The 60,948-nt window shown below is 48.6% G+C and overlaps 1 protein-coding gene across 2 annotated transcripts; it reads left to right on the top strand.

The window, feature by feature from the left end:
• The first annotated feature begins 7,454 nt into the window (after positions 1-7,454).
• LOC134969646 (cytochrome P450 2J4-like) lies at positions 7,455-44,925 on the top strand. 2 transcript variants are annotated; one of them, XM_063945734.1, is made up of 9 exons: positions 7,455-7,639; positions 19,018-19,180; positions 25,701-25,853; positions 33,087-33,247; positions 35,831-36,004; positions 38,483-38,627; positions 39,433-39,620; positions 40,214-40,355; positions 44,485-44,925. In XM_063945734.1, the coding sequence occupies exons 1-9, from the start codon at positions 7,478-7,480 to the stop codon at positions 44,661-44,663; spliced, it is 1,467 nt and encodes a 488-aa protein (XP_063801804.1). In that variant the 5' UTR covers positions 7,455-7,477; the 3' UTR covers positions 44,664-44,925. The 2 variants fall into 2 exon arrangements, with proteins under 2 accessions (XP_063801804.1, XP_063801803.1); XM_063945733.1 differs by lacking the exons at positions 7,455-7,639; positions 19,018-19,180 and adding an exon at positions 23,856-24,040.
• Positions 44,926-60,948: the final 16,023 nt, after the last annotated feature.

Raw genomic sequence — 60,948 nt, 5'->3', positions numbered from 1 at the left:
AGGGCAGCACGCATCCATGCAAACACATAAGAGTTCATATAGCATGTTTTAACCCTTCACTAGGGAAATAGAAATATTCACTTTTACACTGTAACTATTATAAGGAAATTGATCATATAAAAAGTAATATTTACAAAGACAGAAGAGCTAACCCTTCAATCCCCTCTTAGAATCATGATTATTATATGACATGATTCTTGAGTGAGGCTCCTTTCTTGTTCCTCCAGTTCTTGAGATATTGGACATAATCGTCGGGTCCCTCACTATCAGAGGAGGTGACAGGACTGGTGGTTATATCATAGTACATCAGGGCCTTATCAATGCCTTTGGAGGTAAGTTTCTTTCCACAGGGAATTACACAATAAACTATAATGCCTACAAGAATTAAAGTTACAAGTATGAATATGCTTATTTGCACAATACCCTGGTGGGAAGGTTTTTAGATTTCTCCCTGTGGTGGTGTTAGATGTATAACAGGTATAGTTTCCAGGATATATGGTTATGGTGCTTCCTGGGTTGGGATTTTTTGACAATATGGGATATTCCCTTTTCCACATTTCGCACTGACTGTCATTTGTTTTGGTGTCATTGGAAAGGCTGAAAAAACAATTTTCCTGTTCTAGGGGTATATTAAGGGGCACTGTACCTAGGTGGGGCCTAGATTTGCCACAGACATAACAGTTGCTTTTATTGTGTTTGTTAGCACTATACTTCATCCATTCCAACCAAAAATTAATGTCAGGGAAACCAGTTTCAATAGCTAGGGTGTCTTCAAAGGTAGGGTTAGTAATAGCCACCATATCTTTAGAAGTGGCAATATGGGGCTTTAAAGGTTTGTTTTGGGGATATTTGCTATATCTATTTTTTGCAAATGATGGGCCATATTTCCAATCTGCTCCTGTATTCCACCCCACAGCTTCCCAGGAATTACAATTAGATCCATAATATCTAATGTCATAGTACCATTCGTCAGTAACACAAATATATACTGTCTCAGACATTCCTGATTTCCTTTTCTGCTGTATGAAATGTTTGTTGTCAGCAAGTTTAGGGAACATGAAATAATCAAGGATGTATGTGGCTACGTGTGTATTGGAGGAATTGTACCACAAGGTGGGGACCCCATCTGTTTGTGTGATGTCGACTTCACATATTGTGAGGTGAATGAGGGCCAGTAGGGCTATCGAGATAGTCCCCAGGATAAAGATAGGGGACAGGTTCCTCATCTTCTTCTGTTCTTCTTTCTTCGCTAGGTGGGAGGTCAGGGCTGTCTGCCCCGGTTCGTACCTCACTGGAATCACTTGCTTCCCTCTCTAGGTCTGGTCTAGGAACCTTTTTTACTCGGGATGCATGGATCCAGGTAGGACTTTCCTCTGTCAGGACTGCTGTTCGGGTAACTGCTACGACCTCTGTCTCTGGACCATAGGTGAAGTCTCCTGGGCTCTTGTTCCTGGGGAGCACCTTCACCACGACTCTGTCTCTGACTTTAAAGGGGTGTGTAGGTTCCTGTGGATTCAAAAGGGTTTTTACAAACAACCTCATGTTCAATTTCATTCAGTTTTGTTATCAGGGACCTGACATACTCTTCTCTGATGAGTTCTAGATCTCCTTCCTGTATTACTAGTGGTTTCTTAGCCCAGGGTGTAGGAAAAGGGTCTACCCATTAGTATTTCAAAGGGTGAGTATCCTAGAGTTTTCTGTGGGGTATTCAAGATGCTGGTGTTTAGCTTTATTAGGGTTGTTCCTGAGGCAAGTGATGCATCTGCTAACATACTGGTCCACAAGTGATTTGGCATTAGCAACATAAAAATCATTGGTTAGTAGGAGGAGCGTTGTGGCTTCACCACGGTGACCAACACCACGGCACTGGGCAACGAGCAAAGGGGCACTGGACTGGGGTATACAGGGTTTCCCCTCTTTGCAGATTAATCCTGATTTAGGATTTTTTCTGCAGAATTGGGTAAGTCCAGTCGGAGAGATCAGTATTAGTCGCAGCAGCTTGAAGTTGAGTGAGCAGATGGACGTTGTCAAGGGAGGGACATGCTCTAGTGAGTGCAATGAGTTCTGCAGCTTGCGCGGACTGATAAGGTATTGGTAGGGTTTCCAACACAGTATCAGGGAGGGTGACAATGGCATAGCCAGCCTGGTATGTATTGTCATTGGGCCTACTACAGGAGCCGTCAACAAAAACTATGTCTGCGCCTGGTATGGGAACGGGAGACATGTCAAGTCTGGGAGAAGTTTCAGCTTCAATGGAAGCAGCACAGTCATGTAGGTCGGGTGGTTCATCCTCGGGACCTTTCAAGCCTAAAAGGGCATTGAGAATGGGTGCAGGGCCAGAAGAACTAGCAGTGTACTCAATGGTAAGGGTAGGGTTACTCAAAAGGAGTACTTCATATCCACTAAGGCGTTGTGCTGACATGTGCTGTGTGTGTAAGCCTTTAAGTATTGCCAGGACATCATGTGTGGTGTGGAGTACTGTGATGTGGCCTAAAGTGAGGGTAGTGGCCATTTCTGCAACCATTGCACAGGCTGCCAAAGCCCTGAGGCAGGCAGGCATACCTTGCACAGACACTGGCATGACTTTGGAAAAAAATGCCACGGGGCGCAACTTCCCTCCATGAAACTGTGTGAGCACCCCCGCCATGGTTTTACAATTGTCCCTTGCATATAGATGGAAAGGTAGTACATAATTGGGGAGGCCAAGTGCCGGACTTTTTATCAACATACATTTTAAACTTTCATATGCAGTTAACATTTCTTGTGACCATTGTACAGTTTTAGGTTTGTCCTTCAGTGTGGCTTGTCTCAAAATGTTATCATAATAAGAGCAATCAGATATCCACTGTCTGCAGTAATTTACCATACCCAGGAAGGACAGTAGTTCCTTCTGGGTAGTTGGGGTGACCAGGCCCAATACAGACTGTATGCGTTGTGGACTGACTTTCCTCTCTCCCTGAGTGAGCACAAAACCTAAGTAATCAACATGCTTTTTACACCATTGCATTTTTATTTTGGACACCTTGTGTCCACATTCACAAAGCCAGTTTAGTAATGAAACACCATCCACTCGGCAGGCCTCCTCAGTTTTACTACAGAGCAGCAGATCATCCGCATACTGTAGCAGGACTGAACCATGGTGAGGTTGCCAGGGCCCCAATGTGGCCTGGAGACAACAGGTGCGTCAATAATCTGCACCAGGTAAGTTGTTTACCCTCAAAAGAAAAGGCAAAAGTAATTGTGTCTGTGAATCTACAGGTATGCTGAAAAAAGGCATTCTTCAAATCAATTACAGAGAAGAACGCAGCATCTGCAGGGATTGCAGAAATGAGTGAGTTTACATCTGGAACAATTGGTGCAATTGGGACAATTAACTGATTGATCGCTCTGAGATTCTGTACAAATCTTATACTGCCATCAGCTTTTGGCAACAGGGTTCACAGGAGTACAGTATGGTGATACAATATGTCTGAGAATACCCTGTTGTAAGAATTGCTGTATCATGGGGCGGAGACCTTCTATCTTTTCTGGTGAGAGGGGACACTGCATAGGTCAGAACACAAAACACTGGTTGTTGCACCGCTGTCCACTAAAAAGGGAATTTTACTTCCATTTATAATAAGTGGCAGCAGAGGTGATTTTTACTATGACGGGAGAGTTGAATAAAGGCTGGGATATCCTCCTCCGGGCCCCGTCAGTGCGCGGGGTCTTTGGAATGTTCCCTGACTGCGGGGTTGGTTCTGTCTGTCAAAGCGTCTGGAGTTCTGATAGGCATGAGTGGGTGGGGAAATGAGTAAGCTTTCTGAGTTAAGCAAAGGTAAGCCAGCGTCATCTGTCCAGCAGTCCTTAAACCTTTTCCAAAACGCAGTAACAGACTATGAAGGTTTCTGTTTACAAGCCACAGCGACAGGCAAAAAAAAAAAAAAAAAGCACAGGCAAAAAAGCACAGGCTTTAAAGACTTCCTTCATATGTGTATAGCTGCGTCCTTTGCAAGCTTTGCGCAAATAAGATATACAGCCATCGAGGGTAATAGTGGGCTTGGGACAGTGTTTTACTATTATCTAAACTCTGGGTTATTGGTGCTAGGGATAGAGCTAGTGGACGCACCCTCCAGCAGTGGAGTTGGAGGCGATCCCATTTAGTGTGAAAGGGTTACTGCTGCCAAGAGATTTGTGTCTCTGAGCGCAGGATACATTGGAATGCAAGGGGGGGAGGCAGAGGGTTTTCAAAGATTTACAGTTTTTTTTCACTTCTTCGCTTCTGTGCTGTTGGGAACTGACATTTTTCTTAAATCTCCATATAGAAAGGGTAATTACTGCCTTCCCGTAGGAATGGGTCCTGTCCTGCTTTCTCTGTCCATCCCGCTAAATTATCCACCCATGGGTTAACTAAGTAATACTCTGAGGTGGAGTTACGGGCAACATACATCTTGCATGTCTCACCAGGGAGGGGCGGGGGATATGCAGTTTTTTACTCTGACTAGAGCCCATTGTCAGACAGTAATATAAATCAACAATACAACTTTAAAAGAAAATATCTAAAATATACAACACTCTACTTACTATACATGCATCAGCTAACCAGTTAATTAGTCATTGACAATATCACAATATTATCTGTATAGTGAGAACATGAAATCTTTTGACGCGTACGATACTTACATTCGTACAAGATGTCAGAAAAATACAGCGTTTTAAACAGGAAGCAAGAAAAGTGTTTGAGTAAAGATATCTGGCAGACGAAAACTTACCAGCCGTCTGGACCAAATATAAGAACTTATCTCACTACAAACATACAAGAATATATATAGACGATCAAATCGAGGTATGATCTACGTTACGTATAGACCCCAGGTCTATTTTTTTTAAGTATCCCAGATACTGACGTCTTTGGAGAATTGCGCTTGGACCCCGGGTCCTTTCTCAGACGTATCTTTAAGTCCCAGACATTAAAGATTCTATGGTATCCCTGATACCTGTTTTATGCTTTTACATAAAACTTCGTAATATTAAGTCCCGGACTTAAATATTACCTTGTCACGTGTTCCCGGAACACTGACACGGATTCAGCTTCAGTGTATGACCGCAATCCTGTATGGCAAAGACAGACAATAAATTCTCTATCTTACCATTCAGGGACGATCACTGAATTCCGGACATAGCCCCCAGCTGTAAGGATTTGACCTTATATTCATTAACCCTCGATGTGATGGCCTCTTAGACGTCTGGAGTGTAAATCTTTAGCCACAAGGTACATGCACAACACAAGCAGTAAAAATTCACACTGTTTTATTATGAGGTTAACAAAAGTATATAAGGCAATGCATATGGGTGTAACTGACATGTCGTTACACTCCCATTGGCTCGTTAATAGTTACCAGGCAGAACAGAAAAGGCGGATGTCCATATATGGGTTTTCTACAAGTTTCTCAAACATTTAACAAGGTTTTTGTAACACAGTATATTTGGGTAGAAAGAACAAGTTTCATCTGGTATGGAACTGACCTTGGATGCCAGACCCACACAGGCCTGGTATCTGTATGAGAGACAAAGGCACCTAGCACAGGGCAGCACGCATCCATGCAAACACATAAGAGTTCATATAGCATGTTTTAACCCTTCACTAGGGAAATAGAAATATTCACTTTTACACTGTAACTATTATAAGGAAATTGATCATATAAAAAGTAATATTTACAAAGACAGAAGAGCTAACCCTTCAGGTAGCTACACCCTGTATATAACACATGTAACTGTGACAGGGAAGGCGGCCCCTCTCAGCTCTGGTCCCATAGCAGCTGCACTCCCTGCACCTATGGTAGCTACACCCTTGTATATAACACATGTAACTGTGACAGGGAAGGCGGCCCCTCTCAGCTCTGGTCCCATAGCAGCTGCACTCCCTGCACCTATGGTAGCTACACCCTGTATATAACACATGTAACTGTGACAGGGAAGGTGGCCCCTCTCAGCTCTGGTCCCATAGCAGCTGCACTCCCTGCACCTATGGTAGCTACACCCTGTATATAACACATGTAACTGTGACAGGGAAGGTGGCCCCTCTCAGCTCTGGGCCCCATAGCAGCTGCACTCCCTGCACCTATGGTAGCTACGCCCTGTATATAACACATGTAACTGTGACAGGGAAGGCGGCCCCTCTCAGCTCTGGTCCCATAGCAGCTGCACTCCCTGCACCTATGGTAGCTACACCCTGTATATAACACATGTAACTGTGACAGGGAAGGTGACACCTCTCAGCTCTGGGCCCCATAGCAGCTGCACTCCCTGCACCTATGGTAGCTACACCCTGTATATAACACATGTAACTGTGACAGGGAAGGCGGCCCCTCTCAGCTCTGGGCCCCATAGCAGCTGCACTCCCTGCACCTATGGTAGCTACACCCTTGTATATAACATATGTAACTGAGACAGGGAAGGTGACACCTCTCAGCTCTCGTCCCCATAGCAGCTGCACTGCCTGCACCTATGGTAGCTACACCCTGTATATAATACATGTAACTGTGACAGGAAGGTGGCCCCTCTCAGCTCTGGTCCCCATAGAAGCTGCACTCCCTGACCTATGGTAGCTACACCCTGTATATAACACATGTAACTGTGACAGGGAAGGTGGCCCCTCTCAGCTCTGGTCCCCATAGAAGCTGCACTCCCTGTACCTATGGTAGCGACACCCTGTATATAACACATGTAACTGTGACAGGGAAGGTGGCCCCTCTCAGATCTGGTCCCCATAGCAGCTGCACCTGCACCTATGGTCACTACGTCCCTGTATATAAAGGGCCCTACACACATCGCTCGTGCAGTGTGGAGGCACCAGCGATGAACGATGCGCGGCCCCACGCTCGTTCATCGCTGGTGCCCCGTCGGCTGTGCATGCAGGCCAATATGGACGATCTCGTCCATATTTGCCTGCAGTTCTATGGAGCCGTGTGACGGGGGGAGACAAGTAACTTCACTCCCCCCGTCACTGCCCCCCAGCCGCCGGGTCGCCCGTATCAGCCGTCGGGCAGCTCGGCGGTGGATCAGCCAATGTGTAGGGCCCCTAACACATGTAACTGTGACAGGGAAGGTGGGCCCCTATCGGCTCTGGGCCCCTGCACCTATAGTAGCTATGCAGTTGGCTGCAGGAATATTTTCTCAGCAGGTTTTCACAGCGACTTCTGTAGTTGCAGTAACATACTGTAACATATTAGTTATACGCTGTGTGTGGCTAATGTTAATCTGTGCTGTCTGTGTAACACCAAGCATTGTCCCAGCTTTTCTCAGAGAGGGGAGAGTCTCTGGGCTGCACCAATGTTGCTGTAGGTAAGCTATAACGTGACTGAGCCAATAAGAGGACAGGAGGGAGGCACAGTCCTATAGGTGTCTAATAACTAACCTGCAATCTGCTGGTGGACACAGGAGTGAAAGAAAACATTGGTTTTCCTGACAGGAACTTGAGCGCTGACAACCAGCCAGCATGGAGCTCAGCACTGCTCTGATACTGGGACTCATCCTCCTGGTAATTCTATGGAGGAAACTGTCTCGGCCAAAGGGTTTCCCTCCTGGTCCCCCAGCCCTGCCCTTACTGGGCAACCTTCTGCAGATGGACTTCACAAACCCCCTGAAGAACATGAAGGAGGTGAGCGTACTGTAGGTCCAGAAAGCCTGGTTCTTCATTTGGTTTTGATAGTCATTTGAATGCTTGTAAGATTTGGTGCAATATCTACCGCCTGTATGATTCCGTCAGGTACAGCTATCCTTTTGCGTTGTCCAAAGTGATACATATTGTAAAATTAAGGACAATGGGGGTCATTCCAAGTTGATCGCTCGCTAGCTCGTTTTAGCAGCCGTGCAAACGCTATGCCGCCAACCACTGGGGAGTGTATTTTAGCTTAGCAGAAGTGTGAACGCCTGTGCAGCCGAGCTCTGCAAAAACAGTTTGTGCAGTTTCCGTGTAGCTCTGAACCTACTCAGCGCTTGCCATCACTTCAGCCTATTCGTGTCCAGATTTGACTCCACACACCCATCCAGCGAATGCCAAGCCACACCTGCGTTTATTCAGACACGCCTGCGTTTTTGCAAACACTCCCTGAAAACGGTCAGTTGGCACCCAGAAACGCCCCCTTCCTGTCAATCTTCTTGCGGCCGCCAGTGCGAAGGAAAACTTCGCTAGAACCTGAGCACAACCACAAAGAGCTTTGTACCCGTACGTCGCATGTGCACACTGCGGGGCATACGCATGCGCAGAAATGCTGTTTTTTCACCTGATCGTTGCGATGCGAAAATCAGCAGCGAGCAATCAACTCGGAATGACCCCCAATGTACAGTAGGTAGGTTGAAAAACCCAGTCTTACATTCAGAATGCTGATAAGTGTCCATATTTTGGTTTTTATTATAGGATTATGTAGGTTTACAATACTTTAAGGTCTATGTACTAAGCTTTTGAGAGAAATAAATGGACGGAGATAAAGTACCAATCAATCAGCTCCTAATTGTCATTTTTAATACCCAGCCTGTAACATAGCAGTTAGGAGCTGATTGGCTGGTACGTAATCTCTGTCCACGTTATCTCTCTCCAAGGTTTAGTACATAAGCCCCTATCCCTTTAAACCGGGACACTCATGATTTACAATGGTTCTGTAGCTGGCTGAATTCAAGCCTGCATTTCACTTTGTTTTAATCAGCCACAGAACCTGTGTAATTCAGGTACCATACTTTCAGGGAATTATAGGTACATTTTGGCTTGGTCTATTTAAGAAAATGCAATGATAACAAAGGGGGGAATTCATTTCTGCAGGAAGTGCCCTGTTGCACCGTCGCCATGCCAGGCTGCGCACATACTGGCCAATTACGGTAGTGCCAACATCACTTTTACTTTAAGGAGTGTGAGAAAACATGCGATACCAGCAAAACACAATGGTGGTCATTCCGAGTTGATCGCTCGCTAGCAAACGCTATGCCGCCTCCCACTGGGAGTGTATTTTAGCTCAGCAGAAGTGCGCACAAAAGGATCGCAGAGCGGCTACAAAGTTTTTTTGTGCAGTTTTAGAGTAGCTCAATACCTACTCAGCGCTTGCGATGACTTCAGACTGTTCAGTTCCTGTTTTGACGTCACAAACACGCCCTGCGTTCGCCCAGCCACGCCTGTGTTTTCCCTGAAAACGGTCAGTTGACACCCAGAAACACCCACTTCATGTCAAACACTCTGCGGCCGGCAGTGCGACTGAAAAGCATCGCTAGACCTTGTGTGAAACTACATAGTTCGTTGTAAGAGTACGACGCACGTGCGCATTGCGCCGCATATGCATGCGCAGAAGTGCCGTTTTTTAGCCTCATCGCTGCACAGCGAACTAATGCAGCTAGCGATCAACTTGGAATGACCCCCAATGAGCCTAATTCAAGGGTGATTGCAAAATAACATTATCCGCTAATGGGCAAAACCATGAGCACAGCAGGGGGGCAGATATAACATGTGCAGAGAGAGTAAAGGACCGTACTGACAGGGAGATGTGGAGGGAGATGTATGCTGAGCGTTCTATCACAGACTGCTCAGCACACATCTCTCCCCCCCCCCCCCACTCAGCACAGCGCGAAGCAGCAGCAGGGACGCCATCAGCGTCGAAGTACCAGACAAAAGCTCTGGGTGGCGACTGCCATATATAAGTATACTAGACAGGCGCTCTTCACACCGTCGAAAGGGGCTACGCCCCCTTAACCCCTGCACGCCTTGCTGGGGTTCAATATTTGTATGAGTATTACCTGCATTCCTAGGTTTGTTACTGGTTAAATATAGCATGATGAAAGGGCTTCCGATGGTGAAGGGGGTGTAGCGGGTGCGGGGGGGACCGCGGATGAGGCACAGAGTATGTAGATGCTGCGGGTGGAGGGGTGGTGTGGGACCTATAACTATGTGATTGTATGTGTAACAATATATAGGACACGGATAAGGATGTATGTGATATAGACATACCCACATGGGGAGGTATATGGTGTTATTAGACACAGAGGGGAGTGCTGGTACAATGCGGAGCAGGGACAGCTGTGTCCTCTCTCTACACCGTACCATCCTTCAGGTGTAGCAACACGGACATGTTGCGCACGCAATGTCTCCACACGGCCGCAGGTGCACCAGTCCCCTCTGCATGCGCTATATGCGCGGCCCCCTCAGGTGCAGTAGGAAGAGGGTGCGCAGGCTGGTGTTGCTCCCAGGGCTAATGGGCATGGGCAGCACGGTCATGTGCTTGGTGCTGGGCTTGCGCCCTGCGCTTGCTGAGTGAGGGATAGGGAGGAGGCGGCAGAGCGGAGCATCACCGATATACCGGTAACTACGGGGGGCACCGCAGGGGGTTATGGCTCCTGTCCTCCTGGGGAGGGTTTGTCAGGGAGGTATCAAGGAGCCGGTGGTATGGACCCTGTATGGGACGCAGGGTGGTAGGGAGAGGATACAGAGACGCGGGGCGGTAGGGAGGGGATAGAGAGACGTGGGGCGGTAGGGAGGGGATAGAGACGCGGGGCGGTAGGGAGGGGATAGAGAGACGCGGGGCGGTAGGGAGGGGATACAGAGAAGCGGGACGGTAGAGAGAGGATACAGAGAAGCGGGGTGGTAGGGAAGGGATGCAGAGACGCGGGCGGTAGGGAGGGGATACCGAGACGCGGGGAAGTAGGAAGGGGATACAGAGACGCAGAGCGGTAGGGAGGGGATAGAGAGAGGCGTGGCGGTAAGGAGGGGATACAGAGACGCAGGGCCATAGGGAGGGGATACAGAGATGCGGGAAGGTAGGAAGGGGATACAGAGACGCAGAGCGGTAGGGAGGGGATAGAGAGATGCAGGGCGGTAGGAAGGGGATAGAGAGAGGCGTGGCGCTAAGGAGGGGATACAGAGACGCGGGGCGGTAGGGAGGGGATACAGAGACGCGGGGCGGTAGGGAGGGGATACAGAGACGCGGGGCGGTAGGGAGGGGATAGAGAGAGGCGGGGCGGTAGGGAGGGGATAGAGAGAGGCAGGGCGGTAGGGAGGATACAGAGACGCATGGCGGTAGGGAGGGGATATAGAGACGCAGGGTGGTAGGGAGTGGATACAGAGACGCATGGCGGTAGGGAGGGGATATAGAGACGCAGGGCGGTAGGGAGTGGATACAGAGACGCGGGGCGGTACGGAGGGGACAGGGAGACGCGGGGCGGTAGGGAGGGGACAGGGAGACGCGAGGCGGTAGGGAGTGAATACAGAGACGTGGGGCAGTAGCAGAGCCTGCCCTAGGCATAGGCAAACTAGGCAAATGCTTAGGGCATTTAGTATGCTTAGGGGCACCAGCAGCTTCTGCTGATTAAAATGATATGCGGCATGCCTATATTCTGTGGAAATCACTGTAATGTAGCATTTCATATGCAGATACAGCCACAGTCGCACACAGAATATAGGCATGCTGCATATCATTTTAATCAGCATAAGCTGCTTGTGCATCCTAGCCACATAGTAATGCAAATAAGATGCATTTTCATAAACAAAAGGCACCCCAACATTAGCAGAGCTGCCAGCTGACTCATGCCAGGCATGTCCTGCAGAACTAGCGGCGGTGCTAGGGGGCACCAGCCCAAATCTTGCCTAGGGCATCATATTGGTTAGGGCCGGCTCTGGGCGGTAGGGAGGGGACAGAGAGACGCGGGGCGGTAGGGAGGGGACAGAGAGACGCAGAGCGGTAGGGAGGGGACAGAGAGACACGGGCGGTAGGGATGGGACAGAGAGGCGGGGCGGTAGGGAGGGGACAGACAAATGCGGGCGGTAGGGATGGGACAGAGAGGCGGGGCGGTAGGGAGGGGACAGACAAATGCGGGCGGTAGGGAGGGGACAGAGAGACGCGGGGTGGTAGGGAGGGGATAGAGAGATGTGGGGTGTTAGGGAGGGGATACAGAGACGCAGGGCGGTAGGGAGGGGATACAGAGATGCAGGGCGGTAGGGAGGGGATACAGAGACGCGGGGCGGTAGGGAGGGGATACAGAGACGCGGGGCGGTAGGGAGGGGATACAGAGACGCGGGGTGGTAGGGAGGGGATACAGAGACGCGGGGTGGTAGGGAGGGGATAGAGAAACGCAGGGTGGTAGGGAGGGGATAGAGAGAAGCGGGGCGGTAGGGTGGGGATACAGAGGCGTAGGGAGGAGGGGATACAGAGACATGGGGCGGTAGGGAGGGGATAGAGAGACGCGGGGCGGTAGGGAGGGGAAAGAGAGACGCGGTCGGGAGGTGAAAGAGTGCCGCGGGGCGTTAGGGAGGGGATAGAGAGACGCGGGATGGTAGGGAGTGGATACAGAGACGTGGGACGGTAGGGAGGGGACAGCAAGACACGGGGCGGTAGGGAGGGGACAGAAAGACGCGGGCAGTAGGGAGGGGACAGAGAGACGCGGGGCGGTAGGGAGGGGATAGAGAGACGCGGGGCGGTAGGGAGGGGACAGAGACGCGGGGCGGTAGGGAGGGGACAGAGAGACGCGGGGCGGTAGGGAGGGGACAGAGAGACGCAGGGTGGTAGGGAGGGGATAGAGAGACGCGGCGCGGTAGGTAGGGGACAGAGAGACGCGGGGCGGTAGGGAGGGGACAGAGACGCGGGGCGGTAGGGAGGGGATAGAGAGACGCGGGGCGGTAGGGAGGGGACAGAGAGGCGGGGCGGTAGGGAGGGGACATAGAGACGCGGGCGGTAGGGAGGGGACAGGGAGACGCGGGCGGTAGGGAGGGGACAGAGAGATGCGGGCGGTTAGGAGGGGATAGAGAGACACGGGCGGTAGGGAGGGGATAGAGAGACGCGGGGCGGTAGGGAGGGGACAGAGAGGCGGGGCGGTAGGGAGGGGACATAGAGACGCGGGCGGTAGGGAGGGGACAGGGAGACGCGGGCGGTAGGGAGGGGACAGAGAGATGCGGGCGGTTGGGAGGGGATAGAGAGACACGGGCGGTAGGGAGGGGATAGAGAGACGCGGGCGGTAGGGAGGGGACAGGGAGACGCGGGCGGTAGTGAGGGGACAGAGAGACGCGGGCGGTAGGGAGGGGACAGAGAGACGCAGGCGGTAGGGAGGGGACAGAGAGACGCAGGGCGGTTGGGAGGGGATAGAGAGACGCGGGCGGTAGGGAGGGTACAGAGAGACGCGGGGCGGTTGGGAGGGGATAGAGAGAGGCGGGGCGGTAGGGAGGGGATACAGAGATGTGGGGCGGTAGGGAGGGGACAGAGAGATGCGGGGCGGTAGGGAGGGGACAGAGAGGCGGGCGGTAGGAAGGGGACAGAGAGACACAGGGCGGTTTGGAGGGGATAGAGACACGCGGGGCGGTAGGCAGGGGATACAGAGATGCGGGGCGGTAGGGAGGGGATAGAGAGACGCGGGCGGTAGGGAGGGGACAGGGAGACACGGGGCGGTAGGGAGGGGATAGAGAGACGCGGGGCGGTTTGGAGGGGATAGAGACACGCGGGGCGGTAGGCAGGGGATACAGAGATGCGGGGCGGTAGGGAGGGGATAGAGAGACGCGGGCGGTAGGGAGGGGACAGGGAGACACGGGGCGGTAGGGAGGGGATAGAGAGACGCGGGGCAGTAGGGAGGGGATAGAGACAAGCGGGGCGGCAGGGAGGGGATAGAGACAAGCGGGGTGGCAGGGAGGGTCCCCAGTGAGGAAGCTGATTAAGAAAGGGGGGGAAGTAGTGGAGGGGGTGGACTTGTGTAAAGTGGTGACCAGACATAGATACAGTGGGCAGGATGGTTGGAGGGACTCACCGTTGGGGCTGTGGTAGATGTGGGTGGCTGCTGCAGGCTGTGAAATAGTCCAGTATCCAGAGGCGTCACCAGGTGTGGGAGAGCAGTCTGTACTATGACATTTCCTCCCCCGCTCGCACGGCCTTGCGGGTCTTTTCTCTCGCTCCGGGGGTGTTTCCGGCTTGCCTGTAGATGCTGGCAGCCCCCGGAGACTGGAGTGTGTGTGCCGGCTGTGTGACAGGAGGAGAGTGCTGCAGGAGATGATGTCACTGCAGCACTCGGCTCCTGACAGCGGGATGTGTGCGGAGGAGGCGGCGGGTGTGTGTACGCGGGGTAGGGAGGGCTATGAAGCCTTCTCCTGCGCCACCCGTCCCTCCTAATGTGTTTGCCGGGGACAGCAGCAGCTGTTGTTCGGCCGGCGCCGTGGCCGGGGACTCAGAGCTGCTGGGGGGGGGGGGGGGGGGGGAGGGGTGTGACATGGACAGGCAGCAGGAGCAGAGACTTGCTGCACATGTGGTGGGCGGGCTCTGTGACTCCGCCCACCACTGTGACTCCGCCCAGCGTTACGGCCAGGCGCAGAATCACAGATTTGGGCAAATATATAGGAGATACACAGGCTGTAGCCCACCAGGGGAAGATGCAGAAAGAGGACGATGAAAGTCCTGGGGTTGGCGACCAGATGGCCGAAGGCCGTCGTTACCTAGCGATTGCCTCTGCCTGAGGCAGAGGCGTTTGCTGGGTGGGAGGGGGCAGCACGGCGGTGTCGGGGTGCGGTCTGGCCACGCCTGTGTTTTCCAGGCGCAGTCCAGGCCCACGCAGCCGCTGCAACCCGGGGCACTGGCAAGCAACTCTCGGCCAGCAGCAGGAGCTGCGCTGGCCGGTAGTTACTCTTCAAGTGTAAAAGCAACGCTGCTGTGCGATGCTTTTGTACTTATGCGGGGGGGGGGGGCGGACTGACATGCAAGGCGGCGGGGTGGACTAGCCCTGTGCTGGGCGTCCCCCCGCATGTCTGGGGAGATGATCGTAGCTGTGCTAAATTTAACACAGCTACGATCAACTCGGAATGACCCCCCCATTGTCTTACAACGCTTCACACAAAGTGACACATATAATACAAATGTCAACTCACTCCCATGATTTATTAAGAGACAAGATAAGGATAAACCAAAAAACGGGGAAAAAATATATTCAAAAAGGATGGCACTAAAAGTGGGATATTAGCTTGTGTGGTTCACAGCAAAATCCAAGCGTGACCGTGTCCATCTTAGAGCTCTGTGGCGCCACCGTTGCTGCTGCAGAGTTGACTCTGTCCCAGGAGCCCGCGCTAACACCTGCAATAGGGGATAGGACGGCTCCCGCCTGGTTACCGCTCATCCTGCGCTGAAGCAAGCGACGGTGCACCCGCCACTGCTGCTGGACTGTGAGATGGGGACCACTAGTGAATGCTGATTCTGCCTGCTGCAGGTGGCTGAATCCATGAGTCTGACCATGAGTCACCAGATGGAGCCCAGCCAATTCACTGCGGGCTCCGGTCCCTGTAGGAAGGGGGCACCAACTCCAATTTGCCTCCAGGTGAATGGGGTGAACTTACTCCCCTGGTCTAGGTATACAGCTCTACAATTTACACCCGGAATACCATCGCCACATGATAGCAGAGAAAGCACAGAGAAGTAGCTTGGCAGTATTAGTAGTACATGTGAAAGTGCCATTACCCTAACTGTAGTATAATAATGTAAAGGAGTATCCTATAACATACTTGCCTACATTTGAAAAAGCATTTCAGGGAGATTGTGAAAGTAACACCTATCAGCGTGGATGTGCACGGCTACATCTGAGAGGCGTGTCATAAAAATGACTTGCATCCAAATGTAAATGAGCCCCAAAGTTAGTAAGATCTACTTGTTGAAGAAAAGACTCTCATATTTTTTAGGAATTGTTTGTGTAATGTGTTTTACAAGAGGTTCCATATACTGTAAGTAGCCAAAAGAATCCTTATTTAAAATGCATGTAGCCATCGAGATCATTGTGCCTTATAACAATGCAGGGAAATGGCACCGATGAACTCATCTGAATGTATGTATCTCTGATTTTATTTTTTTACCCCAAGTAAAATCAGGGAGATTGCTGGTCTATTCAGGGAGTGAGGGAGATTGCTACAATTTCAGGGAGTCTCCTGCAGAATGAGGGAGGGTAGGCAACTCTGTCCTATATACAAGACAGCATATTGTCTGGGCAGTTATTAATAACTGTAAAAGTGGCAGGTTCAATGTAAAATGTATTTATGCAACTATAAAAATAATAAAATAAAGATGGGGTCTATTTATCAAACTAATTTTGCCCAGAACAGTTTATTGTGGTTCTCAAACTCGATCCTCAGGTTCCCACACGGTTCACGTTTTCCATGTTACCCAGCAGCTGCACTGTGTATCACCAACTGTCACATTTGAAAAACCTACAGGTGACCTGCAAAACATGAACCGTGTGGGGTCCTGAGGACCGAGTTTGAGAACCTGTGCTTTATTGCATTTCAATACCTCTTATCACCTTTTTGGCCACTTTGGATCGTTATTGTTGGGTGTGTTAGAGTAAGCAAAAGGCCTAATGGAATTTTCTGAAAATGCTGAATCATAAAGAAAGCAAAAAAAAAAAAAAAAAAAAAAAAACCAAGATAGAATTTGCATAAAAGATAACACTGATATCAGAAAGTGTTAAGCGCTAATGGTGAAATGATGACACTTGTTACTGGATGCAGAAATACACTGTGTAATACCTGTTAGATGGGTGCAGCACGTGTGATCATGATAAGCCATTGTTGTGGCTATGACTGTGCGGATTGTATTATTACTCTGTCACATGACAGGCTGCTGATAGGCTGCATGGAAGCTCAGTGCAGATTACTACACGTTACCAACCAACGTTTCCCATCATTCCAAGAGACACTTTGCTGCTGAGTTCTGAGTGCGTCACACGTGATACTGTCTTGGTGGACCTTACAGTACTACAGTTCTCACCAGGCCTTGGTTTACAAACCGCTGCAATAATTCACTTCTACAATAACAAGTATTAACCTATACAGCATAGAGAAGAGATGATGAGAATAGGATGTGACAGGCAGGAATATGGTGAATTTCATTGTGCAAGTGGCCAGTATCGAGACATTGGGACATTGCAGGGAAAACATTTGTTATCTATCTATGTACATATAGATAGATAGATAGATAGATAGATAGATAGATAGATAGATAGATAGATAGATAGATATATGAGCGAGATAGATAGATAGATAGATACATAGAGATATGACATACATAGATAGATCGAGAGATAGATCGATAGATAGATCGATAGATAGATAGATAGATAGATAGATAACAATATGACCTAGATAGATAGATAGATAGATAGATAGATAGATAGATAGATAGATAGATAGATAGATAGATAGATAGATAGATAGATAGATAGATAGATAGATAGATAAAGATATGACCTAGATAGATAGATAGATAGATAGATAGATAGATAGATAGATAGATAGATAGATAGATAGATAGATATATGAGCGAGATAGATAGATACATAGAGATATGACATACATAGATAGATCGATAGATCGATAGATAGATCGATAGATAGATAACAATATGACCTAGATAGATAGATAGATAGATAGATAGATAGATAAAGATATGACCTAGATAGATAGATAGATAGATAGATAGATAGATAGATAGATAGATAGATAGATAGATAGATAGATAAAGATATGACCTAGATAGATAGATAGATAGATAGATAGATAGATAGATAGATAGATAGATAGATAGATAGATAGATAGATATATGAGCGAGATAGATAGATAGATAGATAGATAGATACATAGAGATATGACATAGATAGATAGATAGATAGATAGATAGATAGATAGATAGATAGATAGATAGATAGATAGATAAAGATATGACCTAGATAGATAGATAGATAGATAGATAGATAGATAGATAGATAGATAGATAGATAGATAGATAAAGATATGACCTAGATAGATAGATAGATAGATAGATAGATAGATAGATAGATATATGACCTAGATAGATAGATAGATAGATAGATAGATAGATAGATAGATAGATAGATAGATAGATAGATAGATAGATAGATAGATAGATAGATAGAGATATGACCTAGATAGACAGATAGATAGATAGATAGATAGATAGATAGATAGATAGATGGATAGATAGATAGATAGATAGATAGATAGATAGATAGATAGATAGATAGATAGATAGATAGATAGATAGATAAAGATATGACCTAGATAGATAGATAGATAGATAGATAGATAGATAGATAGATAGATAGATAGATAGATAGATAAAGATATGACCTAGATAGATAGATAGATAGATAGATAGATAGATAGATAGATAGATAGATAGATAGATAGATAGATAGATAGATAGATCGATCTATTCTGGGATCATCCACTACTTTGCTTTGCAGAACAGCGGTGATCAAAACCTTCCCAACCTTCCCGCTATCCGCGGGACACTGCAGCCTGTGTGAGGGACTGCGGGACAGTGTGTGAATAGCTGGAATGTCTCGCTGTAATCAGGACAGATGGGAGGCATGTAAAACTATTCATTGAAGATATTAAATGTTGGATCTAATTAACTTTTTTTTTGTTTGTTATACCTGAGTGCCACCCTATTCCTGTCCATCCATCCATCCATCCATCCATCCATCCATCCATCCATCCATCGGCCACTATATTAAGTACACTTACTTATTAATGCAAATATCCAATCAACCAATCAATCAATGAATCAATCAATCAATGAATCATGTAGCAGCTACTTAAACCATAAAAAAAAAATGCAAACATGGTCAAGAGGTTCAGTTGTTCAACATAAGAATGGGCAAGAAATGTGTTGGAATGATTGTTGTTGCTACAGTGGGTATTTGGGTGGGTCAGGGACTCCTGAGATTGTCAGGCAGATCAGTCTCTTTTCTTTACAGTGACTGAGGAGCAAAACAAAACCGTATCCACTGAGCGACAGCTTTGTGGAGGAGAACACATTGTCAGTGAGAGAGATATCAATCTGAGCAAATCACCGCAACCAATTGGTTCCTTTTGAATTGCTAGTGCAAGCTAGAAAATGACTACAAATTTCTCATTGGTTGCCGTGATTCTGTGCAAATCTATTGTAGATACAATGTTAGCAAATGATGCCAAATGTAAATTACTACGACAAATTCTCTTGACCTAACGTCCTTGTCTTCGTCAGTTCTCCAAGTCTTACGGTCCAGTGTTCAGCATCTACCTGGGGCTTACTCCGGCTGTGGTGGTTCGTGGGATAAAAGATCTTAAAGACGTTCTGGTTACTAAGGGTAGTGACTTCGCAGACAGGCCTCAGAACAGACTCACACTAGCCGTCTCAGGAGCCAGAGGTAAGTTATATACTATACATCAATGAACTCCCTTTATTCTTGGTCTCTGGCGAAAGATAGATATAGACAAACTGGTGCAGATTAATAGTAAGATGGTATTTAATAATAAAAAAAAAAAAGTGAAATTAATAAATTTAAAGTACTCAGGGGGACATGTACTAAGCAGTGATAAAAGTGGAGAAGTGAGCCAGTGGAAAAGTTGCTCATGGCAACCAATCAGAATTGACGTAACATGCATGATATGTCAGTGATGCATGTGACAGGGGCAGTGACATGATGTTAGGAGGGGAATGCAGGTAGCACAATCCCACACACTGAGAGTTATATAGTGGAAGTAGCATGGTCCCCCAGCAGCACAGAGTATATCAGGAGATACATAATGTGCTGCGCTATATAAGAAACTGTAAATAAATCGATCATTTCACAGGGGCAGTGACGTGATGTGAGGAGGGGAATGGAGGCAGCAGGAAGCCACAGACTGAGAGTTGTATAGTGGGAAGAGCAGGGTCCCTTGAGGGAACAAAAAGGTGTCCGCTCCACTACACAAAGTGCGTCAGGGAAGCAAGATACAGTATGCCTATATACAGTGCCAGATTAAGGTCCACATGGGCCTGGAGCTGAAATTTATGAAGGGCCTATTGCGCGCCACGCAGTGGGTGTGATTAGCGTCACAGAATTTCTACCTGGGAGGGTAGGGGTGTGTGGTGGCATACTACATCACTGCACTTCCACCTCATACTACATCTCTTAACTATGGTGGAGATGTATTAAGCAGTGATAAAAGTGGAGAAGTGAGCCAGTGGAACTGCTCTGTATACTTTTATAGTTTGCAAATGATAAATGTTACGTCAATGCTGATTGGTTGATGGGACAACTTCTCCATTGGCTCTCTTCTCCGCTCTTATCACTGCTTAGTACAATTACTACTACACTACATCTCTGCACTATGGGGCATATTTATTACAATCCACTTCTCAGATGTGAATAGAATGTGATAAATTCGACCAAAATCACATTGAGATGACTGAATTCATCACAAGGATGTATCAATTATCATATTCAGGGACAGAGCTTGTGAGAGAGCTCTGTCCCTGCGAAACTGGTTACAGTGAGATGGGCGAAAGCATGGGTCGAAGGGAGTAGTACCACAGGTGGGGAGTGAGGCAGAATAGTAGATGGATAGGTGGACAGGAAGATAGAGATACAGGTGGAGAGGGGGGAAAAGATACAGGTGTGAAGGGAGACAGAGATGCTTTTGGAGAGGTGGAGAGGGAGGTGGAAGCACAGGTAGAGAGAAGGTAGAACCACAGGTGGGGTGGAAGGCAGAGATACAGCTGGATAGGGGGACAGAGTCACATGTGTAAACGGGGCCATAAGCACAGGTGGTGAAGGGGGAAGGGACACAGTGGGGAGAATGAAGAGAAACAAGTAAGGAGGGGGCAAAGACCCAAGTGGGGAACGAAGCAGAGGCGCAAGTAGGAAGGCACAGGTGAGAAGAGGGGTGGACACACAGGCAGTTAAGGTGGCAGAGAGACAAGTAGTGAAGGTGGAAGAGACACAAGTGTGAGAGGTAGGCGGAAGCACGGGTTGAGAGAAGGCAGAAACATGTGTGGAGAGGGGGCAGAGACACAGGTGGGAAGGGGGTAGAGATAAGGTGGGGAGGGAGACAGAGACAGATGGGGTGGGGGTAGAGATACAGGTGGGGAGGGGGTAGAGATACAGGTGGAGAGGGGGCAGAGACACGGGTGGAGAGGGGGCAGAGATACAGGTGGAGAGGGGCAGAGACACGGGTGGAGAGGGGGCAGAGATACAGGTGGGGAGGAGGTAGAGATACAGGTGGAGAGGGGCAGAGACACGGGTGGAGAGGGGGCAGAGACACGGGTGGAGAGGGGGCAGAGATACAGGTGGGGAGGGGGCAGAGATACAGGTGGAGAGGGAGCAGGGATACAGGTGGGGAGGAGGTAGAGATACAGGTGGAGAGGGAGACAGAGATACAGGTGGAGAGGGAGCAACGATATAGGTGGGGAGGGGGCAGAGATACAGGTGGGGAGGGGGCAGAGATACAGGTGGAGAGGGAGCAACGATATAGGTGGGGAGGGAGCAGGAACAGATGAAGAGGGAGCAGAGATACAGGTGGGGAGGGGGCAGGAACAGGTGAAGAGGGAGCAGAGATACAGGTGGGGAGGGAGCAGGAACAGGTGAAGAGGGAGCAGAGATACAGGTGGGGAGGGAGCAGGAACAGGTGAAGAGGGAGCAGGAACAGGTGAAGAGGGAGCAGAGATACAGGTGGGGAGGGGGCAGAGATACAGGTGGAGAGGGAGCAACGATATAGGTGGGGAGGGAGCAGAGATACAGGTGAAGAGGGAGCAGAGATACAGGTAGGGAGGGAGCAACGATATAGGTGGGGAGGGAGCAGAGATACAGGTGAAGAGGGAGCAACGATATAGGTGGGGAGGGGGCAGAGATACAGGTGGGGAGGGGGCAGAGATACAGGTGGAGAGGGAGCAACGATATAGGTGGGGAGGGAGCAGGAACAGGTGAAGAGGGAGCAGAGATACAGGTGGGGAGGGGGCAGAGATACAGGTGGAGAGGGAGCAACGATATAGGTGGGGAGGGAGCAGAGATACAGGTGAAGAGGGAGCAGAGATACAGGTGGGGAGGGGGCAGAGATACAGGTGGAGAGGGAGCAGAGATACAGGTGGGGAGGGGGCAGAGATACAGGTGGGGAGGGGGCAGAGATACAGGTGGGGAGGGAGCAGAGATACAGGTGGAGAGGGAGCAACGATATAGGTGGGGAGGGAGCAGAGATACAGGTGAAGAGGGAGCAGAGATACAGGTGGGGAGGGGGCAGAGATACAGGTGGAGAGGGAGCAGAGATACAGGTGGGGAGGGGGCAGAGATACAGGTGGGGAGGGGGCAGAGATACAGGTGGGGAGGGAGCAGAGATACAGGTGGGGAGGGGGCAGAGATACAGGTGGAGAGGGAGCAGAGATACAGGTGGAGAGGGAGCAGAGATACAGGTGGGGAGGGAGCAGAGATACAGGTGGAGAGGGAGCAGAGATACAGGTGGGGAGGGGGCAGAGATACAGGTAGGGAGGGAGCAGAGATACAGGTGGAGAGGGAGCAGAGATACAGGTGGGGAGGGGGCAGAGATACAGGATACAGGTGGGGAGGGGGCAGAGATACAGGTGAGGAGGGGGCAGAGATACAGGTGGGGAGGGGCAGAGATACAGGTAGGGAGGGAGCAGAGATACAGGTGGGGAGGGGGCAGAGATACAGGTGGAGAGGGGGCAGAGATACAGGTGGGGAGGGAGCAGAGATACAGGTGGGGAGGGGGCAGAGATACAGGTAGGGAGGGAGCAGAGATACAGGTGGGGAGGGGGCAGAGATACAGGTGGAGAGGGAGCAGAGATACAGGTGGGGAGGGGGCAGAGATACAGGTGAGGAGGGGGCAGAGATACAGGTAGGGAGGGAGCAGAGATACAGGTGGGGAGGGGGCAGAGATACAGGTGGAGAGGGGGCAGAGATACAGGTGGGGAGGGAGCAGAGATACAGGTGGGGAGGGGGCAGAGATACAGCTGGAGAGGAAAGCATTAGGGAGGCCAATCCTGGGCTGTTTTTCATTCCCGGGATTCGGGATTGAAAAACACTCAATCCCGGGGTTGCAGTAGGGATCAGTGAAGGGTGTAGGGAGCAGCGCGTGAGGGAGGGTGTAGGTAGCGGCACGGGAGGGAATGTGTAGGTAGCGGTGCGGGAGGGAATGTGTAGGTAGCGGTGCGGGAGGGAATGTGTAGGTAGCGGTGCGGGAGGGAAGGTGTAGGTATCAGCGCGGGAGGGAATGTGTAGGTAGCGGTGCAGGAGGGAAGGTGTAGGTATCAGCGCGGGAGGGAGGGTGTAGGTAGCGGTGCGGGAGGGAAGGTGTAGGTATCAGCGCGGGAGGGAGGCTGTAGGTAGCGGTGCGGGAGGGAGGGTGTAGGTAGCGGTGCGGGAGGGAGGGTGTAGGTAGCGATGCGGGAGGGAGGGTGTAGGGAGCAGCGCGTGAGGGAGGGTGTAGGTAGCGGTACGGGAGGGTGTAGGTAGCGGCGGGGGAGGGGGGGTGTAGGTAGCAGCGCGGGAGGGAGGGTGTAGTTAGCGGCGCGGGAGAGAGGGTGTAGGTAGCGGTGCGGGAGGGAGGTGTAGGGAGCAGCGCGTGAGGGAGGGTGTAGGTAGCGGCGCGGAAGGGAGGCTGTTAGAGAGCACTGCACGGAGGGAGGGTGGGTGTAAGTAATACTACTTACTATTAGGCGGCTACCAATCAGGCCAATCCCGATCCCTAGAAAGCATAGATACTGGTGGAAGAGCAGCAGGGTAGGAGCAAAAATGGTGTCATGGGGCGGAGCATATCCACAGGAAGAGCTGTGACCCCTGTGATATTGGCTGCATTGTGAAATTCCTGACAACCAAGTATTAAACCTCTGTCCTAAGCAGTCAATTACTCACCACCACCCCCCTAGCATCCCCAATGATCCCCAGCTCTACTCACGTGCTGCCGATCTAGCTTCAAAAGTTCTGAACTTCAAGTTCTTACCCGGACATCGTGACTGCGGAGCTTCCAAACTTCCAACTGGTACAGGAGGCGGGCTTGTGACAGGTGCGGGAGGCAGAGTTTCTGACGGGTGCAGGAGGCGGAGCTACTGATGGCTGTGGAGTTTCTGACGGCTGCTGGAGGAGAAGCTTCTGTCGGGGAGCGGGAGCTTCTGGAAGGGGGCAGGGGCGGAGCTTCTGACGGCTGCGGGAGGCGGGGCTTCTGTCGGGTACTGTGGGCGGAGCTTCTGACGGCTGTGGGGGAGCTTCTGCTGCGGGAGGTGGAGTCTCTGTCAGGTGAGGGAGGCGCCGCTTGTCTGGTGTGCGAGGTGGAGCTTTCGCAAAAACGGGGGCGGAGCTTCTTACAGGTCGGGTGGCCCAGAGTCTGACTGTGAGATAGGAAGGAGTTTTGTCGGCTGGCTGAGGTGAGGGAAGGGAGTGAGCTGCTGGTGGTGACAGGAAAAACTTTTCCCTGTCAACACTGGCAGCACTGCAGGAGATCCTGTGGGCCTATTTTCAGTGGGGGGCCTGGAGCTGCAGCTCCATCCGCCCCATTGTTAATCCGGCCCTGCCTATATACTAGATCTCCAAACAATGTACATCAACGAACAACTATCATTCTAATTTACTATCCTCATCCCATAGCAAAGCACGGGTATTCAGCTATCTACAATGTTATTCATACTGTGTGTTTCATATTTACATTTATTTTTGTAAACAGATATTATTAAAATCCCGGGCACCGCCGGGCAGGAGTGGTGTGGTGGGTAAGAAAACTAACTGGACTCTGGCGTTACTCACCAGTTGCTTTTGTAACTCAGCAGAGGAGGAGGCTAATATCCGCTGCAATAAGATGGCGTCGGTCTGGTCACTGAGCCTTGCACAGGTACCAGACTGCCAGTGGAGTGGAGAGGGATCCAGAGGAGAAATGAGGAGGGGAGCAGGGAGCGGGTGGCAGTAAATGCGGTACTAGAGAGGGAGGGGAGGGAAAGACCCAGCAAGTAAGAGGCCCCAACAACAGGAATGTGCGCTCAGCCAACAACATAAACAGTCAGCCAGTATGAGGGGCAACAGTCGGGGTACTGCAGTGCAGAGTCAGACGTTCCAGCGGGCGGGCACAGGCGGCACTGCAGTCCAGTAATCACTCAGGCGGATGGCGGCACAACGGGCCACAGTGCAATGCTGCTCTGCAGCCACCGGGTGGGAGGGGACGGGGGCCGCGGCTTGCCCAATCACTGCTGGCCTCAGTGATCAGGACTCACAGGAAGAGAAGCTGCTGGGCCTCCCCCCTGTATACTGTATGTAACTCAGCCATACAACACACACTCACACAGATACTGACACTGCCCTTCCCATGATGTGTGTCCCTTGACGCCATACACACATGCAGCTGTTTCTGTGGCTCTGTCCTGCACACTCAGCTGTTGCCGGCAGAGTCATAGTATCCCGGGTGTCTGTGTTGGGGAAGAGGGACGCCGCCATTGGCTGCCTGATCACTGCTGGCCACAGTGATCGAGACTGAAAGGATGAAAAAAATTATAATTCAGTGCGTGAAGCGCCGGTGTGACATAACATGCACTTTGATTTGTTGCCCTGATTATCACACGCCTTAATAGTTGGGACACTTGTTATTGCCCTTTAGAATGTAAGCTCTCACGAGCAGGGCCCTCTTCCCTCATGTGCTTACCCTTTTCTTACTTTAATAATCTTCAGCTGCACCAAATCCAGCAGTCTTCTGCCACCTGATACTTATTCCAGTGTAATCTGCTGATGTAGCTATGTTTATTTACCCTGTACTTGTCCTATATTGTAGCCAACTGTAAGTTGCTGTTTTCCTAGTTGATTATTTGTTTATGTACTCTGTAATTGGGCGCTGCGGAACCCTTGTGGCGCCATATAAATAAAGGATGATAATAATAATAATAATAATAATAATTGCCAGTACTTATCTCCACAGGTCTGGTGCTTGCTCCATACGGCCAAGCATGGAAGGAGCACAGACGCTTCACCCTGTCCACACTCCGGAATTTCGGGCTGGGTAAAAAGTCTATGGAGGAGAGAATCTGTGAGGAGAGCACACACCTGATTCAGGAACTAAAACACAATAAAGGTGAGACTGACATAGCAAACGTTCTGCATCAGATATAAAGTGTGTTCCGTTCCTGTACCTCAGAGGACGTATGGCTATTCACACCACATTCCTATCCTCCCTGCATGACTCGGTTCTCTCTCCTATTCTCTCTCTCTCATGCCCCGAACAAGCCACTTCCCTATACAATGCATCCCTTACTTCTACTCATGCCTATGTCGCTCCGCCAACCACTATTCACCCTCGCAAATTAACACCTCAACCCTGGTACACCAACTGCACCAGGTATCACTTTTTTTAAAGTCGGATTGACATTGTTGGAAACGGGGCCGCAAATCTGACAAAACACGTGGATTGGCAGATAATCAGCTGATCCACGTGTTTTTCGACAAGTCGGAATTGCCGACCTGTCAGAAAAACGGCGGCCTATTTGAATAGGTCGGAACACTATCCGACCTAATAAAGTCGGAAACGGCCGTCTTTCCGATTTGAATTGAATACTCCCATTGTCTTCAACTGTAAGTTGCTGTTTTCCTGTTTTGATTATTTGTTAATGTACTCTGTAATTGGGCGCTGCGGAACCCTTGTGGCGCCATATAAATAAAGGAATGTAATAAATAATAATAATAATAATAACATGTAAGCGTATGTGCACCCTAATGCAGGCCAATCTTATATCTCCTTACAAAGAATTAAGGTTCAAAAAGGGTTGAGATTACCTAAAGCAGGGGTGGCCAACCAGTTAGAGGCAAAGAGCCAGAAAAGATCTGTAGGCAAGGGCAAGAGCCAGTATCTTGCGCGCGCGGAAGACGCGCGTGCAAAAATGGGGGTGTGGCCTAGTTTTCACAAAGCCACACCCATTTTGTGCGCACACCTTTCGTTATGACGTTTGTAGGAGTATGACCTTGTGTCCTAACTCCATTTTTAGTCATGTTGTACAGTGCCACATACATATAATGCCCCAGTACAGTGCCACATACATATAAAAATGTCAAAAAATGGGTGCCTCCACACTGCCAGAAACATATGTCCCCACAGTGCCAGATACATATATGCTCCAAAGTGCCAGATACATATATGCCCCACAGTGCCAGATACATATATGTCCCCATAGTGCCACATACACATATGTCTCACAGTGCCACATACACATATGTCTCACAGTGCCAGATACATATATGCCTCACAGTGCCAGATACATATAAGCCCCACAGTGCCACATACACATATGTCCCCACAGTGCCAGATACATATATGCCTCACAGTGCCAGATACATATATGCCTCACAGTGCCAGATGCACATTACCCCCCAGTGCCAGATATACATTTCCCCCCAGTGCCAGCTATGCCCCCAGTGCTAGATATATATGCCCCCACAGTGCCAGCTATGCCCCTAGTGCCAGATATATATGTCCCCAAAGTGCCAGCTATGCCCCCAATGCCAGTGTCCCCACAGTGCCAGATATGCCCCTAGTGCCAGATATAAATGTCCCCCCAGTGCCAGATATACATTTCCCCCCAGTGCCAGCTACGCCCCCAGTGCCAGATATAAATGTCCTCACAGTGCCAGCTATGCCCCTAGTGCCAGATATATGTCCCCACAGTGTCAGCTATGCACCCAATGCCAGTGTCCCCACAGTGCCAGATATGCCCCCCAGTGCCAGATATACATCTCCCCAGTGCCAGCTATGACCCCAGTGCCAGATATATATGTCTCCACAGTGCCAGCTATGCCCCCAATGCCAGTGTCCCCACAGTGCCAGATATACATGTCCCCCAAGTGCCAGATATACATGTCCCCACAGTGCCAGCTATGCCCCCAATGCCAGTGTCCCCACAGTGCCAGATAAGCCCCCCCAGTGCCAGGTATACATGTCCCCCCAGTGCCAGCTATGACACCAGTGCCAGATATATATGTCCCCACAGTGCCAACTATGCCCCCAATGCCAGTGTCCCCACAGTGCCAGATATGCCCCCCAGTGCCAGATATACGTGTCTCCCCAATGCCAGCTATGACCCCAGTGCCAGGTATACATGTCTCCACAGTGCCAGCAATGCCCCCCTTCCCCCGTGCTGCTCACTGCGCTGCTGCTGTCAGTGAGGGGAGGAGAGCGCAGCGTGCGCCTCTCCTGCCCTCACTCTCTGGCGGCTGTCTCCCTTCAATTGGGCGCCGGTCCATGAGCCAATTCAAAGCTCGCGGCCCGGCAGCCTTAGCTGCCGGTCTGCGAACTCTGATTGGCTCACGGACCGGCGCTGGATTGAAGCGTAACACCGCCGCCGGAGAGTGAGGGGCAGGAGAGGCACACGCTGCGCTCTCCTCCCCTCACTGACAGCAGCAGCGCGGTGTGCAGCACAGGGGAAGGGGGGGGGGGCGGGGGCAGCGGTACATAGGAGCCGGCTGAGCTGCTTGCGGCGGATGAAAGAGCTGCATGTGGTTCGAGAGCCGCAGGATGGCCACCCCTGACCTAAAGGATAAAAAAAAGAAAGGATAAAAAAAAGGGGCAGACTAGATGGGGCAAGTGGTTCTTATCTGCCGTCAAATTCTATGTTTCTATGTTTAATCTTTTGCATCCGGTGTAGACTGATACAAATGGTAGAAATGCGCACTGATAACAGTGAAGATGAGACGTTGCACACCATGGTGGTCATTCCGAGTTGTTCGCTCGGTAATTTTCTTCGCATCGCTGCGATTTTCCGCTTATTGCGCATGCGCAATGTTCGCACTGCGACTGCGCCAAGTAAATTTGCTATGCAGTTAGGAATTTTACTCACGGCATTACGAGGTTTTTTCTTGGTTCTGGTGATCGGAGTGTGATTGACAGGAAGTGGGTGTTTCTGGGCGGAAACTGTCCGTTTTATGGGTGTGTGTGAAAAAACGCTGCCGTTCCTGGAAAAAACGCGGGAGTGGCTGGAGAAACGGAGGAGTGTCTGGGCGAACGCTGGGTGTGTTTGTGACGTCAAACCAGGAACGACGGCCCTCATTCCGAGTTGTTCGCTCGTAAGCTGCTTTTAGCAGCATTGCATACGCTAAGCCGCCGCCTACTGGGAGTGAATCTTAAAATTGCGAACGAAAGATTCGCAATATTGCGAAAAGACATCTCTGTGCAGTTTCTGAGTAGCTCGAGACTTACTCTGCCAGTGCGATCAGTTCAGTGCTTGTCGTTCCTGGTTTGACGTCACAAACACACCCAGCGTTCGGCCAGACAACTCGGACTGACCACCATTGGGCCTAAATCAGACCTGTTCACTAGCAGGCGATGTTTGCACTGCTGCGATCAGATAGTCGCTGCCTACAGGAGGAGTGTATTTTCACTGTGCAAGTGTGCGATCGCATGTGTAGCAGAGTGGTACAAACAGATTTTGTGCAGTCTCTGCGCAGCCCAGGACTTACTCAGCCGCTGCGATCACTTCAGCCTGTCCGGGACCGGAATTTACGTCAGGATCCCTCCGTGCACTCGCTTGGACACGCCTGCGTTTTTCCAGACACTCCCTGAAAACGGTCAGTTGACACCCACAAACGCCCTCTTCCTCTCAATCTCCTTGCGATCACCCGCGCCAACGGATCGCACATTCCGGTGCATATGCATGCGCAGTTTGCACCTGATCGCCCGCTGTGCGAAAACGCAGCCTAGCGATCAGGTCTGAATTACCCCCATTGTTCCATGCACGTAGTATGGGAGCAACATATACTGTCTGCATCAGATCTCGTGTAGGCAGGTTTCTTACCACGTGTAACCGCTGCCACGTCCTTACACTGTACCGACACTGTCAGCGTCACATAATGATTTCTCACATGGCGGGCAGGATGCACTAAAAGAAAAATGCGGTAAAAACCCAGTTTTCAGGGTTTTTACCACATTTCCATATGCACTAACCCCCGCATCACAAGGCTTCAGTGCGGAGAGTAACGCCAGCTTTACTGGCGTTACTCCCAGCATGCTCCGCGGCTGCCGTGTCACTTTGCGCATGTGCAGGTGAACTCCCGGGGCCCAAAACCCGGAAGTCCAGTGACGGGAGCACATCGCAAAGGAAGAGCTGTACGGTGCAGTACTAATCGCTTATGTTAGTGCATATGAGATTAGTACTACTGTGATGTTAGTGTGATATCTGGCGGAATATATTCCACCTTCTTCGTGCATCCCGCCCGGTTACACTTAGAGTTTTTGAAGCCTTTATTGGTGCGCTCCTGCTTTGCAGCTGCTTGTATATTATTTTAAACTACGCTGACTGAGGGAGGGTTTCAGGGTTAAGTTGGTATCCGGTCTCTAGATCGACCACACTTAGGTCGACACTGTTTAGGTCGACCACTATTGATCAACAGTAAGTAGGTCGACAAGGACTCTAGGTCGATATGTTCTAGGTCGACATGACAAAAGGTTGACATGCATTTTTGGGACTTTTTCATACTTTACGATCCACTTGGACTACAAATGGGAATGGTAACCTGTGCCGACCGTAGTGGTAGCGGAGTCAGGCACCTTGCCCGAAGCATGGCGAGCCATGGGAGGGGACACGGTGCACTAATTGGGGTTCCCGGTCACTGTATGGAGAAAACGACACCAAAAAAAGTGCAAAAACTCTAGTACATCTTGACCTAGAGTCCCTGTGGACTTAGAAACCATGTCGACCTATAGTGGTCAACCTAGGCTCTGTCGACCTACGTGTGGTTGACCTTGCATGCCACACCCGGTTACGTTTAGGCTGCAGGGAGAGGAGGATTAGGGCGCGGGGGGGAGGGGGGGGGTCAGGCTGCAGGAAAGAAGGGTTAGGTAGGTTAGGGATTAGGGCTACTTACCACCTATGTGTCAGGATTCTGAGCGTCAGGATGTCACTGTCGCTATTCTGACTGCCGGCATTCCAACCGCAGGGATCCCGATACCATCCCCTCACTCTAATTCCTAGTTACGCAATGCCTTTCCTTTATTCATTATTAATTAGTCATGTTATCCTGTACTCTAATTATGGTATGAATTAGATGAGCGGGTTCGGTTCTCCGAGATCCGAACTTCACCTATTTTACACGGTTCCGAGGCAGCCTCGAATCTTTCCGCCTTGCTCGGTTAACCCAAACGCGCCCGAACCTCATCATCCCGCTGTCGGATTCTCGCGAGATTTGTATTCTATATAAAGAGCCGCGCGTTGCCGCCATTTTCACTCGTGCATTGGAGATTGACATGGCTGCGTTCTCTCCCTGAAAAGCTCCGTAATCTGCTCAGTGTGTTGCAAATATCTGTGCTCAGTGTGCTGCAAATATCTGTGCTCAGTGTGCTGCATTGTGGGGACTGGGGACCACCAGTATATAATTATAGTAGTACAGTACAGTAGGCCAATGCTGTATCTTGCAGCTCTGTGTCAAGTATACTATCTCTGTGCTGCATTATTGTGAGCAGTATATAGTAGGACAGTGCAGCATTTTGGTGACCAGCAGTATACATATAGTACAGTACAGTAGGCCATTGCTGTATCTTGCAGCTCTGTGTCACTTCTAGTATCCTGATCAGTGCTCAATATCTGCTGCATTATTGTGACCAGTATGTATACTGTACTGTGCGACGTGTGTTATACACCTGGTGATTTTATACGTCCTGTAATCTGTACTGAGTGATGTGTGAGATACACCTGGGGATTATACACCCTGTATACTGTACTGAGCGAAGTGTGAGATACACCTTGGGATTATACACCCTATATACTGTACTGTGTGATGTGTGAGATACACCTGGGGATTATACACCCTATATACTGTACTGTGCGATGTGTGTTATACACCTGGTGATTATACATCCTGTAATCTGTACTGAGCGATGTGTGAGATACACCTGGTAATATCTGTGCTCAGTGTGCTGCATTGTGAGGACCACCAGTATATAATTATAGTAGTACAGTACAGTAGGCCATTGCTGTATCTTGCAGCTCTGTGTCACTGCAAGTATCCATTCCATATCTGTGCTGCATTGTTGTCAGCAGTATATAGTAGGACAGTGCAGCATTTTGGTGACCAGCAGTATACATATAGTACAGTACAGTAGGCCATTGCTGCATCTTGCAGCTCTGTGTCAGACTCAGTTCTAGTATCCTGATCAGTGCTCAATATCTGCTGCATTGTTGTGACCAGTATATAGTAGTACAGTGCAGCATTGTGGTGACCACCAGTATATAGTAGTACAGTACAGTAGGCCATTGCTGTATCTTGCAGCTCTGTGTCACTTCTAGTATCCTGATCAGTGCTTAATATCTGTACTCAGTTTCAGTGCTGCATTGTGGTGACCAGTATACTACAGTACATTAGTCCAGTGCTGTTCTCGCTGCTCAGTGTCAGTTCTCCGTAGTATCATCAGTGATCAGTATAATCAGTGCGCTGTTAGACGTGTGCCAGTTTTCCGCCATTAGTGCAGTGGGAATTAGACAATTGATTAAATTATTGTGTCCCCGGTACAAAATCCCATCTAGATTCCACTTCACTTGGCAGGCGATAACAAGATTTTACCAATTAATATCAGTGATTTATAATTATTAATTACAGTGATCTTGCCATATAATTCCAGTGATTTTGTCATTTTCTTCCAGTGATTTGGACCAGTAATACCATTGATTAGAACGAATAATTCCAGTGATTTTGTCATTTTCTTCCAGTGATTTGGACCAATAATACCATTGATTAGAACGAGTAATTCCTGTGATGTTGAGGTGTTTGTGTCGCTTAGCTTAGCCGTCCAGCGACCACAGTGCACCTCTTTTTCTCTTTTCTTTGCATCATGTGCTGTATGGGGCCAATTTTTTTAAGTGCCATCCTGTCTGACACTGCAGTGCCACTCCTAGATGGGCCAGGTGTTTGTGCCGCCCTCTTGGGTCGCTTAGCTTAGTCATCCAGCGACCTCGGTGCAAATTTTAGGACTAAAAATAATATTGTGAGGTGTTCAGAATAGACTGGAAATGAGTGGAAATTGTGGTAATTGAGGTTAATAATACTATAGGATCAAAATGACCCCCAAATTCTATGATTTAAGCTGTTTTAGAAAAAAAACACCCGAATACAAAACACACCCGAATCCGACAAAAAAATTTCAGGGAGGTTTTGCCAAAACGCGTCCGAATCCAAAACACGGCCGCGGAACCGAATCTAAAACCAAAACACAAAACCCGAAAAATTTCCGGTGCACATCTCTAGTATGAATACACTGTGCTCTGTTATCAGGCACCTGGCGGACCTGCTTGTATATCTGGGCTTACCATCTACTGCTGCTGTCTTTCAGATAATCTGTATGACCCGCACTTTGTCGTGGATAATGCTGTGTCCAACATCATTTGTTCCATTGTGTTCGGGAGGCGCTATGAGTATGATGACCCAACGTTCAGAGATATTCTTAACCTTGTCCATGAACATATGAAGCTGGCAACAGGTTTCTGGGCTCAGGTAAGTCATCTCATGTTGCCTTAACCTCAGGGGCGTAGCTATGCCAGACGGGGCCCCATTGCATACTTCCATGCTGCGGCACAGGCCCGGCTCCCGCTGCTGCTGCCATGCGTGCCCCCCACTCTGCCGCCCACCGTGGATTACTTCAAAGAACCCCTTCCCCGCAGCACTCACCATTGGGGCTACACTACCTTCTCATCCGCTCTCCCGGCCAGCCCGGCTCCACCTTGTATCTCCTTACAGACGCTGGGAGGAGGCGTGCCCGTGGTCCAGGGATGTCCCTGCAGACTCAGGCATGCTTCCTCCCAGCGTTATTCAGTATTCAGGAGAGGCGGAGCTGGTGGCCGGGTGAGTAGGTAAAAGATGCCAGTGCCGGCGCTCACTGAGCAACTAGGTGCAGGGGATGGCTCGGGCCCCAGAGACAATTCGGGGCCCCATAGCAGTCGCTTCCCCTGCACCTATGGTAGCTACGCCCATGCTTAACCTGATGGGTAGCAGTGAAATAATGAATATGTAATTTTGCTAAAAACACTTTGCAAAATAGAATACATGAAAATTTATTAATGGGACTATCCTATTTATCTGCCTCACACACTCATAGCTCTATTCCCGCGTTCTTGTTTTAAAACCAGCCACCAATAAATACAGGACCGCATTTGGAGGGCCAAACTACAATACTTGTATGTCCCAGGCTGAGCGCAAGATAGACGCTTATGTGCCTGTTGAGCACTGGCCAGCGCGCAATGCAAATTGGGTGATGATGATGACAATCTTCTGATTGGCTGCAACTTCATCCCTTTCATGGGCGTAACTATAGTGGTATTATGTATATGAGTACATAGGCAAACGCAGGGGGGGGGGGGTTTCTGGTTGCCCAGAAACCCCTCCTCTTGACAAGTGGCTCAAATTATGACAACAATAGCAATGGCATATAATATGATTACAAGAGCTGCCACCACATCATGCAGTGTAAGGGACAGAGCAGAGCTGCTGTATATGCCCAGTGGTAGTGGCTACTTCTACCAAGTTTGCTGTGTGTGTGGTTCTGACTCCTCAATCAGTGTGCTGGACCAGAAAGTAGCTGCCAGGAAGAAGAGACAGGAGCCTTACCATGAGGTGGGAGAATGTGTGCTTCGAAAGTGCAGGACTAGTTCTATCTATTATATTTGTGTATTTACAGTAGGTATTATGGAATGTTTAACCTTTTCCTAACCACTTATTTATATTATTTAAATATGTTTGATACAGCCTATACTATAGACCATCTATAGTGTTAAATATTAATACTGTATGGCAGAGTGGGAGATTGTGGACTGCATTTGGAAACCCCCCTCTAGAAATCCTGCGTTTGCCGCTGGAGTAACCAATTTGAGGCCCTAGGCAAGATTCTGGCTGGTGCCCCCTAGCACTGGCGCTAGTTCCACCTATGACCCGGCACCCCTCTCTCAGCAGCACCATCACCCAGCAGCACAGATCACAGTAGCAGCCAGCAACACCCATCATCAATCACCCACAGCAATCCTAATCCACAGAGCCGTAACTAGACATTTTGGTGCCCTGTGCCAGCCAGAGCAATGGCACACCCATATTTGAAATAGAGACAGCATGCACCAAATGCGTGCGCACCGAAAAAAAGCGAATGGTCTTGCTGGGAAGGAGCATTGTCACACAATTCAAATGACATTGCACACTAGTGTCCCTTATTCACGTTATATTACACAGTAGTAGTGACCTTTACACCAAATTATGCCACGCAGTATTAGTGACCATTACACCATGTTACGACACCCACAGTAATTTCAATTGCACCACATTATGCCCCACACAGTAATTCCCACTGTGCCACATTATGTTCCACACAGTAATGCCCAGACAACACCAACCTGTCCATGTCCATGGCGTCTGAGTTGGTGTCCAGATGCGATGGCGATAGCAGGTAAGCCTGTGTGCTGTAGCGTGACTGGGTGCAGGGGACTGGCAGGCACTGTAGGCATCTTGGGCCCCGCAGCAGCCGCATCCTCTGCACCTATGGTAGTTACGCTACTGGCAGTGAGGAAGGGAGAGGAGAGGGGAGCCTGTATGGGTCAGGGTTGGAGCAGAGAGGGGGCGGGAGTCTGCTTGCGAGATGGGGGTTTGAGGGTGAAGTTTGGAGCAGTAAGGGAAGTGAGGAGAGGGGAGCCTGTGAAGTGTTGGGGGGGGGGGGGGGGAGATGCCATGAAGGGGGGAGGGGGGAGAACTTGGAGCAGTGAAGGAAGAAAAAGAGAAGGAGAGGGGAGCCTGTGCAGGGGGAGGGGGTCTGGAGGCGGTGCTGCAAATGTGAGGGCGGAGTTTGGAGCACTTAAGGATGAGAGGAAAGGGAGAACCTGTGGGGGAGAGGGAACTTTATCAAACTGTACCGACCGCTGTCAAGCAGAAACGGGCATAGGTTTGGCATGCATGCCCCTAGGCCTTCCAAATGCCCTAGAGATTTTCCTAGTTTCCTAGGCTGGCTATGCATGTCAGAAAGATATTATACCCTCAGATACCCCATACCTATTATTATGCGGTGATGACAGTAATGATTTTCTATGCTTTACCCCTTAGCTGTATAATGCCGTTGGATTTGTCAAGCATCTTCCCTTACCACACCAGAAGATCTTCAGAAATGTCAAAATAGTTTTTGCATTCCTTGGAAAGGTGTTAGAGGAACACAAAAAAACCAGGGTGCCTGGACAGGCCCGAGACTACATAGACTTCTATCTGGAAGAACTGGATAAGGTAAGGCATTTGTCAAGAACGTTATACCCAATCTCTAAGACATCTTTGCCCCAAGGAGTGTAATAATGATCATTTAGATTTCTCCACTTTCAGTACCTCTGCGTCATCTGGCCATAGGGCCCTTAGACAGAGGACTGTGCAAAAGGTTTATCTGTATAAACTTATGTGTAAGAGAATTGTGGGGTCAAATACTGAGCTATTTATTTATAGGCTTACCCTAATAATATCCTGGGACACCTATGAATTACACAGGTTCTGTGGCTGATTAAAACCAGGTGAAATGCAGGCGTTTGTCGCTGCGGTGCGAACGGGTCCGGATTGCGCTTGTGCGGTAGCCGCACTGCGCATGCACAATGTTGCCCGGCGACAGGGGTCGCCGGGTGACGTCGCGTCCTACGAAAAAAGCGGTCGCAGAGCCGACCGCAAGAAGATTGACAGACAGACGGCGTTCCTGGGCGGATCCGGGACGTTTTCGGGGAGTGGTAAGGAAAACCGCAGGCGTGTCCAGGAGAACGGAGGGCGGATGTCTGACGTCAAAGCCGGCTCCAGCATCGCAGAGATCGTCGCACAGGGTAAGTAGGTATAGGGCTGAATTTTTTTTAGCTTAGCAGGGCTGCACAAGCGATCGCAGCCCTGCTAAGCGAAAATACACTCCCCCATAGGCGTGGACTAGTTGATCGCAGCAGCAGCAAAAAGTTGCTAGCTGCGATCAACTCGGAATGACCACCCAAGAGCCTGTATTTGAAAAGGCTGCAATATTTCGACCTGAGGGTATCAACCTTCAGCTGCTAAATGACGTATTGTGAGTTGCCAATATCTTAAGATGACTTTGTTAACGCGATGATAATGAACGCTGTGTCTCCAGTTTTTCTAAATTAATAAATCATTAAAATTAATGTGCTCTCCCAAAAAGATAAATAGGAAAATCGTGTATGCAACCTGAACTGAATAGCACTGAGACTCATCCTGGTGCTTCTTCGGTGGCAGATGCCTGGGTAATACTAGGACGTGATAAATAGGTATATGTCAGTGCCAGATGGCCATGCTTGAGTTTGTGGAACTACAATCACCAGCATGCCCTTGCAGCCAGTGACTGCTGGAACATTATTTTACCTTTTCTGTCTTTCTGGACATAGGTGGTGTGAGGCCACTGCTGCATAGTATTCATCTGGGCGTCTTTAGTCGTGGGTACGAGATAATTTATTTAGGCTGCCAGCAGATGACAGGGGTGTAGTACTGGTGACCGGCAGTCTCCTGACCGCCGGTCACCTTACCGACGCCGAGATCCCGGCGGGGAGGGGCGCCACGCTGCGCGCTGCGGGCGCCACGGGTTCTATTCCCACTCTATGGGTGTCGTGGACACCCACGAGTGGAAATAGTCCCTGTTGGTCGGCATGCCGACCATCGGGATAGTGAGCCGTCAGGATCACGGAGGAGGTCATGTGACTGTCGGTCAGCTGACCGGCGGTCGCATGAATGCCACCCGATGACAGGGCCCGATACTGGGTAACACTGCAACAATATGGTGGGTATTCAATTAGCTCCGATCATTTTGGAGCTATTGAATTCACCCCCCCTCCCCCTGTGTATTCAATAGCGGGCTGTTTTCGCTGTTTTTTTAAGGCATTTTCGCCAATGCATTTTTACTTTTTTTTTTTTTATCGAAAAGACATTGGCGAAAAATGCCTTAAAATCAGTGAAAATGGCCTGAGTTTTCACCTGCGCAGGTGAGAAAACATGTGGATTCACTGATCCATATTTTTCACTTCTGCCAAATTACTCACCTAGGCAAAAAAACGGTCATGCTATTGAATGGGGTGAAGCCCTAAAAAAGTAGTGAAAAGTGGAGTTTTTCCATCTAGACGAAAAAACGACCCTAAATGAATACAACCCCCCCCACCCCCCACCCCCTTGTAGGGTAAAACCGAAAGATTCTGGTAAATCAGGTGGTTTGTCCTAATCTGCGTAAGGTTTCAGCTAAACAGTATGTAATGTAGGTGTTTTATAACATAGCTAACAGTTTGGGGGCTTCATCCGCCTTACCAAAGTAAAGTAATGTAATGCTGCCAGATTAGGAAGATATTTTACAAATTCCCCCACCCCCTTTCCTTCCCTCCATCACCTAGCCTAGGTGCTGCAGTTTTTCTGGCCGCCAGTTCTGTAATACATGAACCGGCAAATCAATGGAAGCTGTACATGGCAGTGGCTGGGGAGGTGAGAGGTAGGTACAGTCACAAGTGGCTTGCTACTAGTTTATTTAGAATATTTACCTATGTGGGAGCGCAGCATGAAACATTTTTATTGAGAAGTGATGCGGGATGAAGAAGAAGGGAAGGACACCTTATCTATTTATGGCAGTTCTGGAGTTTTTGGAGAAAGATAACAACCTACAGTAATATGATCGACAGTCCTTCTCCATCTGAGGTGTAGCGTGAGTTGTCCAGCTGTCACTGACCCGTCTCTTTGTTATGTACTCAGGACCAGGACGGCAGGAACAAGCCAAGCTTTGATGCAGAGAATCTGTTCACGTGTATGGTAGATCTGTTTGTTGCTGGGACGGAGACGACGTCGGCCAGTCTGGAGTGGTCTCTTCTTTATCTGATGCTCCATCCGGACATTCAAGGTAAAATCTGTCCAAAATCTCATGGGCATTGTTGTGTGTTAAATAGTGTGGTAACATGAATATGATTATGGGGGGAGAGGTATCGAAGCTTGGAGTGAGGTAAAGCTCCAATGAAATGTTCAAACTTGACTGGAGGCTTCAATCATCTATGTGACTGTCAATATTAAATGTTATCTTCAGCGTCCGTAATGATACTTAGATGAGGTGGATGCGTGACTCAACATATAGAGGGACATGATCAGTGCTGAAAGTAGGATGGTACGGGGTGGTACGGAATACCATTAAGAAGTATGGTGGTGGTACGCAGCACCACCAGCCCACTGCTGGGGCATAATTTATAAGGGTAATTTTTGTAAAATGGTGTCACTGGCATATCTGTATGTAATAGGCAATATGTTGTGTGGTATAATGTGTAATGGGCATTATGGTGTGTGGCATAATGTATAATGTGTAATGGGGTTTATGGTGTGTGGCATAATGTGTAATAAGTATTATGGTGTGTGGCATAATGTGTAATAAGCATTATGTTGTGTAGCATAATGTGTAATGGGCATTACGGTGTTTGGCATAATGTGTAATGGGCATTACGGTGTTCGGCATAATGTGTAAGGGGCACTATGGTGTATGGCATAATGTGGCCATGCCCCTATTGTCATGTAGCCACTACCCTAGTTTCATGTGACTACGCCCCCTCATGACACATGACCACGCCCATTTTTACTATCAGTACCAGTAAGAAAACATTTCTACTTGCACCACTGGACATGACAATGTGAGTATTGCAATGTGGAATATTTTATTTCAGACAAGTGTCGGGAGGAAATAAATAAGATTCGGGGAGACAGAGAACATCTCGACTATGAGGACAGAGTGAGGATGCCGTACACACAGGCTGTGCTGCAGGAAGTCCAACGCTTTGCCTCGATTGTGCCACTGGGTGTCGCTCACTCACCCATAAAGGACGTGCAGCTGAACGGCTATACCATCCCAAAGGTGAGGATAATCCTTATAAACTAAGGAAATATGTTGGGTCACATCCAATCAGCGAGTATTTACTTTGATAGCCCTACGGTTCATGCAAAATTTGTACATTGCACTAATCTCTAAACCTTATGTGTAAAGGAATCTCACTGTCCCATTTAGGATTTTTATATTAGTGTAGGGCGCTGGGTCGTATATACAGCAGCAAACCTTCAATCATTTGTGCTTAGTAAGTATATGATGATCAGGGGTGTCAGACCTCTGGTCTCTAGTGATGAGTTGTTAGCAGAATTCTCGCTTCAAATTACCGCTCTAGTCACCCCTACACGTTATACTAAAACACGCACACACGTCAGTGACAGGCTTTCATTCCGACATCGAGACGTATGCCCATCAGCCTGGATTGCCCGTAGACACTGGAATTATGTTAATGAAGGACAGAACGATTATGTATTTCTTCCAAATATGAAATGACAATAGAACCTTAGACTAAATCTAACTACTTTGCAGTAATGTATGTATGCACTAAGACCGAGAAACACAATTCATGGACTGGTATACCTCTGTGGCACACTACACACTTACGGTGTTTTTTTTTCTGTCAGGGAACGATGATTATAACAGACCTGTCCTCAGTGCACTATGACGAGAGCCAGTGGAAATACCCACATGAGTTTAATCCAGAGAATTTCCTGACCAAGGAGGGAGAACTGGAGAAAGTTGACTCCTTCCTGCCCTTCTCTGCAGGTAACAGCAATGGCTTCCAGGGGTGGGAGAGGGGGTGTTAAAAACACTAATGAGCATGTAAGTCCACAAAATACATTGCAGTGACAATTCTGATTATAAATGTCCATGATTGTGCAAGTAATAATAAGTGAGTTGACAGTAAAGTTTTTGGGCACACAAAGGTCTCTTCTCTATGCAAAACCTTATTGGCTAACAGTGTATTAACTTATACATACTGTGGCAGGAGAGGTACTTTGCCACCTGTAAGCTACACACAGGGTCATGGGGGTGGATGGGAAGTGTGGATGGACCAGGTTCCCATCCATTTGGCCCAGACTAGGTCTTATAGGCTTCTTCATCAGCCAGCACCTGGGTGCTGGGTTTAAAGCAGAGTCTCTCCCATGAGTCAGGGCTCCTGATGGCAGTTAGTGTCCAGGTGATAGGCCTGCTAGGGACAGTGGGATCCGGAAGACTGGGGCACTAGTGTCAGGATGCCGGAACCTGAAGGGTTCCTTATTAAGTAAGAGGGAGTGAGGCAGGGCCTAACCTCCCTGGTAGTTTATACTGAAGATAGTGATCTTTGTTTATGTATATCTTTGTTTTTGAGCTACCTGAATAAAAGGTATTTGTTGTTTTTGTACAAGCCTGGAGTCGGTCGTTGGTGGAATTTTTGTAGCAGAGCACATTCTAGCAAGACTCCTGTTACAATACATATTAAAGCCTAATGTTTCCACACATACTGTAACATTGCAGATAAAGGGTAAACAGCTGGGGCTCCCTGAATTTGGCCACCTACCTGTATCACCAGAGTGGACATACAATACATTCTTTCAATCTTAGTACAGGCCATCTGGCAGGATCAGTCCCTGTGTTGCCAACTTAAGTTTTGATTATAAATGTCCATGATTGTCCTTGAGAAAAAATATTATGCCCTTAAAATTGGGTCCAGGTTTGGGGTGAAAGGGTCTACTCGGATTGTGTCAAAAATCAAATATCAGTTCATATAAATGGGTTAATTTATCAATGAGTGATAAATTTCATTGTGAGTGATAAATTGCACCATCCAATCAGCTCCTAACTACCATGTTACAGACTGTGTTTGAAAAATGACAGGAGCTGATTGACTGGTGCAATTTATCACTTCCAGTGAAATTTATCTCTCATTGATAAATGAGCCTTATAGTCGGCTGCACACAGAACCTTCCTCAGCGCCCAATGGTGGTCATTATGATTTGAACGCTCGCTCGCAGTTTTTAGCAGCCGTGCAAACGCTATGCCGCCTCCCACTGGGAGTGTATTTTAGCTTAGCAGAAGTGCGAACGAAAGGATCGCAGAGCGGCTACAAAGTTTTTTTGTGCAGTTTTAGAGTAGCTCAATACCTACTCAGCGCTTGCGATCACTTAAGACTGTTCAGTTCCTGTTTTGACGTAACAAACACGCCCTGCGTTCGCCCAGCCACGCCTGCGTTTTTTCTGTAACGCCTGCGTTTTTCCGAATACTCCCTGAAAATGGTCAGTTGACACCCAGAAACGCCCACTTCATGTCAATCACTCTGCGGCCAATAGTGCGACTGAAAAGCTTCGCTAGACCCTGTGCAAAACTACATCGTTTGTTGTAATAGTACGTCGCGCGTGCGCATTGCGCCGCATACGCATGCGCAGAAGTGCCGATTTTTAGCCTCATCGCTGCACAGCGAACGAATGCAGCTAGCGATCAACTCGGAATGACCCCCATTACACAGTATATTCATTGCATCTATAATTGGATGAGCACGTCTGAACCGGGGCTACTACTGCTATTGAATAGGTGAGGATCTCAATGCAATTCACCAGGTTTATGAAGAAACATGGAACAAAGAAATAAAACAAATATAGTGTAGTATGTCAACCACACAACAATAACAAGTCCCAAAAAGCTTTCTATCCGGTATCCCCTTGATTCGTGAAACGTGAGAAATGAGCCTTAGATGCAGTTGCGCAAGCAGGGGGTTTTCTGAGTACCCAGAAACCCCCCCCTGATGGACCACACATTTTTTTTCAGCATTGGTCCGGACGGCCGTCAATTGTAGCCCCGCCCCCTCGCGGCTATTTGCCGCGATTCGCGGGTCTGTCGGGAAGGGGCGGAGCCAATATGAACAGATTCGCATGTAATTGAGTCATATTGGTTCCTTCCCCTCAACGCCGACCCGCGAATCGCAGCATTTAGCCGAGAGGGGGCGGGGCTACAGTTGCCGGACCAATTATGCCATGGTGGCTTATTTTTTAAGCATGCTCCAGTCCAGCCCTGCATTAATAACAACTGTAGCATCCTCTTCCTTCAGGACAGGGCAGTTTCCAAATGTAAGTGTACTGTATGTGGTGTGTAATTGTGTATGTGTGTATATGTATGTGTTCCATGTGTATATTTATGTGTACGTGTTCTGTGTATGTATAGCGATCTATGTATGTATTGATGTGTTCTATGAGTGTGTGTACTGTATATATGTATGTTTGTGGTGTTCTATGTGTGCGTTTGTGTGTATGTGTTCTATGTAATATATGTATTATATATATCTACATGTGTGTGTGTGTGTGTGTGTGTGCGCACGAACACACTTGTGCGCACATAGAAGTAACACCCCCCCTTCCACATTAATCCTGCGTTTACCCCTGAGGGGGGTATCCTGTGCGCAGGATCTAGAGTGATAAGATACTCATAATGAATGTATCTGCAGATGATATATGGGGACAAGCATAGGTAAACGCAGGGGGGATATCCAGTTGCCCGATGTTCGGCACAGTGGGAAATTGCGGATTGCATTTGGAAACCCCCCTCTTGAAATCCTGCGTTTGCCCCTGAGATGGCGTACCGTACTCACACAGTGGATAGCCACCATAGACCCATAAAGGTATCTTTGTGGTTGAGATCCCACCCTCTTACTGGTCGATTCTAGGAATGTAGGTGCATACCCGAACTCACACTTCAGGAAATGATGGCAAATATATCAAGGTATCTTTAGTCCACCTTAACGAGTATATTGGGAAAGCGTACCCCACTCACAATAATGCGAACTGCTACCCTCACATCAAGGTATCTTTACATTGGACGTGCTTCCAGGTAAAAAAACTTCCAATCCAATCCACATTTGTGAAAAAGGGGTAACAAATTTATTAAATAGACAAAAAATGGTCCATAAAACACATGAAAAAAACATAAAAAGGGAGGTACTTCTGCACAACACCAAATAAACCCATAGGTGTGTAGATGGAAAAGTAGAGACGGGCGTTCCGGACTGCCCACTCACCATTACCCAGGTAGGGTAGTGGTGAGTGGGCAGTCCGGAACGCCCGTCTCTACTTTTTCATCTACACACCTATGGTTTTTTTTGGTGTTGTGCAGAAGTACCTCCCTTTTTATGTTTTTTTCATGTGTTTTATGGACCATTTTTTGTCTTTTTAATAAATTTGTTACCCCTTTTTCACAAATGTGGATTGGATTGGAATTTTTTTTACCTGGAAGCACGTCCAATGTAAAGATACCTTGATGTGAGGGTAGCAGTTCGCATTATTGTGAGTGGGGTACGCTTTCCCAATATACTCGTTAAGGGGGACTAAAGATACCTTGATATATTTGCCATCATTTCCTGAAGTGTGAGTTCGGGTATGCACCTACACTCCTAGAATCGACCAGTAAGAGGGTGGGATCTCAACCACAAAGATACCTTTATGGGTCTATGGTGGCTATCCACTGTTTGAGTACGGTACGCCATCTAGGACTCATTTCTCACGTTTCACGAATCAAGGGGATACCGGATAGAAAGCTTTTTGGGACTTGTTATTGTTGTGTGGTTGACATACTACACTATATTTGTTTTATTTCTTTGTTCCATGTTTCTTCATAAACCTGGTGAATTGCATTGAGATCCTCACCTATTCAAGAGGAGAAACATTGGCCTATAATCATCCTAAAATAAGGGACGTACTGTCCTTAGCGCTTGATTATCATGTACAATTTCTTATTTTTTTGTACTGCCATATTGTTTTAGAAGTAAGGTGAAACTTCTGAGAATTGTACTTAGTCAGCAGCTTCAGCGCCTGGTTGTGATACACGCAAACCCATTTCATTGTCACTACTACTGCTATTGTCTGACCATTCTTCTATGTCCTCTTAGGGCCTCGAGTTTGTCTGGGGGAGAATCTCGCCCGCATGGAGATCTTCCTTTTCTTCACCGCTATGCTGACGCACTTTGAGTTCCAATGGCCAGACAAGTCGCCCCCGGACCTCACACCAGTGTTTGGAGTTTCTCAGGCTCCTAAACGTTTTAAGATGCGGCTGGTGCCGCTCACATAGAACAGATCGTCAGATACGTGGGGAGGAAAATCACGCCTCACGGCTCCCCTGTGCTTCAGGAATACCAGCTCTGATTTGCCGCTGAAGTTTCTTTGATACTAGTTTTTCGCTTGTATTACTCAGAATGTGACTCATGTATACTGTAAATCTGTATGTGTAAATCTATCTCCTGTTTGTCACTGGGATGGAACATTTGTATAATGACAGTACTAATACATACACTGATTTGTGCAGACCGGTGATAAAAATATTTTGAAATATGGTGAGTCTACATCTGTGAGATTATTGGGTGGTAGTTTGCGGCAATGTTTACATTTGCCTTTATATGGCCATTTATGAGAAAGCAAAATGTATGGATGCACAGCGCTTCACGGTTTGTGCTAATTCTCTTATTTCTCTTTTGTTACTTGACTTGACTGGTTTAAAATGGGGTTGATTCGGTGTGGGTCATTAGATCGACAGTGTCTAGGTCGACAGTCACTAGGTCAACAGGGTTTGAAGGTCGACATGTTCTAGGTCGATAGGTCAAAAGGTCGACACAAGTTTTTCATGTTTTTTTGGTGTAGTTTTCTCCGTACAGTGACCGGGAAGCCCAATTAGTGAACCGTGTCCCCTCGCATGGTCGCTTCACTCGCCATGCTTCGGGCAAGGTGCCTCGCTCCGCTGCCGCAGCGTTCGGCACAGGTTACTGTTCCAATCGTAGTCCACGTGGATCGTTAAGTATGAAAAAGTTCAAAAAAAGAAAAAAAATTTGAAAAACGACCTAGAACATGCCGACCTAGAAACCCTGTCGACCTTGAAAACATGTCGACCTAGTGACTGTCGACCTATAGTGGTCGACCTAGACACTGTCGATCTTCAGACCGGATCCCGTTGATTCTACATAAGTCATTGGATATGAAAATGTATAATAAAGCCACAGAATTTCCCTTTAGGACAACGCCCCTTAATGATAGAAAACCAATCACAATAGCTTCCTAGAAACATTAATTCCAGGAGACAGGGGGACATATGTACTAAGCCTCAGAGAGAGATAAAGGGGGACATTTACTAAGCAGTAATAAGAGCGGAGAAGTGAGCCAGTAGAAAACTTGCCCTATCAACCAATCAGCAGCTCTGTATCATTTTATAGTATTCAAATTATAGATGTTACTTCAGTGCTGATTGGTTGCCATGGGCAACTTCTCCACTGGCTCACTTCTCTGCTCTTATCACTGCTTAGTAAATGTCTCCCTAAGTTGAGAGAGATAAAGTACCAACTAATAGCCTCCTAACTGTCATTTTCAAACACAGCCTGTAACACGGCAGTTAAGAGCTAATTGGTTGGTAGTTTATCTCTCTCCGCTTTATCCTAGGTTTGGTGCATCTCTCCCACAGTCCCCCAGCTTATCACAGCAGCACATGTCGCAGCATAAGCACTGTGGGAGCCCATTTCTGCATGTATATAGGCCCTCATTCCGAGTTGTTCGCTCGGTATTTTTCATCGCATCGCAGTGAAAATCCGCTTAGTACGCATGCGCAATGTTCGCACTGCGACTGCGCCAAGTAACTTTACTATGATGAAAGTATTTTTACTCACGGCTTTTTCTTCGCTCCGGCGATCGTAATGTGATTGACAGGAAATGGGTGTTACTGGGCGGAAACACAGCGTTTCAGGGGCGTGTGGCTGAAAACGCTACCGTTTCCGGAAAAAACGCAGGAGTGGCCGGAGAAACGGTGGGAGTGCCTGGGCGAACGCTGGGTGTGTTTGTGACGTCAACCAGGAACGACAAGCACTGAAATGATCGCACAGGCAGAGTAAGTCTGGAGCTACTCTGAAACTGCTAAGTAGTTAGTAATCGCAATATTGCGAATACATCGTTCGCAATTTTAAGAAGCTAAGATTCACTCCCAGTAGGCGGCGGCTTAGCGTGTGTAACTCTGCTAAATTCGCCTTGCGACCGATCAACTCGGAATGAGGGCCATAATGTCAGTGTATTATCAGGCTGCACGCCCTGTAGTGAAAGTGTGAGGGGTGTAGAGATGAAGATATTGTGGGCAGATTTATTAACCCTGGATTTATTAACCCAGTAACACATTCCTAAGTCAGCTGAGAGATGGGCCTCTTGCTTTGTTTCTTGGCCACCAGGCTGCTTCCTTTCCAAACACATGGGCAGATTTATTAACCCTGGAGAAGGGATAAAGAAGTGATAAAGCGGTGATAAGTGGAAGGTGATAATGCACCAGCCAATCAGCTCCTAACTGTAATTTCTCTAACGTCCTAGTGGATGCTGGGAACTCCGTAAGGACCATGGGGAATAGCGGGCTCCGAAGGAGGCTGGGCACTCTAGAAAGATTTATGACTACCTGGTGTGCACTGGCTCCTCCCACTATGACCCTCCTCCAAGCCTCAGTTAGATCTTGTGACCGGCCGAGGTTGGATGCACACTAGGGGCTCTCCTGAGCCCTTAGAAAGAAAGTATAGATTTAGGTTTTTTATTTTCAGTGAGACCTGCTGGCAACAGGCTCACTGCAGCGAGGGACTAAGGGGAGAAGAAGCGAACTCGCCTGCTTGCAGCCGGATTGGGCTTCTTAGGCTACTGGACACCATTAGCTCCAGAGGGATCGACCGCAGGCCCAGTCCTTGGTGTTCGGTCCCGGAGCCGCGCCGCCGTCCCCCTTACAGAGCCAGAAGCAAGAAGAGGTCCGGAAAAACGGCGGCAGAAGACATCAGTCTTCACCAAGGTAGCGCACAGCACTGCAGCTGTGCGCCATTGCTCCTCATGCACACCACACACTCCGGTCACTGAGGGTGCAGGGCGCTGGGGGGGGGGCGCCCTGAGCAGCAATATAAACACCTTGGCTGGCAAAAATACATCACATATAACACCCAGGGCTATATGGATGTATATTAACCCCTGCCAGATTCCATAAAAATGCGGGAGAAAAGTCAGTGAAAAAGGGGCGGAGCCTATCTCCTCAGCACACTGGCGCCATTTTTCCCTCACAGCTCCGTTGGAGGGAAGCTCCCTGGCTCTCCCCTGCAGTCTACACTACAGAACAGGGTTAAAACAGAGAGGGGGGGCACTAAATTTAGGCGCAGTATAAATTATATAAAAGCAGCTATAGGGGACATAACTCAGTTAGTCCCTGCATTATATAGCGCTCTGGTCTGTGCTGGCATACTCTCACTCTGTCCCCCCAAAGGGCTTTTGTGGGTCCTGTCCTCATTGGAGCATTCCTTGTGTGTGTGCGGTGTGTCGGTACGGCTGTGTCGACATGTTTGATGAGGAGACTTATGTGGAGGCAGAGCAGATGCCGATAAATGGGATGTCGCCCCTGTGGGCCGACACCAGAGTGGATGGATAGGTGGAAGGTATTAACCGACAGTGTCAACTCCTTACATAAAAGGCTGGATGACGTAACAGCTATGGGACAGCCGGCTTCTCAGCCCGCGCCTGCCCAGACGTCTCAAAGGCCATCAACGCTCCCTCAGATGGCAGACACAGATGTCGACACGGAGTCTGACTCCAGTGTCGACGAGGTTGAGACATATACACAATCCACTAGGAACATCCGTTACATGATCCCGGCAATATAAAATGTGTTACACATTTCTGACATTAACCCAAGTACCACTAAAAACAAAGGGTTTTATGTGTGGGGAGAAAAAGCAGGCAGTGTTTTGTTCCCCCATCAAATGAGTGAATGAAGTGTGAAAAAGCGTGGGTTTCCCCGATAAGAAACTGGTAATTTCTAACAAGTTACTGATGGCGTACCCTTTCCCGCCAGAGGATAAGTTACGCTGGGAGATATCCCCTAGGGTGGATAAGGCGCTCACACGTTTGTCAAGGTGGCACTGCCGTCTTAGGATACAGCCACTTTGAAGGTACCTGCTGATAAATAGCAGGAGGCTATCCTGAAGTCTGTAATTACACACTCAGGTACTAGACTGAGACCTGCAGACTGCTGCAGCGTGGTCTGTACCCCTTTCAAACAGGGATACTATTTTGCGAACATAAGACGTCGTCTTATATATGAGGGATGCACAGAGGAATATTTTGCCGGCTGGCATCCTGAATTATTGCAATGTCCATTCTGTCAGGAGGGTATTGGAGACCCGACACTGGACAAGTGATGCTGACTTTAAAAGGCACATAGAGCCTTATAAGGGTGAGGAATTGGTTGGGGATGGTCTCTGGGACCTCGTATCCACAGCAACAGCTGGGATGAAAATATTTTACCTCAGGTTTCCTCACAGCCTAAGAAACGCACTGTATTATCAGGTACAGTCCTTTCGGCTTCAAAAAAGCAGGCGGGTCAAACGAGGGAAGAGGGAAAAAGCTGCACCAGCAGCCAGTCCCCAGAATCAAAATTCTTCCCCTGCTTCCTCTGAGTCCACCGCATGACGCGGGGGCTCCACAGGCGTAGCCAGGTACGGTGGGGGGCCGCCTCAAAAATTTCAGCGATCAGTGGGCTCGCTCACAGGTGGATCCCTGGATCCTTCAAGTAGTATCTCAGGGGTACAAGCTGGAAGTCGAGGCGTCTCCCCCCCGCCGTTTACTCAAATCTGCCTTGCCGACAACTCCCTCAGGCAGGGAGGCTGTGCTAGAGGCAATTCACAAGCTGTATTCCCAGCAGGTGATAGTCAAGGTGCCCCTACTTCAACAAGGACGGGGTTACTATTCCCCACTGTTTGTGGTACCGAAACCAGCCGGTTCGGTGAGACCCATTTTAAAATGGAAATCCTTGAACACTTACATAACAAAGTTCAAGATGGAATCGCTCAGGGCGGTTATTGCAAGCCTGGACGAGGGGGATTACATGGTATCCCAGGACATCAAGGATGCTTACCTGCATGTCCCTATTTACCTTCCTCACCAGGAGTACCTCAGATTGTGGTACAGGATTGCCATTACCAATTCCAGACACTACCGTTTGGACTGTCCACGGCACCGAGGGTGTTTACCAAGGTAATGGCAGAAATGATGATACTCCTTCAAAAAAAAAAAGGGAGTTTTTATTTATCCCATACTTGGACGATCTCCTTATAAAGGCAAGGTCCAGGTAGTAGTTACTGGTCGGAGTAGCACTATCTCAGGAGGTGCTACAACAGCATGGCTGGATTCTGAACATTCCAAAGTCACAGCTGGTTCCTTCCACTCGCTTACTGTTCCTGGGGATGATTTTGGACACAGAACAGAAAAAAGTGTTTCTCCCGCAGGAGAAAGCCAAGGAGCTGTCATCTCTAGTCAGAGACCTCCTAAAACCAAAAAGGGTATCGGTGCATCGTTGCACACGAGTCCTGGGAAAAATGGTGGCTTCATACGAAGCAATTCCATTCGGCAGGTTCCATGCGAGGACCTTCCAGTGAGACCTCTTAGATAAGTGGTCGGGATCGCATCTTCAAATGCATCAAATGATAACCCTGTCTCCAAGGACCAGGGTGTCTCTACTGTGGTGGATGCAGGGTGCTCATCTTCTAGAGGGCCGCAGTTTCGGCATACAGGACTGGGTCCTGGTGACCACGGATGCCAGCCTTCAAGGCTGGGGAGCAGTCACACAGGGAAGAAACTTCCAGGGCCTATGGTCAAGTCAGGAGACTTCCCTACATATAAATTCTGGAACTGAGGGCCATTTACAATGCCCTAAGTCAGGCAAGACCCCTGCTTCAAAACCAGCCGGTACTGATACAGTCAGACAACATCACGGCAGTCGCCCATGTGACCCGACAGGGCAGCACAAGAAGCAGGATGGCAATGGCAGAAGCCACAAGGATTCTCCGATGGGCGGAAAATCACGTACTAGCACTGTCAGCAGTGTTCATTCCGGGAGTGGACAACTGGGAAGCAGACTTCCTCAGCAGACACGACCTACACCCGGGAGAGTGGGGACTTCATCCAGAAGTCTTCCTGCTGTTGGTAAACCGTTGGGAAAGGCCACAGGTGGACATGATGGCGTCCCGCCTCAACAAAAAGCTAAAGAGATATTGCGCCAGGTCAAGGGACCCTCAGGCGATAGCTGTGGACGCTCTAGTGACACCGTGGGTGTACCAGTCGGTTTATGTGTTCCCTACTCTGCCTCTCATACCAAAGGTACTGAGAATAATAAGATGGCGAGGAGTAAGAACGATACTCGTGGTTCCGGATTGGCCAAGAAGGGCTTGGTACCCGGAACTTCAGGAAATGATATCAGAGGACCCATGGCCTCTGCCGCTCAGACAGGACCTGCTTCAGCAGGGGCCCTGTCTGTTCCAAGACTTACCGCGGCTGCGTTTGACGGCATGGCGATTGAGCGCCGGATCCTGAAGGAAAAGGGTATTCCGGAAGAAGTCATTCCTGCGCTTATTAAAGCCAGGAAAGATGTTACGGCAAAGCATTATCACCGCATGTGGCGGAAATATGTTGCATGGTGCGAGGCCAAAAAGGCCCCCACAGAGGAATTTCCACTAGGTCGATTTCTACATTTCCTGCAAGCAGGAGTGAATATGGGCCTAAGTCTAGGCTCCATTAAAGTACAGATCTCGGCTCTGTCGATTTTCTTTCAAAAAGAATTAGCTTCAGTACCTGAAGTTCAGGCATTGTGAAAGGAGTGCTGCATATTCAGCCCCCGTTTGTGCCCCATGTGGCACCTTGGGATCTCAACGTGGTGTTGAGTTTTCTTAAAATCACATTGGTTTGAGCCACTAAAAACCATGGATCTAAAATATCTCACGTGGAAAGTGGTCATGTTATTGGCCTTGGCTTCAGCCAGGCGAGTGTCAGAATTGGCGGCTTTATCATGTAAAAGCCCTTATCTGATTTTCCATATGGATAGGGCAGAATTGAGGACTCGTCCCCAATTTCTTCCTAAGGTGGTGTCAGCGTTTCACCTGAACCAGCCTATTGTGGTGCCGGCGGCTACTAGTGAATTGGAGGACTCCAAGTTGCTAGACGTTGTCAGGGCCCTGAAAATATATGTTTCCAGGACGGCTGGAGTCAGAAACTCTGACTCGCTGTTTATCCTGTATGCACCCAACAAGCTGGGTGCTCCTGCTTCTAAGCAGTCTATTGCTCGCTGGATTTGTAGTACAATTCAGCTTGCACATTCTGTGGCAGGCATACCACAGCCAAAATCTGTAAATGCCCATTCCACAAGGAAGGTGGGCTCATCTTGGGCGGCTGCCCGAGGGGTCTCGGCTTTACAACTTTGCCGAGCAGCTACTTGGTCAGGGGCAAACACGTTTGCAAAATTCTACAAATTTGATACCCTGGCTGAGGAGGACCTGGAGTTCTCTCATTCGGTGCTACAGAGTCATCCGCACTCTCCCGCCCGTTTGGGAGCTTTGGTATAATCCCCATGGTCCTTACGGAGTTCCCAGCATCCACTAGGACGTTAGAGAAAATAAGAATTTACTCACCGGTAATTCTATTTCTCGTAGTCCGTAGTGGATGCTGGGCGCCCATCCCAAGTGCGGATTGTCTGCAATACTTGTAAATAGTTATTGTTAACTAAAGGGTTATTGTTGAGCCATCTGTTGAGAGGCTCAGTTGTTTTCATACTGTCAAACTGGATATAGTATCACGAGTTGTACGGTGTGATTGGTGTGGCTGGTAAGAGTCTTACCCGGGATTCTAAATCCTTCCTTATTATGTCTGCTCGTCCGGGCACAGTGTCCTAACTGAGGCTTGGAGGAGGGTCATAGTGGGAGGAGCCAGTGCACACCAGGTAGTCATAAATCTTTCTAGAGTGCCCAGCCTCCTTCGGAGCCCGCTATTCCCCATGGTCCTTACGGAGTTCCCAGCATCCACTACGGACTACGAGAAATAGAATTACCGGTGAGTAAATTCTTATTTTTTCAAATCTGTAATGATTGGCTGGTGCGTTATCACCTTGCATTTATCACTGCTATATCCCTTCTCCAGGCTTAATAAATCTGCCCATGTGTTTGGAAAGAAAGCAGCCTGGTGGCCAAGAAACAAAGCAAGAGGCCCATCTCTCAGCTGACTTAGGAATGTGTTACTGGCAGCGGTATAAATGCCTGATGTATACAGGGTCGGTCTGGCCCACAGGGGTACCAAGGAAACCACCGGCTGGCCCCACTGCCTGAGGGCCCACTCCTTCCTCTAGGGATCAGGTTCCAGACTGTGCACTTGTATTATACATGGTAGATATGTTGCATTACACTGCACAAGACTATTGTGTATTTCAAGCCTCTGTGGAGGCTGGCCACACACCCTTTGTAGGCTGGCCACACCCATAAGTATGGGCCCCTATCACTGCAATCCCCTGGTGGGCCCTTCATACCCCAGTCTGACACTGGATGTATAGATAAAACACTCTAAGGATCATCAAGAAAAACTGACACCCACACACATATAGTGAAGTATGTATAGAACTTACCCAGAGTGTATTCAGGAGTGATGCCAATGTCAGTGTGCCCAGATATGCAGCAGCAGGGACAGCGCAACATATAATGTAGCATGGACAGTAGGCTGGTAAGTATTGGTTTATTGGTCAATAGGCACCTATCCGGTAGAGTTTTAGTTTTGGATTTGGCACAAAAGTGGGCAAAGCCTAAAGTAGACAAGGGCAATGAAAAAGTGGCGTCCGGTTTGTTCTAAGGGTTTGTAATAATGTAATGTTCAATGACCGTTGGACCTTACCGTATAATATGGAAGTTAGGGATCGGCGTGTTTGTGCCTGTAGGGCTCGTCATGCTGGGGGCATGCTTACTGCTTCCAATCTGCTTCCCATTTCTCTTTCTCTACTGTTTGGAAAGTGGAATCCATTCACCACTCCCAACCTTTCCCCACCATGGGACCATTCTCAAAGCATGGGGCTATCCTGGTAAATCTGAAACACTTGGGGGTCTGCTAATGAGGCCTGGTTCACAGATTAGTAGTCACCAAGAAGGTAACTATAAGATAAGAAAGGGAGCCAGGTTCAGTGCACAAGTAGCCATCAGTAGAGGTGCAATCATCGAACTAATCAGAAATAGAGCCAAGTTTGGGACACATAATAGAAATGAGGAGAAGACAGAAGCAGTAAGGGGTCTATTTATTAACATTATTTTTACTAAAATAATGTGAAAAACTGAGTTTTCTGTTTTCTCACCCTTTTCACATTATTTTAGTATCGCCCGAATGTATTAAAGGGCATTTGGAGCAGTTTTCATGAAAAACTGCTCCAAACCCTTTAATTAACTTTTTTTTTTTTTAGTAACCCACATCGCATTCCTCATACTTATTATGGGAAATGTGATGTGGCCGAAGTTACTAAAAAAAAAAAATGGGAAAAAATACCGCAGTGTACCCTGTGATAATCTCGCCAGCTCAGGCTGGCGAGTTCACAGGGCAGCACTGCGATAATGTGGCATTTGCCCAGCTTTCTCTGCCTCTGGCAGAGAAAGATGAGCGGGGACCAGGCTCCAGTGATCAGCTATGTGTGTCCGATGGAAACACAAGCTGATCACAGTGTAAGAAGTTTTTAAAAAAAGTAAAAAAAACCAAAAACCATACTCACCTGTCTAGGGAGCCGGTGTCCGCTGCTCCGGTTAGCGCTGCCGTGCGCCGGGTCCCCCATGTGCTGCAATGTGACCCCGCTGCGGTCCAGTGCCGGGCAGCCCAGCAGAAGCAGCGCGGACCGGCTCCCTGGACTGGTGAGTATATTGATCTTCTTGAGGTAGGTCCGCGGCGCGTGGGGGTAGTCGCAACTGGGGGGGGGGTGTTGACCGGGTGGCGGCAATGTCGGCGGGGGTGGTGCATGAGCAGCAGGACATCGGGGTATTTTTTCTGAAAAATACCCCGATGATGCTGCGGAGTATCATCGCAGGGACAGAGCTTGACCGCAAGCTCTGTCCGTGTACGCAATAATTGATACATCCCTGCAATGTAATCAATTATCGCAGTGCGAGTTTGGGCGATTTTATCACCTGTCATCCGCATCCTGGATGCGGAGGGTGATAAATAGGCCCCTTAGTCTGAAACAAGCCACGGTGTCAGTACATAGATATGGTAATACTGAAGAGGGAGCAGGCAGAAGCGGGTATTCATAGAGCCAGGATTAGTACACAGTCAGACAATTGCAGGAGTACAGGATCAGCTTCACCAGAACACCAGTAATCACCTAGCAAGAGGCGCTAGTTTAGGTCCCTTGTTATGGTGATCGGAAACATAAATCTGTGATTTAAAATAAGAAGCTGCAGCCTTCACATGTGCAGATTAGGTCCTTGGATGCTAAGGAATTATGCTGGTGACTAAACCTCTAAGCTTTTGGGCACTAAATTTAAGTCCTTCAGAGGCATACTGATTGAGCAGGATTACAAAACAGCAGATCTGCACAGGGAACAGTGGACAAAGGGGGTAATTCCAAGTTGATCGCAGCAGGATTTTTGATAGCAATTGGGCAAAACCATGTGCACTGCAGGGGGGGGCAGATATAGCATGTGCAGAGAGAGTTAGATTTGGGTGGGTTATTTTGTTTCTGTGCAGGGTAAATATTGGCTGCTTTATTTTTACACTGCAAATTAGATTGCAGATTGAACACACCACACCCAAATCTATCTCTCTCTGCACATGTTATATCTGCCTCCCCTGCAGTGCACATGGTTTTGCCCAATTGCTAACAAAAATCCTGCTGTGATCAACTTGGAATTACCCCCAAAGGGCAGGGCCGAAACTAGGATTCGTATCATCCGGGTCAAGGCAGTATTTTAGTGCCCCCCCCCCCCCCCTCCCCCCAAACCCAAAGACCCCGCCCAAAGAAATGAAAAATAATAAAATAAAATAAAATAAACAATTAGGTTGGACGCAAAAACAAGATCTACAAGTTAGTTTGAGTACTGTTCTAATATACAGTGTGTGCGTGTGTGCGTGTGTGTGTGTGTGTGCGTGTGTGTGTGTGTGTGTGTAGATAGAAATATAGGTATGCACCCAAATATATATATATATATATATATATATATATATATTCAAATGTCAAAAAGCACAACAATATATTTAGTGGGAAAGTGGAATTATTAATTACCCTGCATCTGGCATTAATGTGCACACAATACAGTAGAGGATCACATAATCTAGTGTGGATAATATTCAAGGATATATATATTAGTGATGAGCGGATTCGGTTTTACTCGGTTCTCAAAACCGAATCTTATTGGCTCACTGATGTCACGTGTTTTGGATAGCCAATAAGATTCGGTTTTGAGAACCGAGTAAAACCGAGTAAAACCGAATCCGCTCATCACTAATATATATATGTATATATCTATATATATATATAAATATATACTGTATATACACACATATATACATAAAGCACACTGACGCCAGATGCCGGGTAATTAATAATTTCACCTTCCCACCAGATACATGCCTGCATTTGGATTGTGAGTGCGCAGTCTAATTGAACTTGTACCTGCATGGAGCATCTTTGGAGGCCAATGCTACAACAACTGTGCTGCTGGCTGGGACATGATGGGCGCACCCGTGCCTCCACTCAAGCCTTCAGGAAAGTCCCAGGGGAAGCTCCTGATTGTGCTCAGACAGCGATGACCACTGGCTGCGCTCCCTGGTGACCTGAAGCAGCTCATCTGCTGTGTGAGCAGAGGCGTAACTCTGGGAGGCAACGGAGTCATCTGCCGCCGGGCTCCTGCTCTGAAGGGGGCACCTCTCCTCCCATTCTGTGACACCATTGAATTAAGTTGATAGCTGCTACTATCTTAACAGTGGGCAACTTCCTCACTGGTCCCTGCACCTTACAAATCACACTCTTTTTATTATACTTTCTGTACACATTTTACAAGTGTCATACCCAGGATTAGAAACTATGACCTATTACACTGGAAGCAGACACCTTACTGATGAAGCTAGTTGCTCCTGTATAGAAAATATGAGAATTCGAACTATATGAAGTTACTTCTCTGACAATTACACGTAACTTCATATAGTTAGAATTTTCATGCTTCCTGTGCAGGAGCAAATAGCTCCATCAGTAAAGTGCCTGCTGTCAGTGTAACAGGTCATGGGTTCTAATCCTGGGTATGATTACTAAGAAATGTGTGATTTAAAATAAAAGACTATGAAATGTGTATATATACAGTATATACACTTTTTTCAGAACACTCCACACACACACTTACTTATCTAAATATTAGGGGGGCACCAATATTTATCTCGCCTCCGGGCTACTGAGACGAACTTACGCCACTGTGTGTGAGGGCTGCCTCCTGCCTCAGTGTTGCTGCCTTGTTGTTGTGTGCCTGTGGCCAGGGACTGGCGGAAGCTGACTGGCGGCCGGGGACTGGTGGAAGCTGACTGGCGGCCGGGGACAGGCGTAAGATGACTGGTGGCTTGGGACTGGCGGAAGCTGACTGGCGGCCGGGACTGGTGCAAAATTAGGTCGGCGGCAGGTGACTGACTGCCGCGGACTGACTGAGACGGCAGTGGCTTCAGCAGCGCAGTCACACATACCAAGCGCAATAGTCAGGCTATCCCTGCTCTCTAGCGCCCCCCTCATTCCGGCGCCCAGGGCGCATGCCCCCTTAGCCCCCCCCCCCCTAGTTACAGCCATGCAAAGGGGGTAATTCCAAGTTGATCGCAGCAGGATCTTTGATAGCAATTGGGCAAAACCATGTGCCCTGCAGGGGAGGCAGATATAACATGTGCAGAAAGAGTTAGATTTGGGTGGGTTATTTTATTTCTGTGCAGGGTAAATACTGGCTGCTTTATTTTTACACTGCAAATTAGAATGCAGATTGAACACACCCAACCCAAATCTAACTCTCTCTGCACATGTTATATCTGCCTCCCCTGCAGTGCACATGGTTTTGCCCAATTGCTAACAAAAATCCTGCTGCGATCAACTTGGAATTACCCCCAAAACCTGATGCAGTAACATACAAATAAATGGTAGACACTGCATATAAGCAGGCCCAGATTTATCACCACCCTTCCCAACCACTACTGTACACCCCATGGCTGTAAATCTCCATTTGACTGCATTAGATACTGTGCTGGGTGACAGGGCAGGTAGCTGATGCTGCACAGAGAAGTGATGGGGCATCCAAATTCAATTCCCTGTGCAGTTTTCTTTGTACTATGGGCCTAGGGGGTAATTCTGAGTTGATCGCAGCAGCAAGTTTGTTAGCAGATGGGCAAAACCATGTGCACTGCAGGAGGGGGGGGGGGGGTAGATGTAACATGTGCAGAGAGAGTTAGATTTGGGTGGGTTCAACTGAAATGTAAATTGCAGTGTAAAAATAAAGCAGCCAGTGTTTGCCCTGCACAGAAAATAAGAATTTACTCACCGGTAATTCTATTTCTCATAGTCCGTAGTGGATGCTGGGGACTCCGTAAGGACCATGGGGATTAGCGGCTCCGCAGGAGACTGGGCACAACTATAAAGAAAGCTTTTAGACTACTGGTGTGCACTGGCTCCTCCCACTAAGACCCTCCTCCAGACCTCAGTTAGGATACTGTGCCCGGAAGAGCTGACACAATTAGGAAGGATTTTGAATCCCGGGTAAGACTCATACCAGCCACACCAATCACACCGTATAATTCGTGATACAATACCCAGTTAACAGCATGATAGCAACTGAGCCTCTCAACAGATAGCTCAACAATAACCCTTTAGTTAAGCAATAACTATATACAAGTATTGCAGACAATCCGCACTTGGGATGGGCGCCCAGCATCCACTACGGACTACGAGAAATAGAATTACCGGTGAGTAAATTCTTATTTTCTCTAACGTCCTAAGTGGATGCTGGGGACTCCGTAAGGACCATGGGGATTATACCAAAGCTCCCAAACGGGCGGGAGAGTGCGGATGACTCTGCAGCACCGAATGAGAGAACTCAAGGTCCTCCTCAGCCAGGGTATCAAATTTGTAGAATTTTGCAAACGTGTTTGCCCCTGACCAAGTAGCAGCTCGGCAAAGTTGAAGAGCCGAGACCCCTCGGGCAGCCGCCCAAGAAGAGCCCACTTTCCTCGTGGAATGGGCTTTCACTGATTTAGGATGCGGCAGTCCAGCCGCAGAATGTGCAAGCTGAATCGTACTACAGATCCAGCGAGCAATAGTCTGCTTAGAAGCAGGTGCACCCAACTTGTTGGGCGCATACAGGATAAAGAGCGAGTCAGTCTTCCTGACTCCAGCTGTCCTGGAAACATAAATTTTTAGGGCCCTGACTACATCCAACAACTTGGAAGCCTCCAAGTCATTTGTAGCCGCAGGCACCACGATAGGTTGGTTCAGATGAAAAGCTGATACCACTTTGGGGAGAAACTGGGGACGAGTCCTCAATTCTGCCCTATCCATATGGAAAATCAGATAAGGGCTTTTACATGACAAAGCCGCCAATTCTGAAACACGCCTGGCCGAAAACCAAAGCCAACAACATGACCACTTTCCACGTGAGATATTTCAAATCCACGGTTTTCAGTGGCTCAAACCAATGTAACTTTAGGAAATCCAACACCACGTTGAGATCCCAAGGTGCCACTGGAGGCACAAAAGGGGGCTGAATATGCAGCACTCCCTTAACAAAAGTCTGAACTTCAGGTAGTGAAGCCAATTCTCTCTGGAAGAAAATCGATAGAGCCAAAATCTGTACCTTAATGGAACCCAATTTAAGGCCCATAGTCACCCCTGACTGTAGGAAGTGCAGGAACCGGCCCAGCTGAAATTCTTCCGTTGGGGCCTTCCTGGCCTCACACCACGCAACATATTTTCGCCATATGCGGTGATAATGGTTCGCGGTTACTTCTTTCCTAGCTTTTATCAGCGTAGGAATGACTTCCTCCGGAATGCCCTTTTCCTTCAGGATCCGGTGTTCAACCGCCATGCCGTCAAACGCAGCCGCGGTAAGTCTTGGAACAGACAGGGCCCCTGCTGCAGCAGGTCCTGTCTGAGTGGTAGAGGCCATGGGTCCTCTGACATCATTTCTTGAAGTTCCGGATACCACGCTCTTCTTGGCCAATCCGGAACCACGAGTATCGTTCTTACTCCTCTTCTCCTTATTATTCTCAGTACCTTTGGTATGAGAGGCAGAGGAGGGAACACATAAACCGACTGGTACACCCACGGTGTCACTAGAGCGTCCACAGCTATCGCCTGAGGGTCCCTTGACCTGGCGCAATATCTCTTTAGCTTTTTGTTGAGGCGGGACGCCATCATGTCCACCTGTGGCCTTTCCCAACGGTTGGAAGACTTCTGGATGAAGTCCCCACTCTCCCGGGTGTAGGTCGCGTCTGCTGAGGAAGTCTGCTTCCCAGTTGTCCACTCCCGGAATGAACACTGCTGACAATGCTAAGACGTGATTTTCCGCCCATCGGAGAATCCTTGTGGCTTCTGCCATCGCCATCCTGCTTCTTGTGCCGCCCTGTCGGTTTACATGGGCGACTGCCGTGATGTTGTCTGATTGGATCAGTACCGGCTGGTTTTGAAGCAGGGCCTTGCCTGACTTAGGGCATTGTAAATGGCCCTCAGTTCCAGAATATTTATGTGTAGGGACGACTCCTGACTTGACCAAAGTCCTTGGAAATTTCTTCCCTGTGTGACTGCCCCCCAGCCTCGAAGGCTGGCATCCGTGGTCACCAGGACCCAGTCCTGTATGCCGAATCTGCGGCCCTCTAGAAGAAGAGCACTCTGCAGCCACCACAGCAGAGACACCCTGGTCCTTGGAGACAGGGTTATCAGACGATGCATCTGAAGATGCGATCCGGACCACTTGTCCAACAGGTCCCACTGAAAGGTACTTGCATGAAACCTGCCGAATGGAATCGCTTCGTAGGAAGCTACCATTTTCCCCAGGATCCGCGTGCAGTGATGCACCGACACCTGTTTTGGTTTTAGAAGGCCTCTGACTAGAGATGACAGCTCCTTGGCCTTCTCCTCCGGGAGAAACACTTTTCTCTGTTCTGTGTCCAGAACCATCCCTAGGAACAGCAGGCGTGTCGTAGGGACCAGCTGTGACTTTGGAATGTTTAGAATCCAGCCGTGCTGTTGTAGCACTTCCCGAGATAGCGCTACCCCTACCAACAACTGCTCTCTGGACCTCGCCTTTATCAGGAGATCGTCCAAGTACGGGATAATTAAAACTCCCCTCCTTCGAAGGAGTATCATCATTTCCGCCATTACCTTGGTAAAGACCCTCGGAGCCGTGGAGAGACCGAACGGCAACGTCTGGAATTGGTAATGACAATCTTGTACCACAAACCTGAGGTACTCCTGGTGAGGATGGTAAATGGGGACATGTAGGTAAGCATCCTTGATGTCCAGCGATACCATGTAATCTCCCTCGTCCAGGCTTGCAATAACCGCC

Source organism: Pseudophryne corroboree, chromosome 11 (assembly GCF_028390025.1).
Source record: "Pseudophryne corroboree isolate aPseCor3 chromosome 11, aPseCor3.hap2, whole genome shotgun sequence".
NCBI lineage: Eukaryota > Metazoa > Chordata > Amphibia > Anura > Myobatrachidae > Pseudophryne > Pseudophryne corroboree.
This window is presented reverse-complemented; position numbering and strand designations above follow the sequence as displayed.

Bases quoted from the DNA above. Each gene is read 5' to 3' on its own strand.
- LOC134969646 (XM_063945734.1), top strand. From the start codon at position 7,478: ATGGAGCTCAGCACTGCTCTGATACTGGGACTCATCCTCCTGGTAATT. The intron at 25,854-33,086 runs GTGAGACTGACA...GCTGTCTTTCAG, and splicing joins GGAACTAAAACACAATAAAG to ATAATCTGTATGACCCGCAC. The intron at 40,356-44,484 runs GTAACAGCAATG...ATGTCCTCTTAG, and splicing joins CTTCCTGCCCTTCTCTGCAG to GGCCTCGAGTTTGTCTGGGG.